The following is a 72089-nucleotide window of genomic DNA, read 5'->3' as shown; positions in this document are numbered from 1 at the left end:
TTTAGCAAAATGGCTTAAATTTGAATCTTGGTGCCAAAACTATGAAGGCCAGACCAGAGGCAAAGGACACAAGGATCGAGCAATGCACAGACCAGACAACAGAAGAGATATAGGAGCTAAAACCCGACAGACCACTATCTTTCATGGCACAGAGCAATCTTCAGCGTCACCTACTTTGACATCATCAGCATCCGTGTCACAGTCTACAAGTAAGACGCCTGAGAAGAGCAAAGTTTTCTGCCCATACTGTGATAGCACTGAGCATTACCTGAGTCAATGCTCTCAATTTCAACAGCTTAATAAGGAGCAGATAATCAACTGGATTAAAACTAAGAATAGATGCTGGAGGTGTGGACGAGCCCATCAAGCAGCTCAGTGCACACTGAAGAAGCCATGTCATATCTGTAACAGGAAGCATCTTCAAATCCTGCATGAAGTAAACGACAGATCACCAAAGGAAGAAACTTGTTTAGTGAGTTCTACAAGTGAAACTCTTTACCTAGATAAACCTGAAGGCTCCAGCCATGTCCTCCTTAAAATAATCAAAGTTCGTCTACAACACCAAGATAAAGTTTTAGACACTTATGCTATTCTTGATGATGGATCAGAGAGAACAATCCTGTTATCTGATGCTACCCAGAAACTAGGTCTGAAAGGAGAACCAGAGGATCTAATACTAAGGACTATTAGACAAGATGTGAAGACACTGCATGGTGCTTCAGTATCCTTCAGAATAGCTTCAGTTTCACAACCTAAAAAGAATTATCTTATCACAAGAGCCTTTACAGCTGATCAACTGAGTCTGGCAGAACATTCATACCCAATAGCAGACCTACAGCAACGATACAATCACTTAAAGGGTCTTCCACTACAACCTGTTCATAAAGCATGCCCTCTCTTGTTAATTGGAGCTGATCATCCACACTTGATCACCCCTATTGCACCTGTGCGCCTTGGACCACCAGGGGGTCCTGCAGCAGTTAAGACCAGATTAGGGTGGACATTACAAGGTCCAGCACAACTACTTAAGGAGAACCTGCAACCACAGCAATGCCTTCATATTACCCTCACCCCTTTAATGTCTGAACTTTTCAGAAATGTTGAAAGACTCTGGCAAACAGACATCATACCTTACAGAAATGAGAGACTCCTAACAAGGTCTAAACAAGATCAAGAGGCCATAGATCTACTGCATGCGAGAACAATAAAGGTAATGGTAGATGGTGTAAACCGTTATGCCACACCACTGCTACGCAAGAAAGATATACCTTGTCTACAAGCATACCAAGAAGCTGTTATGCCGAGTTTGCGAAGCATTGAAAGACGTCTGTCAAAGGACTCTACAAAGGCAGCTGCATACAATGAAGAAATTAAAAAACTGGAGGAGGCTGGATATGTTATTAAGTTACCAGCAGAAACAATCACCTCCTCTGAAGAATCTTGGTTTATTCCTCACCATCTGGTTCAGCATAATGGTAAGAACCGGGTTGTATTCAATTGCTCCTTTAAATATCATGGACATAGCCTGAATGAATACCTGCTCCCTGGGCCAGCCCTCAGTCCATCCCTATTAGGAGTGCTCTTACGTTTTAGGGAACATCCTGTAGCAGTAGGTAGCGACATTAAAGGAATGTTTCATCAAATCCGCCTTTTACCTGAAGATAAACCTCTTCTCCGTTTTGTATGGCGTAATTTGGAAAGTAGCATTTCCCCCCTTATCTATGAATGGCAAGTACTTCCCTTTGGCACCACCTGTAGTCCTTGTTGTGCAATTTTTGCTCTTCAACGACATGTAATGGACAACACTGAATCAGGGGATGAGATCCGATCCTTAGTTGAAAGGAACTTCTATGTAGACAACTATTTGCAGAGTCTACCATCGACCCAGAGGGCAAAGCAACTGATAGACAAACTAAGAGATCTTTTGTCAAATGGTGGATTTGACCTTCATCAATGGACTAGCAATTTTCTCAAGATACTAGAACATCTGCCACAAGAAGCTCGTTCAATCAGTACAGAACTCTGGTTGTCTCAGGATCGATCAGATTCCACCGAATCCACTTTAGGCTTGAAGTGGCATTGTTCCTCAGACACGTTCAAGTACAAGTCTCATCCAGTGCAGAAGACAACTGTTACTATGCGCCACATATACAGAGTACTCGCCAGTCAGTATGATCCTTTGGGGTATATTCTTCCATTCACCACACGTGCCAAAGTCCTGGTCCAAAAATTGTGGGATAAACAAAGAGATTGGGATGACCCTATGTTGCCTGAAGATCTATTAAGAGCCTGGAATGAATGGGAAGGAGAACTTCACGCTCTGGATAACGTTAGTATCCCAAGATGTTATACACCTGTTGATATGGACTTATTTCCTATTACCAGACAGATTCACATATTCTGTGATGCCTCTGAACAAGCTTATGGGTCCGTTTCTTACCTAAGAACCAAAGGTAAAGATGGTAATATTCATCTTACCTTCATTATGGCCAGATCTAGAGTTGCACCAAAGCGTCGACAAACCATACCAAGACTAGAGCTGTGTGCTGCATTAAATGGAGCACAGGTAGCTAAACTCTTAGAAAATGAGCTTACTTTAATAATAAACCAAGTGGTTCTGTGGTCTGATTCCACAACGGTGTTATCCTGGCTTCAGTCTGAATCCTGCCGCTTTAAAGTATTTGTGGGAACCAGAATAGCTGAAATCCAAGAATTAACAGATCGCCATTCTTGGAGGTATGTGGACTCCAACAGGAATCCAGCAGATGATATCACACGGGATCGAACACTAGCTGAATTGTCTGTACCACACAGATGGAATCAAGGCCCATCATTCCTTTTTAAACCTGAGTCAGAATGGCCAGTAAGGCCAAATATTACGGTTCCAGAAGTTGAAGCAGAGCAACGGAAGAGTGTCTTCTGTGGTAGTACAGTGACGTCTCATCTAATTCCTAACCCTAAGGAATACCATACATGGATGGAATTAGTAGAAGCTGTAGTTCAAAGCAGGAGTGACCAAACCATTCCTACCGCTGAAGACTATCGAATGTCAGAATTTCTTATCTTTCAAAATTCACAGTTAGACAGTTTTCCTGAGGAATATATGTTGCTGAAGAATGGAAAGCCTGTTCCTGCCACCAGCCGACTTCTTACTTTAGCACCAGAGTTTGACACATCATGTCAGCTTATCCGAGTTGGAGGGCGATTGCGCCGTATTGAAGAGATTGAGCAGTCATCAATTCATCCTATTGTTTTAGACCCTCACCATCCAGTCACTAAATTAATTATTCAAGAATATGATGCCAAACTTCATCATCCAGGTCCAGAGAGAGTGTTTGCCGAATTAAGGAGAAATGTCTGGATCCTAAGAGGCAGAGAAGCAGTTCGCAAATTCCAACATACTTGCACCGATTGCCGTAAACAAAAGGCAAAGCCCCTTATCCCTAAAATGGCAGACCTACCCCTAGCAAGATTGAGGCTTCAAAAACCTGCTTTTTTCAGCACTGGCATGGACTGCTTTGGACCATTTCAGGTTAAGATAGGTAGGCGTTGTGAGAAGAGATGGGGCATTATCTTTAAGTGTCTCACTACCCGATGTGTGCATTTGGATGTTCTCAATAGTATTGACACAGATTCCTTCCTAATGGCACTCCGAAGGTTCATAGCTCGAAGGGGCACACCCTACGAGCTATTGTCTGACCAAGGCACAAATTTCCGTGGTGGAGAGAGGGAGTTAACAGAAACATTTTCCACCCTTAGTTCAGAGCTTCAGAAATTGCTTGCAAAGCAAAAAATCAATTTCCGATTTAACCCACCAGGAGCACCACATTTTGGTGGCGCATGGGAGAGAGAAATTCGGTCCGTGAAGCAGGCCCTTTACACCACAATAGGTTCACAGTCGGTGTCTGAAGAAGTGCTTAAAACCGTTCTCATTGAAATAGAAGGAATCTTGAACAGTAAGCCTCTGGGGTATGTGTCATCAAACATTGCCGACTTGGACCCAGTTACACCTAATTTCCTACTGATGGGGCGGCCTGATAGTTCTCTACCACAGGTTGTCTATCCCGTTAATGAGCTGATGGGGCGGCGGAGATGGAGACAGAGTCAAGTGCTTACTGAACAATTCTGGTCAAGTTTTGTTAAATACTATCTACCCAGTTTACAGGCCAGACAGAAGTGGCATAAGGAGCCTGAAAACCTACTAGAAGGGATGGTAGTCATGCTCATTGATCCTCAGCTTCCTCGAGCACTTTGGTCAATAGGCCGAATTGTTAGAACCTTCCCCAGCCCAGATGGTCATGTAAGAGCTGTAGAGGTGAAGGTGAAGGATAGACTCTATACTAGGCCTGTTGCTCGTCTTATTCCCCTTCCAGACATTCAACATCAGGACTCTGATATTAATAAATCATAAGTTTGATAATATTTTTTGTTTGAAATAAATAGCAAATATGCATAGCATATTTGGGGGCGGCAATGTTAGAGAGGTATCAATTATAAAGAGCCACGGATCACATTTAAGGGTGCACCTCCCAGCATGCATGAGAGTGTCTATTATGGGATGTTAAAAAGTGAAGAAGGTGCGCGAGTGTCGCAATAGTCAATCCGCAAAAAGAAACATTTATTTGTTTTAAGTAAGAATCAGCAGTGTACCGAGTTAAGATAAGTGTGCGTTGATGACCAGAGATCACACACACAACTACAAATACACCTATACCTATTCGAATGCAGGTGTATATCTCCAAATAAATAAGTTCAATTTCAAACTAAGCTGCTGTGTGGAATATTCTGAATCATTTGCCAGTGTCCTGATCGACACTCCGGAGTGAACACTATAAGTCCTGAACATACGAAAGATAAAGTGGTCCTTTGCTACATGTGTGCTCATCCTTTCTTTCTTAGCTCCACATTCCTGACGCGGCTTTATAAATACACTGAAATTAACTGCATATTGTTTATTAGTGTAATGCATCTGATTGTAATTAACCTGTAGCAATATAATGGGCCAGGGAATAGCCATAGTATTCCAAATACCATAACTGCTTTAGCGTTGTTACGCTCACTGCATCTTGTTCTTCTTTTTGCTGTTCCCGTTAAGGGTTGCCACTGCGGATCATCTTTTTCCATATTACAGTACTCTCACTCGCGTTTCAGAAACAGTTTCATCCCAATAACTATAAACGCACTCAATCAGTCCATCAAGTGCTCCTTGTAGAACGGTTTCTACTTATAAGTACAATCACCTCACTGTAAACTTGCACTACAGTTATAATATTGCACAACCTGCGCTACTTTATAAAGCGCGTATGATGACAGTATCATTTTTAAGATGAAATGCAGCAAAATATGTTGCTTATAGTATACAGATAAAACTTTAACTTCATTTAAATAATCTGTATTGTTAATAATTAAACATGTGAGGACACGGTGCCGCAGCGTATAGTTCAAGGATAGCTCCTGCCTTGCGTTGTATTCTTGCTGGTGCTGACGCGACACTGGAAAGATAGACGAATAGAATAATTAAGCATGTACTACGAAGATATTTCAATGTTCCTTAAAAGTTTTGAAGAATCGGCGTTCTAAGCATACAAATGGCTTAACGTCTATTACAGAGCTGATCGTGTGGCGATTGGAGAAAGAAAAGTATGGACAAGAATTGGAGGTTAGTACGTTTGAAAGAGACAGTACTTCTGTAATAAATTATTTCATCGAAGGTCGCACATGGCACCGCAAGCCTCTTGCGTGAGATATGAGCAATCACTGCGCCACCGTGTTCCCATGTTTAATAACATGCTTTCATTCCTATCATCATGAAAATGATATCACGTATACATCTCAGTATTTTAATTATTCAGAGAGCTGTAATATCTCGAATGTAATGCATTCTGTGTCCTGTCGGAGAAAGAGAAAGAACGGAAGCACATAGTGATTCACACACATAGAGAACATAGAAGATCAAATACAGAACAAAGACTTTAACATGCTACTTGAGAAACTAGTAAAATAAACGATTTTAAGATGAAGTTTATGATGTTCTACTTTAATGGCAAAATAAACTACGTGATTAAAGTGGAAATTTCGAGATTAAAGTTGACATTTCGTGCTTTTTTCCCACTGTGTGCCTATGTTTTTTGTTTGTACCCTAATACGCTTTCATATGACACTCAGACGGTGGGCTACGACTCGCCTTTTCACAGCGACTTTGATATGTGATTTCTTTTTTATTTCGGGCACTGTGCGACTTTGTGAATTTGATCTTTCGAGTTTTTCCGACACTCTGTCACTCGATCAACTTTCTTTTGTTGATTATACCACTGTTTAAACCAACAAATAGTACGTTTTTTCCTTTGCCTCCACTTGGTATTCGCTGAAATTCTTATATTTTCCCCTGTGCTTTTCCCATTGTCTTTTCACAGAAGGCTATTTATATTGATTTGCATATTCAAATAGGCGTAATTCTGGGAGGAGTTGGGGCGGGACAGAAGGCGCGTGCACGTGCGTTACTTTTCACGCAAATCGGGATTTATGTAGTGGAAGAACGTGAAATTTTGCATGCGCACAGATTCCTGCATCTGGATTTTTCTGTGCGTACGCACAATCCCGCTTTTGTGCTTACGCCATGTTATAGTGTGAGTTCTACGCACGGCTTTATACATGAGGCCCCTGGTCAGTGATGTAGCAGAGGGGCTTGTTCATCAGTTTCAGTTGCTTTGGTGCACTAGAGGGGCAACAATGAGACGACCCCCAAAACAGGATTGAATGGTTTAACAGGTGGAGGAAGCCCACTGACATTTTTCCCTCCTCATCTGTTTTGTCACTCGTTTTGCATTTGGCTACGGTTAGTGTCACTACTGAGGAGATACCTGGACCCTACAGAGGTTACACAGGTAGTCCAATTTCTCCAGGATAGAACATCAATAGGTGCCATTGCCAGAAGGTTTGCTGCGTCTCCCAGCACAGTCTCAAGGGCATTGAGGAGATTCCAAGAGACAGGCAGTTACTCTAGGAGAGCTGGACAGGGCCAGAGAAGGTCCTTAACCCATCAGCAGGTCTGGAGGAACAGGATAAGCACTGCCAGAACATACAAAATGACCTCCAGCAGGCAGGCCACTGGTGTGAATGTCTCTGACCTCTGACAAAAAGAAACAGACTTCATGAGGGTGGCCTGAGGGCCCGACATCCTTTAGTGGGCTCTGTGCAGCTTGATTGGCATTTGCCATAGAATACCAGAATTGGCAGGTCCACCACTGGTGGGTGCCCTGTGCTTTTCACAGATGAGGGCAGGTTCACCCTAAGCACATGTGACAGACGTGAAATGGTCTGGAGAAGCTGTGGAGAACATTATGCTCCCTGTAACATCGTTCAGCATGACCGGTTTGGTGGTGGGTCAATGATGGTCTGTGGAGGCATATCCATGGAGGGCCGCACAGACCTCTACAGCTAGACAACGACACCTTGACTGCCATTAGGTATCGGAATGAAATCCTTGGACCCATTGTCAGACCCTATATAGCTTATGTCATGTCCAGGGAAACTCTCATGCCTTAATTTATAATATAATAATTAAGTTATCTTAATTTTATAATAATATAATTTTATATCACAGCTCCAACTGATTCAAAACTCAACTGCAAGAGTCCTGTCACGAACCAACAACAGCGAGCACATCCCAGCCATCCTGCTGCACCTTCACGGCTCCCTGTGTCTTACAGGACTGAATAACAAATTCTGTTCTTGACCTGCCCACTTAGGTCCTCCGATTCTGTGCCCCCCACTAACCTGCACTCTGTGGGTGACAGCAGCGCCTTCAGCTGTATATAGCGCCCTGACTGTGGACTGACCTCCCGAAATTAATGAGATCAGCTGACTCCATTCATTTGTTTTTAACTCATTTGTTTAGGATGACATTAAACAGACCTGACATTCGGCACCTTCTTTCAGTTTACCCCCTCTATCTGTTCAGGTACTCAGGGTTTGAATTTTTATCACAATTTATGTTATGTGCTCAAGATTTTTTTGTAATATTATATGTTGTATTTTAGTCTGCATTATTGTCTTTTATTCTATTTGAATGTTTTGCATATCCTGTATTTATCTTTATTTAGTGAAGATATTATTTGTAACCAATGTTATATAGGTCCCGTTGTTCTTTTTGAATTTTGGGCAGGGTGCTATATAAATACTGCAAATTGTGTTCTAATTAGTATTTTTATTTTTTTATTTTGATGGCCCATTGTTTATAGTGACAAAAACTAGAGCAGTTCTATATAAGGCAATAAATATATTGCATATTTCAGTGTAGAATATGTATTGCCGTTTTCTTCACATACATGTTTAAAAATATTAGATTGGCTTAAATGTTTATTCTAAATTGGTTTAGAACAATATTGCACACATGCATAGTACATTTTAAAAAACGTAATCACTTTTATTATTAACGTTTTACTAAACTCTAACGTGGTGTAATCATTATAATTGTATTGTATAGTTCGTTTCATGAATGTAAACGAAAAACTATTTTCAATTAACACAGATCTTGATGATTTTAATTTTGTCGACATGTTAAATGGTTCCCACGGACCCGAACACAACGTAAATGTTAATAGTGTGTTTCACAGAAACGATCCGTATCGTTTAGTTTGATGTATGACACGACGTGATAGCAGAAATCCTCTGAACTTCACAATGATGGGTTTTATTTGGTTTCTGAATGGGTCTTTGACCCGACGTTACTTTCCGGGCTTTGCCGAGACCTGCCGAAACCTTACAAAAGTCAGTCCTGAAATGAAGGTGACGCCACTTCCGGGTCTGAAACTGCGGTTACTTATGGTGCTGTGGCTCTGCAAGTGGACGCTACTCGTGCTGATGTGAGTTCAAATCCTAATTGGGGCTCAAGTACGGTTCTTGCCTAAAGTTAAAATAAGGACTTTGTTAAAAACAGTTATGTAGTACTTGTCTGTAAGTTAACAAATATATTTTGGAGACATTATGAACGATTTAAATGGGGCACCTTTTTACTTCTTGTGGAATCGTGTCTACCTAGAATCTGTAACAAATTGATGAGCATATTTTGCGTAATGTAGCACGTATTATAACAATCCAGAATCTATTCTACCCCATGTCTATCATATCAGATTAACTAAATCCGACGTGGTCATTACACCAGTATATGCGCAGGACACTCCTCATTAAACGTGTTTACTATTCAGTGATTCCCAGATCTGTAGCTGATTTGTATTATTGATTTCCAAAAAGCAATGTGAGTAAAAGCGTGTGCAGCATAACTAATCATAACTGTCTTTAAAACAGAATCAGCGCCATCAACAGTGTCTTCTGCCGTTTTAGGAAAGCCTCGGGATTTTTGCGTAAATGAGACAAAAAGTTGTAAAGAAACTTTGCGAATTCATCCAGAGGTGGACATAAAGATCACTCAAGTACTGACAAGAAGGAGCAGCTGGATAAGCACATCTGGAGCCAAACTTTCAAAAAGCACCCGACTTTGTCAACAACATCCTTTCCTTGTGAATGCATCTTATCAAAGGCTGCGGTGGGGGGTAAATAAGTAATCTTACGAACTGCAGCACAACAGAGTAAATCATTGATGTAAATAGAATTATTGAAAGACTAAGCTTTTGTCGTTTCTGTATTCTTAAACCATCTTCCAGTTACACAATCCCCTAAAGTCACTGCCACGTTTAACGTTCCCTACTCCTTAACCTGTCCTGTTACCCAAAGCATCAACACTGAGTTTCATTCAAGGCTTTACCGTCCTTCCTTTCGTACACATAAAATAAAACATACATTTCCTCTACATACGTGTCCAATAATAATAGTAAACTGGCCCCTTGTCTCCCATTACGTGAGCTCGTCTGCCGCCCCTCAGTTGCACTGGCACTCGTTACACTGGGGGCAAATGCAATGGAGAATACCGACAATGTACACTTTCAGAAGTGGAATAAATCGACTGTATAAGTACAACATTTCAGACAAACGATGAGTTTTGTTAATCATAAACAATGCAACATAACTACAGTATTATATGTGTTGTTACTTTTTTATTTATTCTCACCAAACGTCACATATCTACATGGGAAATGAACATGGGTAATTTGTTTAAAATCATTCTCATTGAAATACACTGTCAAAATATATTAATGAGCAAATTAAGACACATTGGCCTTTAGGAAACATAAAAAAGCGTGTGCACTGTCATTAAAGAGAGAATGCATTATTAACGTCACGTAATCGTTACTGATACGATGTCACGAAAAAAAAAAAGAAACAGCACAGTCCATGCAAACTGATATCCTCCTTGATATTTGACCTAATGATTAATTGTCAATACCAAATAAATAAAGTCATTTTAAGAAGATGACAAGTTTGCTATAGTCAGTTCAATTAACGCACCTTTTAAAAAGGTTGCATATACAGAATATAAAACAGAATCTCAATGATGCGGGACTCGCGAGTAGTAACGAAAAATATGCGACACTGAGAAATTATAATTCCTAATAACGGGAACAAGTAAAAACTACGACTTCCTAAAACGGACACTGTAAACGTAGGCATTTCAAGAAATAATTTAGGAGGCTTGTTTGTGCATTTCAATATTGATTTAAGAACTAGGTAGGCCACCTGTTGTATTATAAATGGTAGCTCAAGCAGCACTTAACAGTAAATAGTCTAACAGGACAATGAGTTCCAAGTTGGAAGTGGCATATAGCGATCTGAAACAAAAATACACATTTCAGCATGCTGGACAGTAGTTTGTTTTTCTACAACACAAATTCAATACGACACCAGGGTCTCCAAACACACAAATGTGAAGCTTATTACGTTTTACAGTGAAACTCTTTACATACACAATATAATTAGGGACGTGTGCCCCCTGGCTGACTACGGCGGCCCAATCTTCCTTCCTCGATAGCTCGATTCGCTCGCTGTCCATCCAAGTTGGAAATTTTTGTTAAATGGAGGAGTTGGAAAAAAAAAAAACTTTTCACAAGATGGGGATCAACGACGCAAAAGCCTAGTGTTTTTACTGAGCGACAGTTGCAATACCATTGAGCCACCTAATCGGGATAATTAACGAGCTCCATACAACTGAACTACTACTACTGTTCTTACTGCAGCGGATGTAGACAATATATGTTTGATACATGCATGTTAAATTGGTTTAATTGACACGAGAGTATCATTGTTGTATTCTCCTAATGAAGGTGAAAAAATTATATTTATAGATGTATACTATATGATGTATGGTTTTGAAGAAAATAAAGCGTTGCATAAAAAGGTTGCATGAATTACCTAATCTTTATATATATATATATATATATATATATATATATATATATATATATATATATAAAGTTGATATATGACAATATATCTTTGACACTATGTATCAGACAAAGGAAATCACAGCAATCCACAATAACAATAATGAATTTTAAGCAACTACTTGAATTGTTGTTTTAGGCCGTCACTTAACTATATCAACTGAACTGTTTAGTGTCAATATGAATTACAAAACTTTAACTAAAGAGTTAAGTGTCAGATAGACTCTCAAAAATATAGAGGTCAATGCCTTCGAGTGTGTTGAGGCTTCACAAAGCCTCCTTTAACTGCTCACTGTTTCGACTGCCTTGACAGTTCAGTAACCAGTGCGCATGTCTGCTCGGTGCATTGAACTGCGTGTCATGATGCAATCCCAGTGCGAATGTCTGCTCGATGCTTCGAACCGTGTGTCAACCCAGTACGCATGTCTGCTCAGTGCTTCAAAGCGCATGTCATGATGCAATCCCAGTGCGCATATCTGCTCAATGCTCCGAACCGCATGTCAACCCAGTACGCATGTCTGCTGATTGCTTCGAAGCTCGTGTCATGATGCAATCCCAGTGCGCATGTCTGCTCGGTACTTCCAAGTGGGTGTCACGATGCAATCCCAGTGCGCATGTCTGCTCAGTGCTTCAGACCAAGATTGAAGATTCCAGTGTGCATGTCTGCTTAGTGCTTCGAATCATTATTCATCAAGCTACCGTTTGAAGTACATATGGCATCAGCAGAGTTCAAAAACTCAACAGAATTGCAAGGTGAAATTAATCTTTGTGGATGATTAATACATTTTAAATGATTGTGCCCAATAATACATAGTGGCAAAAAATTAAACTATAAATTATACATCATATAAATGCTGACTTGTAGAATGCATAATGCTGCAAAGAAGAGCTTTAGTAATATGGGTGACAACATCTCTCTCATTATAATACTCTCATAAATATCCATTCTTTGCCTCGTGCAACGTTTTCATGTAACACTGAACGTATGTCATATAGTATACATCTATATATAATTGTTTTTGTCTTCATTACATACATATATATACACTGTAAAAAATGTCAGTAAATTTAATGGTAAAAATACTGTAAATGGTGAAAGTAATAGACCTTTTCTGAAAAAAAAGGAAAGTTACCTAATGTTCTACTGAAAATTACCTGTATATCTTAAACAATAGATTTCATTATTTTTTACAGCCAAGTTCTGTAAAATCGATATTTTTCTACCTTCAAAGTATGTTAAATACCGTTTATTGATGCATTACAATTACACTGAAAAAATCTGTTAATTTTACAGTGTAAAACTGTTAAATATCGAAGGTAAACAACCGTAAAATGTAAAACGGTAAAGCACTGTTTCAGTAAAACCGGTTACAATATTTGCATAAGGACACACCCCCTTTTACCATATTGTTCCTGGTGTACTGCATACCTTTGAATAGTAGGGAAAAAAACTTAAACTAAGTTAGCAGACTTATTTTTCCCTGTGAGCTGAAGGTTTTTTGAGGTTACGGAAGCTGATTTATGATGGGTTGTATTCAATAAGTAGGACACCATACACCACAAAAGCAAACTTTACTTCCCCACCAGACAATGTGCCATAACTTCCTTAAACATTGCATTGTTTTCAATGTGTATGATTAAATGGTACATGTTTGCTATTGGCTGTTGTTACTTTATTGGTGCAAACTGTGTACTGGGGTTTGACCCTGACAATACATATTGTTTATTGATTGGCATATTTGTTACACTGTATTAATTTCTGGTTATGGTTAAACATTCCCTTCTTTTGGAATTTGTTGGAAAGAAAAAACAGTTTTTACTACAAAATTATACTGTAGACCTAAAAATATTGGCACCTTATTTATTACAGTATAATTTTGGCAACCTAGCTGCCAGTTTTTTAGCGTAAATTTAACACTTTTTTTTTTTTAAGTGTACCATAGACCAAAAAATATTGTCACCTTCTTTCATCTTTCATCTTCTACTAAATTTAACATTTTTTTTTTACAGTGTACTGTACATAAAAGAACATACATTATATATATCTACTTTGCTAAAAACAGTAGTGGTGCAGCGGTAGCGTTGCCACACCCTAATAAGGCATGCGTGGGTTCGGATCCCACGTCCACCCAGTGTGTATTGTTACCCAAAAGAGTCTGTTTTTCTTTTTTTTTCATTTAACAGCAAATTCCACCGTAGACCGACAGCGAGCAAGGCGAGTTATCAAAGTGGGTTTGGATTGGCAGCCAAGTTGCACATACCCCTAGTAAAGATATATCAAACGTGTATATATAATATATCAATGGGCATCTTGTTTTATGTTTATAACAAAACAAATTATTCGAGTGACGATTTCAACTCTTATTGTGGTTGGTGATGGTGGGTTTAGCGGTTTAAAATTTTAAATATTAAATTAATCAGGTGGAATGTATTCTTACTTACTTGACTTGACTTACTTTGAGTGTTGGGTTGGGGGGGCTACACAGTAAATGTGTTAGTGACTGGGATTGTAACTGGAAGATTGCTTAATGATACAGACTGGACAACTATCATATGTGTTTTAGGAAATGTTTTATTATTGCACTGTGTTGTGACTAAGACAACTTTTTACTGATCACCTATCCGGACCTTGAAGATGTGTTCACGAGGGAGGGATGCTGCTGGTAAAGGCAAATGCTTTTTCGACAGCAGGTCCAGATGTGTTTATCTCGCTGCTTTTTGTTGCCTCAGCACTCAAGAGGATCTTTAATGCCAACTTTGATACATGCAATGCTCACTTGATACATGCAATGCTCACTTTGGAGTGTCCCATGTGTGTCTGCGTGTCAGTATGCCGGTGACTGATCTATGCCGTGTCTCTCAGCCTCTCTGATGTGCTACGAACTGACACCTTTAAATGTTTGGTGCAGCAGAGCAAACTCAACCTGATCTGCCACAGTGGGTTTGTTATCACCTTATTCAATGGAGGGATTCATAGACGTCAAATGGCAATGAACAGAAGATGAATTAATGTAAGTACGTGAGCTGCCTTTTATGCAATTAGTCATCACATTTTAATGGTGATTCTAAGTGGGGATGATTCCCGAACAGATCTCTTATGCAATCCTTCCACAGTATCTCTCAAAATTATTTAGTTCAAATTGGTTATAAAGATTTCACTCCTGATCGTTTTTTCAATTGTTATTAATTTTGATGAGTCTTTAATTCGACTCGAACTCGGCTTGCACTATGCTCAAAATCTGGAAAGCAACCACCTTAGGCAGTTGAGGCACTGACGGCATCTTTTCTTCATAGCGAACTTGTTACTTTTGTGCTTCACAAAATATTGGAAAGTATTAATAAATTAAATATCTTAATATTTGATTGAATAATAACATCTGTGATTTAAGGATTTAACCTTTTCTTTTTCAAATGTTCTTAACTATATCATGGCAAAGTACAGGGATAAACCTTTATCTTCCGTCTACTCCGTTTTAATTAAATCAGAAGAAAGAAAACATGTAAGGCTATTAAATGTGATCTGAAGAAAAGAGGGTTAATTATAATACTAATAACAGGAGTGATAATAATGATACAGTGCAAAAGTAAATATTCATTGAAAGGGCCGGGGATCCAAGAGTGAGGTGTAATATTTTAATTCTTTCTATATCGTATAGTACATTCTGCCTGTCGGCGTTAGTTATATATATATATTTAGAACTTAATATATATATATTAGACATTAGACATTGAAGCCACTGACGAACCCTTCACTTTGTTGCTAGTCTGTAGCAGTGAAAAAGTAAAAGCAATAAGAGTTTTAACGGACATCATTGAAGTGGATCTTGAGTTTGTGTAATGTTAATGAAAATAACCAGGAAGTGTCACTAGAGAGGTGAGTGTCAAATGCTTCGAAGCTTCGATAGGATTTCCGACACAATTGCTTCAAACGTTTTGATGCTTCGTGAGGCTTCACTCTTACCCATCACTATTTGCTCCTGCCTTGTGCCCTATGTTGGCTGGGATTGGCTCCAGCAGACCCCCGTTACCCTGTGTTAGGCTATAGGTGGTTGTACAATGACTGACTGACTGACTGACCCTGTTCGCTGGTTTAACAGCTCTGCTCTTTCCTTGGATATAACGACTGCTTGCCAATCAACACACAGAACATTATCACCTTTACACTCGTAACAATAGTAGACACACACAACAGGCTAAGCCCAGATTACAACAAAATTTCAACACATTGCATAATGCATTTTGTGTGTTGTGTGTACTTCTGTTTTACAGATGAAACAGTTTCTGATGATTCAAGAACAATGCATTTCCTGATTTCTCTTATTTTTTATGTTAATTCTCAGCTGACTTCAGAAGCCTTTTTCCTGTTTTTAAGGAAAGTCACACAATCAATCAGCCTAAAAGCCCTGAAGTGTTAAATATGATTTCGTCTTGTGCAAATATTATGAAAGCCTGATCGGCAGCATTTTATTGTGTAAAACAACTGGGAAAAACACCAAAGCTGTTTATTAAAACACAAACTTCAATTATGTAGATTTGATCTTAAAATCATATCACCCATTCTCTTAATTCTAGCATTAATTTGTTTTTGACTCATTTTATTTATGGCTACTGAGACATCAAGCTTGCAACGTGTATAACTGCTACTTGGTTTATTTAAAATTTTTCTGCCTGGAAGCCTCTAATGGGACCTACCGAACCTTTTTATCGCGTTAAGGACTTTGTTCGAATGTTTCAGTGTATCTGAGCAGAAACCTCTGTATTTTTCAGATAAACACTTTGAGGTATTTTTGGAAATCTACCATAAAGTTTCATTAAAAAAAAAAAAAAGAATCTGACTAAAATAAATAGCGTTCTTCTTTGTGTTCTGTGTACTATTTTGATCTTAAAGTTGTATGTGACGGCACTTTTGATTTCCAGGAATGTACCAATTATTTGTAAATTGTCACAGATGAATAAGAAGTGTCATGCAATTCTTATTATCGTCTTATCTAAGTTGCTTTACAGTTCGGTCAAGAATGGAAAGAGCATTGCAAAACAATAGGCTCTCCATGTTTCTCTGTGAAAAATTCTTCCTATCACTCCTGTTCTTTAATAGCCTAGTAATTTATGATGCATTGATATACCACTGTAAAGCAATTTTACTCTTATACCAGAATACAACTATGTGCATTACTGTTGTAAATTATATTTCCAAAAGTACAACTTCATTCTCGTGGCCTTTGTGACACTGGAAGTTAGTATCTTTTCTTTCAATAATGAAATAGTGAATAAGGAACTCAAATAGTAACAACAAAGTGTTTAGTTCTGTTGCCTCTTTGTTTTTAAATTGAATTAAAAATTAATGTATATATTTTACTAGTGCATGCTCTTCGTTTGGCCTGTATTTGCAAACTGCTTTGGGATTATGTTTACTGGAAAAAGGTGTTTTATAAAATAACGGTTATCTATTGTAATTTAAAATGTAAATACTTTGGTTCAAGAGTAAGCACTTGCACATGCATTTGAAAGAGTCAACCAACCAACCAAATGTAACGTTGTAATAAAAACAGAATTCTTCATTTACAAATGGGTAGTCCGATTTTATTTTGTTCTCCAGGAGAGAAATGAAACATGCGGCTATAATGAGGATGGAGACATGTCCAGGTAGTGGCTGACCTAATTGACAAGTGAACCGATGTCATTTTCTTTACGGCAAGTTAGACTCTTCTTGAGTTACTGGCAAACTGTCCAATGCACCGGTATCTGAAATAAAGGAAAGAAATATGTGCTATATACTAATACACAACTGTATTACCGGGAGCATTTCATACATTAAAGAAACTGTAAAGGAAACACATAATTAGAGCTGCTAGATCTGTTTATCCAACATTTTCAAAACATTAATGCTAATGTAATATTAAACTGTCCGTTTACTGGATCCAATTACAGTAGTCCATGACTACACAGTGCCTTACTTTTACAATAATTTTACATACAGTAAAAAGGTGCAGATATTTTCAAATATGCCTTGCGATGTTGCTACAGCAATAAAGTCCAAAAGGTTATGATCATTGTCGGAGCAGTAATAGTAAATTTCTTAATTTGGACATGAGAATTTATAAGATGTGATTTCTCTTTTGTTCAAAAAACGCTGAGATGGTTAATTGCGATTGGTTGAACACAAGCTAATGGACTACATTTTTGCAGTTTCCGATCTCTTCTCCGGGCTGGTGAGAAGGAGGGTGTGCACCATTTCAGATCATGAGATGCCGAAAGCAATTCAAGAGTCGAGCGTCCTGATTCCAACCGAGATTTGCAACTGAACTATACTTAACCTTAACTTTAGGAGGCTAGATAAGTTTCATTAATACCTGAAAGACTGCAAACTGAAAATTTTATTTTAAATCATTAAATACAGTAATTGGAAGATGTTTGCTTTATTTTAATGAAAAATAATCTTTAGAGTGCACAGTCCTCCTTGAGACAGTGGCGCAGTTGATGTAATCAAGAAAAAGAAGTTGCATTTGATAAATAGTGATCAACTAACGGTAGCTTTTATGAGGGGGTCAGTCTGTTTACATGCAAATTCAGTCTCAATATTTTTCATTCTTTTGTTCCTTACAAAGCAGAAAACGAGTAGTTAAATGTGCCTGACGATTATGCAGAACAGTCAGTCAACATCTCTGGTAAGATTTATTCCGGGGGGTGATATTTTACTGAGGGGAATTAAATACAGGATCGCTAAGCGAATAGTACATATTTAAGGAGTCTTGCACATGACCGACAATTGCCCCTTTTGAGTTCTCTGTTGCTATGAGGGCACAAGGCCCAAACGTATTCAAAATGAAAGAGTGTCAATTGCAAATTTCCACTGTGTTCTGCACCAGTTTAATCAGGAGAAGTTTAAACTACAGTACTGGGTTACTATTATGGACAGTCCACATTTTAAAGGTGCCTCTGAAATTTCGAAACAGACTGTAGTGTCCTGGAGGCTCTGCATTAAACCACTAGTTATCCACAAATTTGTAGATAAAAAAGCACCTTGCACTTCTCACACACTTTTGTTCTTGTTTTGCAAGCAAATTGATTAATTGTCCTGAATCTTAACCCTTAAACCGCCACATACTTGGGGGTTAATGCACCCCTGGATGCCAAATACTTTTTTGCCCCACTTTTTAAGCAAACGTCACAATTCACAAAGAAAATGTGAAATTTTAATGGAACACATTTTTTTCATGCAAAGAGCATCACAATTAGTGCAACACTGATCATTTTACATACTGCCAATGAAATGTAAAAACTATTTTAAAAACTACTGGAACAATCTATTATTATATGTACAAGGTGCAACTGACACCATTGATGAAATTCAGTAAATCATCGAGCCAACTGCGCTTGAACTGGCTGCACGCAAGCACAGAGGTAAGCGCTGATGCTTGCAGGACAGTCTAGTGCAGCGGCTGAATCCCAGGGACAGTGATGCTGCAGTTCTGTTGGGGCCGGCAGTGGTGATGAGCTGACTGCTCAACGAATGTACAGCACTGACTAATCAGCTCCGGCATGCTGCCAAATTGCTCTGTGAAGCAACTATTGCCGGTTGCAGCATTCAATGAATGTACGTCACCGAATATACTCGGACCCTACGTGTTGGCAAATTGAACTGGGACACGACTATAGCCGATTGCAGCATTCAATGAATTTATGTCCCCAAATATACTCGGCTCCAGCGTGTTGGTAAATTGCAGTGAGAAACAACTTTAGCCGGTTGCGGCGTTCAATGCATGTACGTCGCTGAATGTATGTTGCCGAATATACCCGGCTCCGATGTGCTTCCAAATTGCACTGGAAACCAACTTTAGCCGGTTACGGCGTTCAACGAATGTACTTTGCAGAATATACTTGGCTCCGGCGTGCTGGCAAATTGCATATGGAACCGACCATAACCAATTCTGGGCAATTAAGGGCTAATAGGTAACACCTATCTACTAGAAACTGTGCTCTTGTAGTTATCTGCATATTTGATCAACTATCCTTACATTTCTTTTGTTTGCACCAGCTAGTCTAAAACAAGCTAACTCTATATGTGACAGAAGAAGCATAATAACATACCCTTGAGCTGAAGATAAGAGAGGAAGTCCAGTACAGTCTGCAATGTACTCTCATCCACTGGATGCATATTGCTGCCAGCTGCAGGATGAAAAAAACAGATAATATTGATTTGAAAAGGAGTCACGATTAGTGGGGATATAAAGAGAACCCCCTAAATATGCAGAACGGATAGCACAATACACCTGCTCACAGAAAGAAAACAGACACACTGTGTAGATATCTAAATTAATTATAACTGTACATACTTCAGCTTTTCCAGTGCTGAAGCAAAGGCACCTAGTAAAATACGATTTGGCATGGTAAATAGAAGTACACAGAGGAAGTAAAAAGATAATGCACATTGACATTTCTAGTATTAAATCAACTCTTAAATGTTAAATCAACCCTTAAAACTGTGCATGTGTAGAGTGAATGTTTATATATATATATATATATATATATATATATATATATATATATATATATATATATATATATGTGTGTATATCAGGGGTCTTCAATCACGGTCCTGGAGGGCCACAGTGGGTACGGGTTTTCATTCCAGCCAGTGTCTTATTAGAACTCAGTCCTTGCTGATAATGAAAGTTGGCGTTTAACTCTATGCCTGGTTAGTTCCTGTATTCATCAAAGACAAATTTTAGTTACTTTGTAGATCAGAGGTCCTCAGTTACAGTCCTGGAGGTCTGCTATGACTGCAGGTTTTCAATTTAACCAATTTCTTAATTAGAACCCGTTTATTTACTACTAAAGAAATACATTTTTTGGGCTTAATTTTAATTCTCTTGCCTGTTACCATTCAGAACCCTTGATTTCCTATTTTAGATTTTAGCAGCTGCATTTAAGTTTTAATTGTTGCCTGTTTTCTTAATCAGACATTAGTTAATAATGAGATGCAGATAACCAATAAACCAGCAGCTCTCCAGCTAACGTGCTTACTTACCATGAAGTATCTGTGATAAAAAAAATGTTTAGAAATGAAGGAGGAGGAATTAGAAGGACAATTAAGTTTAAATCTATTCTGGTCCACAAAACACATGGATAATGTTCTCACAGAAGGAAACTCTACAGTGCAATTAAAATTGCTCCTGGACAAATGCAAGCATTAACAAGCTAAATAGTTCAATAGCATGTTTCATTATCAGCATGGACTATTTTCTACTTAGGAAACTAGTATATATAAAATAATAAAAACCTGCAGGCACTGTGGCCCTTCAGGACTGTGATTGAGGACCCCTGGTGTATATAAACATGTACCATATAAATATTCATATATTTAAATACACATATATATGTACAACTCCAACTTTAAAAAAAAAAAGTTGTGACGTCTGATAACTGTAACAAACTCCAAAAAACTTGGGACAGTCAAGTGTTTACTACTGTGTAATATTACCATTTTTTAAAATAACATTTAGCATTTGGGCACTAAAGAAACAAGCTAGGAAAATTTAGCAAGACCTTCCTTGCTGTATTTTGGGATTTTCAGCTGGAAACAGGTCAGAACTGCAGGGTGGCCTAGCTTTGCTTTTTGTACCCATGCACTTGTAATCCAGGCAGAATGTGGCCTGGCTTTGCCCTGTTGGAAAATACATGGAGTTCTGGAAGGCAGGATACATTGCTTCAAAATTTAATTCTGCTCCTTTGGTGAATTTCAGCAAGTTTCACTCCTTTTGTCCAAAGAAATCTTACTACTGTGGGTTGTTAAAAAATGGAGCAATCCCACAGAGGAGAGTTTATGTTCATTTGACCTTGGCTTCAACTAGACTAATGGCAGAGTGCTGCACTGAGCTTGTTCAGACTATCCATAAGCCATCACAAACATATTGTACTGCATCGGCTTCTATCCATTACGGTTATGACATCATTTTCAAATTACCTTTATTTTTTGATTTGCACTCACATATTTCTGCTTTAATGGTGCCCTCACACACGTTCACGTTACCCATGTCATGGTTACTGAAACACCCCCATACTTTAACAGACTGGCTTTTGGACCTGGCACTGATAACAGCTTGGATGGCCTTTTCCCTTTTGGCCCAGAAAACACAACTTATGTTTTTCTGAAAACTATTTGAAATGTTGTCTCATTGGACAATCAAACATGCTTCCAATGTGTTACTTTACATCTCAGATCAGACTGAGAAGTTGGCAGTGTTTCTGCACAATAATGATGTACGGCTTCTGCTTAGCTTACATTTGTGGATGTAGCGGCATATGGTGTTTACTGACAGAGGTTTACAATGGTATTCCCAAGCCCCTATCATGATATCTATTACAGACATATAGCAGTTTTAAGACAAGAGGGTCTGACGGATCAGAGATTGCACACATCCAGATGTGCTTTTTCGGGCTTGCCCTTTATGCATTCTTGGAATGCTGTGAACTGTGGAGGGAGAAATTCCCAAAATTTTCATGATTTGTCTTTGGGGAACATTGTTCAAGTGCTGGATTATTTGTTGATACTTCTGTTGGTAAATCTAACTCTCCATCCTTTGCTGTTGTTGATCCTGAATACTGTATTTGAACTTTTTCGTCCTTTTAAACATTTCTCTTGGAGGCCAACTACTTCCTCTTGTTCCATAATAGTAGATATTCTTGTTTTTTTCCTACTAATCTTAAGGCTTCTATTCTTCATAGCACATCTCCACTGCTCCAGTTTCCTTTCCACAATATTCTTAGAGCTGCCACATTACACAATGCCATCCACAAAAAACATGCACCATGGACCTGCTCTACCATTTCCCTTGAAATTCCACCCATAACTAGAGTAAAAAGATATGGGCTTAAAGACAATCCAAATCATTTGTTATATCTATACTACTTCTCACTTGTGTGTAGGCACCCTCTCACACATCCTTAATTATCCTTAAATACTTATCCAGTACTCCCTTCTCTCTAATACATTTCCATATTTCTTGTTGTAGAACTCTATCATACAGCTTCTTTAAAACTATAAATATCTATAAATTTACAAATCTTTCTGTTTCTCTCTATATTTTTCCATAATCTGTCTCAAGGTGAAAATTACATCTGTCATAGCTTTTCCTGGTGTAACTCCAAACTGTTGTTCTCCTATAATTGCTCCCTTCTCAGCCTTGCATCCAATAGCCTTTCCTATAACTTTATGTATGTGACATCAGCTTTATACCTTCATAATTTCCATAATCCTGTATGCCCCCCTTCTCCTTATATATAGGCACAATCGCACAATTCCAGCTGCATTTCCATTCTTTATTCTTTCCAATGCCTGTTTGACTTCTTTCCTCTGTATCCCTGTTGTTACACCTTCATTTGGTATTTCACTTTAAAAATTTTCCTCATTTAACAGTTTCTCAAAATATGTCTTCTGCCTTACCTTTCTTTTATACACAAGACATAGCTCAACTCTCCAATTTCTCTTTGTTTAATTTGGCTAGAATATTTTGTTGTATTAAACCTTATCAATTCTGAATATCTATTTCTCCATTTGTGGACTTTTCAACTCCTTATATACCTCATCCAGTGATTTTTGTCTGCCACAGTTCCATTTGTATTGCTTTTTATTGTCTTATATTCCTTCCTGCCTTTATCTGTTACTGTTCTTTCCCATATCCTCTTTGCATCCTTCTTAGTTTGCAGTGCTGCTTGTACCTCTCCATTCCACAACCATGGCTCTTTATCTGCCAGGTTTTTTCTCCCCATTGGCTTTTCCAGCACTTCCTCTCCCACTTAATTAAAAAATCTACTGTCCTCTTTCCACCATTACTCTATAGATATATTTGGCCTTATTTTCTGCTTTGTCAGTTTTCCTTCCCTGAGTTGACAGTATTTAATCTTTGGTGTTACATGCTTTGGTCTTCCTTACTGTTCATTTTGACTATGCAATCTATTACCAATACCTCTTTCTGTGCTTCTAAATTCTTTCCATTTATAACTTTACAATTCTTGGCTTCCATTAAGTGTAATCTCCTTCACAAGAGAAAGTAAATTTGGCTCTCTCTGCCTCAACTCCTAATGGTCACATATTTCACTCCTTTCACAAAAAGGTATTGGCTATTTCCATATTAAAAGCCATTTCATAATCCACTATTAACTTGCCTTATTTGTTTTTTTATCTTATCTCTCAATCATCGTGTATTCTCATGTATTCTCCCGACTACCTCGTTACTTCTTCATACATACCTTTTTAAAACTCTTGCAATATTTACTCTGTTGGTGTCTGGAATTATACTTGTCTCCTGTTCCAGCTGCCTCAAAATCTCTCCTTCACTTTCACTTCAAATCCCATCTGGGGGGCATATGCACATATCATTTTTGCTAGTATTTACCACATACTCACTTTAAGACTAATTTTTATGTCAGTTGTCCTCCATACATCTTGTCACACACACTCGATTAGGGGACAACTAAAGGGCTTGAATAAATGTAATTCCACGCCTAACCAGTGTACTGATTCTCTTTCTCAATTTCTTGCAGACCATTCTCAGGAAGTCCCTCCTGGTCCTGGAGCAGCCAACGATGTCACTTTCAGTTCCCGCCCAGATGACATCACTTCCTTTACTTCCATTTAAAAAGCTGCCAACTTAAGACAGCAGTCAGTTCTGTTTTGGACTCAGTCGTGTAAACATGTCTGTTCTATGTAATCAATTTTGCAGCCGGGAAATATTATATGGGTGGCTGCCCCAAACCTTCCCAATGTCTCTTGGTTGTTTTTGTCACAATCTAGTAAATTTTCCTTCACCTCTCTTGAAAGCACTAAACCTTCTTCATTTGCTTCACTCCACAATATTTCATATCCAGTTTCTATTTCTCTTGACTTGCTGCCTGTCCAACTCGTCTCCTACACACAAAATTTTCCTGTCTTCCTTTGCTTCATCATATCAGCCAATTCTCTTCCTCTACCTGCAATGATGCTTACATTAAGTGTGCCTATCCTAAAATGTAGGACTCATTTCTTCAGCCACACTTGTCCCTGGCACAGTAGCCATTGTTAATTTTCCACAGGGGCAGGCGAGATCTCTGCATGTTGCTTATGTCAGACACCCTATCCTTCCTTCCTCAGAACTACAAGTCTTCCGGTAATTTTTTGGGTGCTGCAAGTTTTTTATTGACCAGATGCCCTTTCATAGTGGTAGGTCAAGTCCATCTTGATGGCATTCTTGAGCCTCCCTTCCACACTGCAAGGAGCACTGACTTGTTCATTTTGACTAGCGTAATATATAAATATATACTTTCTAGTGTTATTTAATACTGATTTTTCTCTGAATGGTACAAATGAGGGAAACTGGAACCCTTCCAACTTAGTGTGGTAGTTTATTGGGGTTGTCTGTGTAGTACATATCTGTCACAAAGGATTTCCTCTCAGCAAATGTGTTCAGTTAGCAGACAAATGAACACAATAGAGTTTCAAGAATATATTGGTAAAAGCAATTGAACTTACATATTATCAAAAAGGCAGTGGACACTGAAAAGCTTTCTTACCATATGGCTCTCTCACATTCTTATAGGTCTCATCTAAAATGTCCCGTTTTCCTGCTAGACCTCCTTTGTCATTTAATGTTCTATGGGCATCTGTGAAAAAAGAAGAATGAAAAAAATAGAATTTTCTGAGTGAAAGCTTTCAAATACCCCTTTTTAATTTTAGCGAGTTTCTTTTACAAATCCATACCTATCATTAGTGCACTACAGAAGGAAAAAACAAGAACTGGGATGACCATTTAGCTTGTAGTCTGGTGAGTCATCTTTTCAGAAACATGCTTACATTTAGCATTAGGTGGAATGCATCTCATGCCTTGACATACTACATTAAATAAGTTAATAAATTCTGAAAACACATTTAAAGGAATTGAAGAAACTGACAAAATAATTGAATTCCAGCTCACACTCATACTTAGACTGCTAAGACCACACAGCTGGATTCACCTTGAAACTGCACTGCAAATGCCAGTCTGGATTGTGAACATTCAACTGGGTGACCAAATGTTCTCTCTCTCTGAAACATTTTGACTGCTGGGTCTAAAGACAGCTGTTTTCGAATAGTAACACCTGGAAAAGAGGGATAGACAGAACGAGAGAGAGAGAAAGAGGAAGGGATGGAATGACAAAAGACAGAATGGAAGGCACAAAGAACAAGGAGAGTAATGCAAAGAATCACAGGGAAAAAGTGGAACTAGTCAACATAAAGAAGAAAGAAAGAGAGTGAAAGACAGTGGGGTTGATTATTGGGATAAGAGGCCAACATATAAAGTAAGGAGAGAAAGTAGGAGTGGCGGTATCTCCTTACTGTCTCTCTCTCTCTCTCACACACACACATTCTTATATGCCTACTTTCACAAAGCAGTGGACATCTGTGAGATATTTCCATTTGTTTAGGGTCTGAGCACTGATTTCACATATTTTAAACCTTCTAATATGTGGAACACACATTTTCTTTAATGGACGTTTACCTTGAGTATACAAGTAGTTTCTGTAAAATTAACAGTCTTTTGCCACTTAATGATACAGTATTAATTAATCAATCAGTCAATCAATCAATTAATTATTGTGATTTTAGGGGCATTTCATGTTTTTTTAAATGCAGGAAATAATTGTCATTTTAAGTTTTTTGGTTGACACCCATTGCTGATGTACTTTATTGTATTGTTACATTTTCTTTTTACAGAGTACAAATTTTTTCTGTAATACTACTTGAAATTCCAAATAAAACTACATTTACAGACGTAAAACTGATATAATCACTGTTATAAATTGTATCTTATAGTGACAGGCAAAATCTGTTAAATAGCAAAGACAATGTTTAATTGCAATTCAATACTGTTTATAAAATGGAAGACATCAGTTATTTGGAATAACATGAAAATACTGTAAAAGTTTACAATGTTTTGTGTTTTTATTATCAGAGGCAGATTTAACAGATGAAAAGTATGGATGTGTGTTGTAACAATGACAGGTGGGGGGTCAGGGAGCTCATGCCATCTGCAGTTTCTTTCTTTAGCCAACCTACAGGGGCCACTTCCATAAACCAATATTTTCCACAACTTCTTCCTTGAGGATCTTATTTATCTTGCACACTGCCTGTACATTCATGATGTTGGCTTTGCCTTTCATTGCATTAGAGGCAATACAATCTGCCTCACTCTCCCCAAGTCAACAAGCTGATCCAAGCAAGAATCCTTAATGAGAATTGCTGGCAATCACATCACCCAGGTAAATGGAATCTATGTGTTTGCAGGTAAGTACTCTCTAACAATACACCATCTTCCACGCTCTGCACCATTTATGAAGTGATTCTATTATTTGGATTTTCTTTTCTTGACCTTTATCCTTTTTTTATAAACTACATAACGTATTTGCCAAGTTATATGCAAACGTTAAAGACGCATACAGCGCCACCCCACTGCCTGCACTTGGGAAAGCAGATCATAACCTGGTTTGGCTTCAGCCTCACTACAAATCAAGAGTGAGGGAGCTCCCCAAAAACCACACGCTCATTCAGAAAGTGGTCCCCTGAGGCAGAGCAGGCTCTGAGAGACTGCTTTGGAACTACAGACTGGGATATCCTGCAGGGATCATATAGTGAGAACATTGTGGAGGTTGTTGACTGCACTACTGACTACATCAACTTCTGCATGGACATTGTAGTTCCAGTAAGAACAGTATGCTGCTATGCTAACAACAAGCCGTGGATTACAAGTGACATCAAGGGCCTTTTGAACCAGAGAAAAAGGGCTTTTAAAGGCGGTGATCAGCATGAGCTCAAGCACGTGCAGAAGGAACTCCGAGTCCAGCTCAGGGCAGCGAAGGATCAGTACAGGAGAAAACTGGAGCAAAAGTTGCAGAATAACAGCATGAAGGAAGTGTGAGATGGGATGAAGATCATCACTGGCTGCAGCTCGAAGCGGGGTGCCACCATCGAGAGAGACGTGGAGAGAGCAAACTTGATGAACAACTTCTTTAATAGGTTTGACCACCCTAACCCACTCTCACCTAAGAGTACTGCACCCTCCACCCATCCTTCTGCTGATACCAGCATAGGAGAGAGTTTCCCCCCACCCATTACAGCAGCCCAGGTAAGCAGAGATCTGAGGAGACTTTGTGCCAGCAAAGCAGTGGATCCAGATGGAGTATCGCCACGACTACTGAAGGCTTGTGCGTTGGAGCTGGGGAGTCCACTACAGTGTATCTTTAACCTGCGCCTGGAACAGGGGAGAGTCCTGAGGCTTTGGAAAACATCTTGCATCACCCCAGTCCCAAAGGTACCACGTCCTGGTGAGCTGAATGATTTCAGGCATGCCACCCTGACGTCACATGTGATGAAGACCATGGAGCAGCAGCTGCTTCACCACCTGAGGCCACAGATCCGTCACGCCCTCGACCCTCTGCAGTTTGCATACCAGGAGAAGGTGGGAGAGGAGGATGCCATCATCTACATGCTACACCGATCCCTTTCCCACTTGAACAGAGGCAGTGCTGCAGTAAGAGTTATGTTTCTGGACTTCTCTTGCACCTTCAACACCATCCAACCTCTGCTCCTCAGGGACAAGCTGACATAGATGGGAGTAGATTCATACCTGGTTGCAGGGATCGTGGACTATCTTACAGACAGACCTCAGTATGTGCATCTCGGGAACTGCAGGTCTGACATTGTGGTCAGCAGCACAGGAGCGCCGCAGGGGACTGTGCTTTCTCCGGTCCTGTTCAGACTATACATCGGACTTCCAATATAACTTGGAGATACTATAAAGCAGCTTAATTCTTAGTAGATTCATTAACCAAGGTATTACTGTATTCCCAATGCCCTTGTGTTCATGAAATTATACCAATGAAGCAATGCTTGTATAAGTTGCTCTATAGTGTTTGTTATTGTTAGGTTACATTCTGAGTGCTATGACTACATCTATAATTGTTTTCAAAGTGCACAGAAAACACATGGATGAACTAAGATAAGTGACTTGCACTTATTGTTATTTTAATATTATTCCAAAATGATCTATTACTAGAACTATAGACCAGGAATGTTTGGTTGGACAATTCTCCAAAAACTCAAAGTGTGGCTGTCATCAATCCTTTTACCAGACAAAGTGTAAGATTAGCGTGCTGAAGTGATGATGTTGTAGCTGCTTTAATGAAGAAGAAAAGGAAAAGCTACAGGGACTGTATCATTAGAGATTCTAGGGAGAATTCCTCTTGATGTTGAATGTAGACAGAGGTGTCTGATCACTTTAAAAATAATTCAAGAAACAGCTTTGTCATATACACTAGGAATAGCACAAAAAAAGTATGTTTAACTTTGCTATTATTGCTTTTCTGGGACCAATACCGAATTTTTCACATGGTGCAAGGTGGATACAGTCCATTCTTAATCATATCAAACCTGAAATATCTTGATGACCCACATATTTAAAGTGATTTATAAAATTATAAATTAATAAGTAAGTACCTCATAAAAGGTACTTTTAGAGGTGCTGTGTTTGTGGTGCGAATTAATGGCCAATGTTTTGATGTACTGCGGAGGGCTGGCACCCTGCCCGGGGTTTGTTTCCTGCCTTGCGCCCTGTGTTGGCTGGGATTGGCTCCAGCAGACCCCTGTGACCCTGTAGTTACGATGTAGCGGGTTGGATAATGGATGGATGGATGTTTGATGTTTGAGTAGGCTGTCAAAAGAATGGTGTGATTAAGAATCTATACTAATAAAAGGCAAAGCCCTCACTGACTGACTCACTCACTCACTGACTCACTCATCACTAATTCTCCAACTTCCCGTGTAGGTAGAAGGCTGAAATTTGGCAGGCTCATTCCTTACAGCTTACTTACAAAAGTTAGGCAGGTTTCATTTCGAAATTCAAAGCGTAATGGTCATAACTGGAACATATTTTTTGTCCATACACTGTAATGGAGGAGGCGGAGTCACGTATCGCGTCATCACGCCTCCTACGTAATCACGTGAACTAAAAACAAGGAAGAGATTTACAGCACGAGTCGCACGCGGGAACGAAGGTAAATGACGTTAATTTTTGACTGTCTTTTAATACTGTGTAAGCATACATATTAACACATGTGCAATTAAACGTGTGCATTTACGGGGTCATTTCTCAGGCTTAAAAGCTCACCTTTTATCAAACGCGGGAACAAAGGTAACTGACGTTGTTCACTGTCTTTTAAATACTGTGTAACCATACATATTAACACATGTCCAATTAAACGTGTGCATTTACGGGGTGATTTCTCAGGCTTAAAAGCTCGCCTTTTACTAAAAAGGTAAATGCAAAACTATTTTCAATCAGTTTATTGAAACGCTCCCGTTAAGGATTGCAATAACATATTCGCGAGATAAAAGAACGAAGTAGGGGGAAATGGAGGAACAGCCGCAAACAGCGAAGAGCAAAAAATTAATTAAACAATTGAGAACGGAGCGAGTTAAGCATACAAGCATGTTCATAAGGGAAACAAACCACGGTGTAAAACGTAAGTTTAAATAAAGTTTATAGAAACGCTCCCGCTGCGGATTGCAATAACATATTCGCGAGATAAAAGTTTAATGAGAAGACACGAGGTATAAACGAACCACACGCCGTGGTGCAACGTTAGGGGCAACAGTTTCAACCATTCTATGATCTGGTTCTCGCAACTGAAAGACGGCACATGGCGGATGTTAGCCGACTTGCTGACCGCAACGTTAGGGGCTTCAAGTATGGCGCTGACGCCACATCTCAGTGCCAACACTTTGCAGACTGTACTTAAAAGACACGCCCTCCTCACTGGACAGTTAAAAACACCAATCAAACTAACGATGACATCAAGTATTACCCAATCAAAAGTAGGAAAGGAGGCATCTTCATAAAATGCGTGTGGGATGATTTGCATGAGACGCTGCTTTAAAAAAAAAAAATGATTAAAAAAAAGACGGGATAAATCCCGTCCAGTATTGATTCAAAACGGGACGCGCAATTTCATTGTCAAACGCGGCATGATTCCGTATTTTAAAGGACGGGTGGCAACCCTACAGTGCCAGGTAACCACCCATACAATCAGATTGTGATTCAGACTAGGAATGCAATGAATGTAATTACCCCGATCTACATACAAGGCGAAAGTCTTGCAACATTCAAAGATGATGGTTTGGGATAATTAGTACTTATTAAGTACACCATGGAACATAAAAGAGCTTATGAAGCCTTGAACCGAAAAAAGCAACATCTCAGAGATCGTACAAAAAAAAAAAGGAGGTAATGTCGTTTTACTCGCTGTAGATATTAGTGAAACATTACCAGTTATTCCACGAGGGAGACCAGCAGATGAACTCAACGCTTCTTTAAAATCCATGCTTCTCCCACGGTCGGTTATGTGTCGCGTGTTCTCGGGTAGGTACACCAAAAAATGTATACATTTAAGCATGTAATGGGCAAAGAAAAAATGAGGTATACCCCGAAGGCACTGCAGTAGTACTCAATGTAACTTTACTTCTTAAATGTTAATGTTTTACTGTTTAATAATTTATACGCTGCTTATATATTGTTCAAATTCTTTTATCAAAATACCAGTGACAGCGCAATGCACGATAACATGGAGTGAATACACCATAAGCATCTGCCCACGGCCGCCCTGGTGTGCGCAGATAGGAGTTGTTTCTAAAATAAAATAAACATAAAAAGAGTAATACAATCATCACCCATAAAGCGGATAGCAGACGTGACGTATTATATGTGTACCAGATTTCAAGTCAATAGGTGAAACAGTTTGCAAGCTACAGGTGATTTAAATATCCTGGACAGACCAACGAAAAGCCACGGTAGCAATTATACAAGAAGATTTTACTGTTTAATTATTTATATTTATATGAAATGTGCTTCTTATATATTACTTCATATTCTCATATGATAATGATGTTAATGTTGTTTATATTGATTTCTATGTTATTGTAAGTGCATCTATGTGTGTATATGTATGTATGTATGTATGTATGTGTATGTATATATATATATATATATATATATATATATATATATATAATATATATATATATATATATATATATATATATATAAAAAATATATATATAAAAAATATATGTGTATATGTATATATAATATATCTGTATAGGTGTGTATATGTGTGTGTATATGTGTATATGTATATATATATGACAGCAACACTCATAACAATGACAACACAATTACATTGACAATCATGTTACGTTATTTTTAAAATGTTTCCTTTACTTTTTCATAACCTCTTTAACACACTACTTCTCCGCTGCGAAGCGCGGGTATTTTGCTAGTATAAAATAAAAGAGAGGTTGAGCTTATGTAAAATAGCAAATACTGAAAAGCTAGCTGTACTGTAACATTTAGGGACCAAGTGTCCAAAACTCTAAGTTCTTACATTTGGGACTAATCAGAAAACTTAAATTCTTAAAGGATTGAATGATTACTGCATTATAGCTAAAACCTGAACGCTGCAAACCTTTGCATTTAGCAGACCAGGGCCACTTGAGAAATATATTTTTTGGTTTTATTTTATTAGCTATTTCTTTAGCAATATATTTTACCAAATACATTTGCAGTAATTCTCTAAAGAAAGGATGTTTCTTTGGTGTGCTGATCGGACTTTAAAAAATTTGGAAGAATAGCAAGAAAAAAAATGTAACACTGCTGTATGTGTAATGAGCCTTAGTCTTCATAACCTTATGTTTGGAGGCTTTGACAAATCTTTTTTTCATTGTTAATGAGTATACAGTGAGGCTCTCGTGCTTTGAATATTCTGCTAAACATTCTGCTCATTATGTTCTTTCAACCTCTCTTTTTTCTTCCAGGGTGTTTAAAGTTGTACTTACGAGGTCCCAAAAGGTAACCTGCACTGTTCAAGGTCCAGCCTCGCTTGTCCTTCCCCTAGAATTTCAAAATCAGAATCAGAATCAGATTCACTTTTATTTGCCAGTACTTAATTTACAGGAATTTGACTTAGTGTATTATAACACAACACAACACCACACAGAGAGAGCATAAATAGCATAAGTTGAAAGGAAAAGCTTCATACAAAGTTGCAAAATAGTACAAAGGAGATGAGCAAATGAATGATGTGCAAGTGAAAGTGTGAATTTGTATGCATGTGTACACATACATATACTGTACACTTATTCTATACATAACTATCAAAGAATTCCACTTCACAGAAGTCTAACCGATATTTATGTGTTTTTCTTGCAGGAGAACAGATATTATGCTAAACATACTATAAAAATGATACCAAATGGCTCAATGGCCCTAATAAAATCTTTTGTTGACAGAAAATAAGCAGTCACATTTCTTAGTTACAAGTTCAGTAAAGCATGCTTAAATAAATGGTATTTTGTATGATGCTGAGTTGTCAGTGTTGTTGACGGACTGCCCAGCAGCTAGAGAGCTGCAGTGCCTTAGACTTGGAAAGGCACAATGTTTGAAAATTTACATTTCTATCAACCCTTTCTTTATTAAATTAGAAGCTTATCCTGGTTGCTAAATGAGCATGCCATTGCTTGTTAGAACTCTCATTCTGTTTCTCAGTGAACATTTCACATTTCTGAACAAATAAAAAAAAATCAACACACTGTATTCCTGTATTCAAGTGAATTAGGACCCTTGCATATTTATTTGTTTTGATTTATTCAGACTCTTGTGTGATAAGTAACACTCTGATACCAATAGCCTGCTTAGATGTTGATGCTTAGATGTTGTCCTGAGAGTGGTCTAATGCTGCACTGAGGTGCTACAGGACAAACAGTAAATACGTTTTCCAGTTGAAAATTTCACATTAATGCCATCTGAAGGAGAAGTTCTCAGTCGGATAATTATGAAATAAAATTTATTCCCTGAATTACATGGGTTTTAATGTAAAATTGCACTAACATCTCATTTAGTATTATATAGTTTTAAAACGGCAATCTGGTCATCCACATATTTGGGGTAGAATTGAATTTAGAGTGATGCAATATACTCCCAATTAATTTAGTTTGTGTTTTATTTTGACAGAATCCTTACCCTTATTTGCCTTATTGCAAACCAATTAGTAAATCAACAGCAACCTCAGATTTTGAGCACAAATTAATTTGAATTCAGAAAATTCAGAAAAAAGTATTGGCTCCAAAGTTTTCCATAGCATGTGAACCCAGCATAAAATCTTAGTCCTTTATCTTCTCTGTTTCATGCTATATAGTTGTAAAAATGACACCTTTCATTGGTTAACTAATAAGATTACAATATGCAAGCTTTTGAGGCAACTCAGGCCCCTTCTTTAGGCAAGATGTAATACAGAAACTGGAGTTCCCTGTGTTTATATGCACACTAGGACAGATAACAACATTGAAAAACCTTTAAGTGAGACATCTTAAATGTAAAAATTGATAGACCTCTTCAGGCTAAGATTCAGAATCTTAGCTTATCTTCTTGACTAGAATCTTCTTGTCTAAAGAAGCGGCCTGAGTTGCCTTGAAAGCTTGCATATTGTAATCTTTTTAGTTAGCCAATAAAAGGTGTCATTTTGCTTAACTTCTCACTACATTCATAATGGCTAACATGGTACAACACCCTAGTACGACATGCTATATTGTTTTGAGGAAAGACGTTAGAAGCTGATTGGAAATATTCAAATCTGGGTGTAAGTTCAGCATAATATTTAATAATTGCATAAATTATATAATGTGTTACTGTAAATAGGGTGATTGAAAGGTCTTAAAACTGTACCTGAAAAGGGTAAACGATGTGGTTGATGTTTTAAGATTAGTTATCATACAATGCAATATTTGAATTACAAGTTTCTTTAATTTGTGGTTTATTGTGTATGTTTTCTTGTTGAAAACCATGTCAAAATGAATGCTCGAAACTGCAAAATGAAGTATCCTGTTGTCAATAAATTCCAACCCTAGAGGACAGTATGTCTTTAGAGATTTCTGTTGTCCTCTTTATATGCCATAATCTATAGATAAGCTACAGAATTCCATCAAAAGATTTGGTCAGTCTACGACAGCTAAAATATTGCCAACATGGAATGAATCAGTATGAAATCAAAGAGTAATGTTGTGCGAGATAGCACACACTGTGGGGATTTAGCTATGGATCAACCCGATTAATTCTTCATGATCTGTTAAGCATAAGCAAGGCTTATGCACGTTGGGCACTCAGAATACTGACTTCTGAAATGAAGTATCACCACATTTAGTTTTCCAAGAAGAATTTTCAGCTAATGAATTTGGACTAGGCATACTTTAAGAAACTTTTCATAACTTGGAATGAAAATATGATTCAGAGTGCAAACCACAGTTGAAACAGAGGCAGCATGATGATTCCCAAGAACAAAAGATATTTAAGGTTGAAGTCAGTTTTTGGAAGATTATGCACACATTATTTGCAATGTTGGGAGTGCAGTAGATGTTGATTACATGTGTCTGTCATGGTTATTATAATTCACAAATCGTTTCTTGTGTTTAAAGTGTTTTTTTTGTTGGAGTATGTAGATTTGTACTTTTTCTTGTTTGGAGTTGTTTGCCTTTCTTAAGCACTTAGTTAATTGATTATTTTTACCTGTTTTTGTAATTGTTACACTGTTTAATTGAGTGGGTATCTTCACATAGTTTCTGATAATTGTTTGCACTATTTATTGCTTGAGGATTGCACTACAGCACAGTCAACAAAGGAAAGAGACTCTGAAGCAGAGTGGGGGGGCTAGAAGGTCAATGGAGATAGTCTGAGAAAAAGAACAAGAAAAGGTCACAGGACAAATTTAAAGAGGCTGTATTGGCTTCAAGAGAATTATTAATGTCTATCCAGCTTCCAGAGATTTGTTCCTGCTGTGAACCATAAGCTGCAATTGGCATTGTTTTTTTTTCTTGGAAGCAAGAACCCCCGATATAAAGTTAAATATAACTGAAGCAGGGGCCTGAGACACTTATTGCCCCCCGACTTGGAGCCTGTACATTGGGGTTTACCCCGGTGGACGAGAGGGTAGCCTCCCTCCGCCTTCGGGTGGGGGGACGGGTCCTAACTGTTGTTTGTGCGTATGCACCGAACAGCAGTTCAGAGTACCCACCCTTTTTGGAGTCCCTGGAGGGGGTGCTAGAGGGCACACCTTCTGGGGACTCCCTTGTTCTGCTGGGAGACTTCAATGCTCACGTGGGCAATGACAGTGAGACCTGGAAGGGCGTGATTGGGAGGAATGGCCCCCCGATCTGAACCCGAGTGGTGTTTTGTTATTGGACTTCTGTGCTTGTCACGGATTGTCCATAACAAACACCATGTTCAAGCATAGGGGTGTTCATATGTGCACTTGGCACCAGGACACCCTAGGCCTCAGTTTGATGATCGACTTTGTGCTCGTGTCGTCGGACTTGCAGCCACATGTCTTGGACACTCGGGTGAAGAGAGGGGTGGAGCTGTCAACTGATCACCACCTGGTGGTGAGTTGGCTTTGATGGTGGGGGAGGATGCCGGTCAGGCCTGGTAGGCCCAAACGTGTTGTGAGGGTCTGCTGGGAACGTCTGGCAGAGCCCCCTGTCAGAAGTAGCTTCAACTCGCACCTCCGGCAGAACTTCGACCATGTCCCAAGGGAGGTGGGGGACATTGAGTCCGAATGGGCCATGCTCCGTGCCTCTATTGTTGAGGCGGCTGACCGGAGCTGTGGCCGTAAGGTGGTCGGTGCCTGTCGTGGCGGCAATCCCAGAACCCGTTGGTGGACACCAGTGGTGAGGGATGCTGTCAAGCTGAAGAAGGAGTCCTACCGGTCCCTTTTGTCCTGTGGGACTCTGGAGGCAGCTAATAGGTACCGGCAGGCCAAGCGGAATGCGGCTTCGGTGGTTGCTGAGGCAAAAACTCGGGCATGGAGGAGTTTGGGGAGGCCATGGAGAACGACTTTCGGACGGCTTCGAGGAGATTCTGGTCTACCGTCTGGCGTCTCAGGAGGGGGAAGCAGTGCAGTGTCAACACTGTATATGGTGGGGATGGTGCGCTGCTGACCTCGACTCGGGACGTTGTGGGTCGGTGGGGGGAGTACTCCGAAGACCTCCTCAATCCCACTAACATGCCTTCCAATGAGGAAGCAGAGCCTGGGGACTCGGAGGTGGGCTCCCCCATCTCTGGGACTGAGGTCACTGAGGTGGTCAAAAATCTCCTTGGTGGCAGGGCCCTGGGGTTGGATGAGATACGCCCAGAGTTCCTCAAGGCTCTGGATGTTGTAGGGCTGTCTTGGTTGACACGCCTCTGCAACATCGCATGGACATCAGGGACAGTGCCTCTGGATTGGCAGACCGGGTGGTGGTCCCCCTCTTTAAGAAAGGGGACCGGAGGGTGTGTTCCAACTACAGAGGGATCACACTCCTCAGCCTCCCTGGAAAAGTCTATTCGGGGGTTCTGAGAGGAGGGTCCGTCAGATAGTTGAACCTCGGATTCAGGAGGAACAGTGTGGTTTTCATCCTGGTCGCGGAAAAGTGGACCAGCTCTACACCCTTAGCAGAATCCTGGAGGGTGCATGGGAGTTCGCCCAACCAGTCTACATGTGTTTTGTGGACTTGGAAAAGGAGTTCGACAGTGTTCCTCGGGGAATCCTGTGGGGGTGCTCCGGGAGTATGGAGTATCGGACCCCCTGACAAGGGCGGTTCGGTCCCTGTACAACCGGTGTCAGAGCTTGGTCTGCATTGCCGGCAGTAAGTCGAACCCGTTCCCAGTGAGAGTTGGACTCCGCCAGGGCTGCCCTTTGTCACCGATTCTGTTCATAACTTTTATGGACAGAATTTCTAGGCGCAGCCAGGGTGTTGAGGGGGTCCGGTTTGGTGGACTCAGGATTGGGTCACTGCTTTTTGCAGATGATGTTGTCCTGTTTGCTTCATCAGGCCGTGATCTTCAGCTCTCTCTGGATCGTTTCGCAGCTGAGTGTGAAGCGGCTGGGATGGGAATCAGCACCTCCAAATCCGAGACCATGGTCCTCAGCCGGAAAAGGGTGGAGTGCCCTCTCAGGGTTGGGAGCGAGATCCTGCCTCAAGTGGAGGAGTTCAAGTATCTTGGGGTCTTGTTCACGAGTGAGGGAAGAATGGAGCGTGAGATCGACAGGCGGATCGGTGCGGCGTCCGCAGTGATGCGGGCTCTGCATCGGTCTGTCGTGGTGAAAAAGGAGCTAAGCCATAAGGCAAAGCTCTCAATTTACCAGTCGATCTATGTTCCTACCCTCATCTATGGTCATGAGCTATGGGTAGTGACCGAAAGAACGAGATCGCGAATACAAACGGCTGAAATGAGTTTCCTCCGCAGGGTGTCTGGGCTCTCCCTTAAAGATAGGGTGAGAAGCTCAGTCATCCGGGAGGGGCTCAGAGTAGAGCCGCTGCTCCTCCGCATCGAGAGTAGTCAGATGAAGTGGCTCGGGCATCTGATCAGGATGCCTCCTGGACGCCTCCCTGGTGAGTGTTCCGGGCACGTCCAACTGGGAGGAGGCCCCAGGGAAGGCCCAGGACACGCTGGAGGGACTATGTCTCCCGGCTGGCCTGGGAACGCCTCGGGATTCTCCAGAAGAGCTAGAAGAAGTGGCCGGGGAGAGGGAAGTCTGGTATCTCTGCTCAAGCTGCTGCCCCCCGACCCGACCTCGGATAAGCGGAAGAGGATGGATGGATGGATGGATTTAGCTGTTTAGGCACATCCTTTTATTTTTGTGTTGCATCATGATCCTGAATGGACCGCAGGGGCCATTAAAGTTGGTTCTTGGGTTCACCGCCATATCGATGAACAGGCTAAAGACTGCAGGGGTGGTTAAGTTTGTGTCTGATGAACTTTGAATTTTAATTGCAGGTTTTTTCAGCATTTTTTAAACCATTATCTAGTTTTAAATTACCTTCTTAAAGGGGTTGACTGGTCTGCTCTCAGTGTCATTGGTGTGCTTATCTCTGATTCCCAGATTCAAAGCAATGGGAGTAACAGTACATAGAAAAACATTATCCTGTTCAGGGGTCCTATAGCCCAGTAGCATGATTCAGGAAAAGATGCAAGGAATAGGCCATCCATTCAATGGGCAGAGTCTTTTAAGCTTGGGGGGAAGGCACATAAACCATAACAAAATCACATTTTTTAGAATCTCAACAATACTGCTACATAAATTATTTACATCACATTCCATGTCAGTTATAGTAAATTGTTTATAATATAAATTTATAATATTGAGTGCAGCTCAATTACATTTTCACCTTTAAATCTTTAAATTTTATGAAAATGTTAATGATATTTAAGTGACAGAAAAGGTTGCAAAATAGGCACTTTATATATTGCATAACGTTCATGTGTGTTCAGGGACTTAGCTATCTGATATGAAAGCTGGAGTATTTTATGCTTATTTGCTTTTTCAAAGAGACAGATATCACATTTTTGTTTTTAAAATATTTTCTTACAGTGGTATATGTAACGTGATGGAGATTGCCTCAGACCACCACATCACTGTTTGTATAGGAGGCACAAGTAAGCAGAAGCTCTGCTGCTATTTCAGTTGCTTTTACTGACTGTTAAGGATCTGTGTGCTGACAGGAGTGTCAATCCCATGTCGAAAAGAGAAAAGTAATGTATATAAAATATACAAATTGAAAAAACCTATCCCAAGCTAAATATAAAACAGTAAATTAATCTGTTATTGAAATTGTAAAGAATATTTCTTTGTCTATTACATGGGTAAGGTGGAATGGTGGCTCTGAGGCTAGGGATCTGCGCTGGCAATCGGGAGGTTGCCGGTTTGAATCCCATAATGCCAGAAGTGACTCTGCTCCATTGGGCCCTTAACCTGGAATTACTTCGTCCTGGGTATGATGTTAATCTGCATCCAGCCCTGCAGGCAGGTCTCCCAATTTACACGGAAAACTTGGGGGTTGGTGGCAGGAGTGGCACTCCAGCCATCGTAATAAACTTCACTGTTCCAGTGTGGTGTTGCGGTGTCACCTACTGCCCTTGGGTCCCAATCCAGGTGGTTCGTTGTATGATGGATGCAGCAAGGTGCTATAGTACATGTTCCCAACCTCTCCTCTATAAGGGCAGATGATGTACTAGAGACAGTTATTTTTGGCAGGAATCATTATTGTATCTCTAAAACCACTTATCCAATCAGGGGACAACTGGAGTTTACCCGGCTTGCAACAGGCACAGGCAGAAACAACCCCTACAGAGTGAACACACACACTTACACATAATTCGCCTAACTTTTATGTCCTTGGACTGTGGAAGTAAACTGGAGCAAACCTACTCGGACCCACATACAAACTTGGTGTGGGGAGGATCCTGGCTGTGAATCCTGGACTGTAAGGCAGCAGCTCTTATTTGTGCTGTATATTTGTTGATTAGATATTTATTTGTTGTGGGCATAAAAAAAAATTTTAGGATAAAAAAAAAAAAAATTTATATGAGACATATTTTGGGAGCACAGTGCATTTGCTGTAGGGCCACCTTAAATTCTACCTGTGAAGAAACCCCCCACCCAGCATCTTTTGAGTCACAACAATTCTTCCACTGACACTGCCTTTGCAGCAAATGCTGTTATGGGAAACTGTTGATTGAAAGAAATGCCTTATCCACACTATTGTCACTATTTGTGACCATTGTGAGAGGAAGGCTGAGGGTGTTTTAATTGTTCAATTTATTGATTTCTAAAGGTTTTTTTAGCTTTTGATGGTGCACAACGGTAGAGTGAAAGCATGTGCCAGCTGAATTAGATGATTGCCAGTGGGGCTGCAGGCACCAGCCAAGTCAGTGAAATGTAAAAGAGAGCAGATTAGCATTAAAGAGGAGTTGGTTGTTTTGTTTAATTTGGATAGCAATTGCCGTATCAAGTGGTATACAATGAATGAAGGGAAAGGGCAGCATCAGTCAGACTGATTATTCAAAGAGGATCATGTCTGAGTGCTCTATAGTAAAGTCTGAATATGGTGATTTACCTTTGGAGAGGAGATAAGAGAGGCACGCTTGGAATGAATTGAAGGTGGGAGGATCAGGATGCAGTGACATCTGAATGGGAGCAAAACACCTGGTGGGAACTGCAGAGACTGAGAGAGATGCCAGTTCGGGATGAGGCAGGCTGCGGTCTTGAGTCCTATGGTCCTGACAAGGACTGAGTGAGCAAAGGAACGATGAAATGGTTTTATCTTTCCCCCATATAAGTTTTTAATGTACCATATATACTTGCGTTTGAGTTCAAACACGGATAAGTTGGGGCTTGATTTTACCATATTATTTCCGGTATTTTATAATGTCGGTTGTATAAGTCAAATGCAGAAAACTGACACTATTGGTCCAGAGATTATGATATGCTAACGCCCACCTGAGAGAGGAACCACGGAGCACACTGCCTTTTTTCTCTATGTATTGTGCCTACGTGACCCCACGGTAATACCTGAACTATTCCGAAGCGACATTTGCACTGTTTTGTGTTTTTTTGTATCTCACACCCTCATATACCTTTATCGTAAGAGCATCCCTTATCTATGATGGAGCATTCGATCAGAAGAAAATATGAAGCTGGTTTTAAATTAAAAATTGTTGAAGTGGCAAAAGAAATTGGTAACTGCACTGCTGAAACAAAATTAAATGTGTTTGAGAAGCTGGTGCGAGATTGGAAGAGGCAAGAAGATGTTAAAAAAATGTGTCGTATTTTTAAATGCGTGTAAAATTTATGATCGATTTTTCGGATTTCAAGACCCAACTTATACGCGAGTATATATGGTATTTATTGGATTTACTGTTCAAACATCTTATGGCACTTAATTTATTGGATTTATTTTTTACACTGTTTATTGAACTATATATAGGACTGTTCTATTTTCATAATTTTTGAACTTTTGATTCCCTATTTTAATAAAATCGGTCTATGTTCTGATTATAAAGTCTGTCTCTCTTGCCCTGGACCATCCTTGGTTCATGACTGTTGATGCTCCAGATAAAGGCTTGGCTGCAGGTCCAGGGTATCATGACTATTCACCAGGTTTCCACTCTTGCTCTGCAATTAGCATCACCTGCCTGTTCAACATGCTCCACACATGAATTCAGTGTATAAGACTGATTCATTAATCAATGTCTCACAGTCATCTTAGACTAATGCTCTATTGTATTTGTTTCTCACCAGATTCCTCTCTGACCCAATATCCATTTTCACCCAAAAAAAGACAAACAAACTAAAAACAAAAAAATAATATTTACAGTGAAAGTCATTCCAAGGGATTGAGATACCAGTCCATACAAGATCAGTGTTGCACAAAGCAGTGTCCTCGGGCTGTGCATCTAAAACAAAAAGTGGGAGAAGGTAACTTTTCTGTGGAGAAAAAAAAACTTTTTTATTTTTATCTAAAGCATATTTTTATCCAAAAAATATAGAAACTGGTTTACCTGTAACAAATAAATCCTAGATGGGGTGTCTTCAAATGCTAAGTCAAGATCTGTTCAAAACTATCCTATTCAATCACACATTACAAAACGTTTAAAAGTCCTGGGCCATTTAACTATTTTCTTCCATTTTTTCCCTACGAGGGCTTTTTTTTGGGGAATTTTTTTCTTGTTTTCTTATACTGTCAAGGTTGTTGTGGGGGGCTGTGAAAAAACAGGGTCTGTTAAAGCCCATTGCAGCACTCTTAGTGTGATTTTGGGCTATGCAAAACTAAATTATATTGTATATTTAACTATGGGCGGCATGGTGGCACAGTGGGTAGTGCTGCTGCCTCGCAGTTAGGAGACCCGGGTTCTCTGGGTTTCTTCCAGGTACTCTGGTTTCCTCCCACAGTCCAAAGACATGCAGGTTAGGTGCATTGGTGATTTTAAATTGTCCCTTGTGTGCGTGTGTGTGTGTGTGTGTGTGTGTGTGCACGCCATGCAGTGGGCTGGTGCCCTGCCCGGAGTTTGTTTCCTGTGTTTGTTTCCCTGTGTTGGCTGGGATTGGCTGCAGCAGACCCCCGTAACCCTTTAGTTAGGATATAGCAGGTTGGATAATGGATGGATGGATATTTAACTGTATGACCATCCCCATATATCAAATCCAAACTCTAAACATCGAATAGTTTGAGATCATGTATCTGCCTGTCTTAACAGCAACAGTAACAAGGTCAGATGCCTGCTTTGACAAAGCAGGGTTCTTTTTGTAAATTAGTGCCTTCATTATGGACACAATAAAAAGACCTGCTAGCACAAACAATTTGACACAGATTAGAAAGGTGTGTATTTTTTCAATCTGAAATTTCTGAAGACATAAAATAAAATTGGCACTTTAACCTTGTCATCTAAGGTCAGCCTCATGATCACACTTCCTTATTAGTTTTGATTTAACTTTGGCATTAACCTGAAGCATCTCTCAGACTTGGAATTCTATTTTAAAAACATTGAGCCCCAAGTGTCCTCTCGGGTTAATATGTTATGAACTTATATAGAGTATAAAGCTTGAAAAACACATAGAACTCTATTCTGCTGCCATCTGATATATAAAGTAACATCATTGTGAGGGCCAGTTGTACATTATTGTGCCGATTTCACTTTCTGGCCTAATTTTTCGGCTAGAAAGAACCGCAGCTACACCAGAGAGTAGATAACACCCTTTTCCAGCTTGCTTCTCAAGAACGGAGTGGTGGCTCTGAGGCTAGGGATCTGCACTGGCAATCGGAAGGTTGCCGGTTCGAATCCCGTAAATGCCAGTAGGGACTCTGCTCTGTTGGGCCCTTGAGCAAGGCTCTTAACTTGCAATTGCTGAGTGCTTTGAGTAGTGAGAAAAGTGCTATATAAATGCAAATTATTTATTTACTTTAATAGATGTGTATACTTAAGTGTATGTGTGTCAGTAATGCACAACACACAGTTACAAAAGGTAGGTGCAAACTATAACTTGAAAAAATGGAAACAAGCAGGCAGAGACTGTGAGTATGTTACAATTCTGGAACAAAACGCTGTGCATGAGCAATCGTCTTGTGGGGCCTGTCTTGCCCTGGTTCAGCATAAAGCAGGGAATTTTGTACCATCATAGAAATATTTTTTTTTTTAATATTTTTATTTTATTAATTTTCATTGTAATCATTCCATACAAACAGATCAATTTATAACCCAACAAATTTGAAGACAAATCAAACCCCACCCCTGAGAAGGAGAGCTTAGCTAAAGGAAAATTGCTTTAAGCTTTTTAATAAGGCAACATTAGACAAAAGAAGGGGAGAAGTAAATATCTATATAAATAAGAGATGGAGAAGGGAGTTAAATGCAATAATAGTTAATTCTCTTATTCTAAAATAATATTGATTAAATCCTGCCAAGTTTTGAAAAAATTTTGTACAGATCCTCTAACTGAAAATTTGATTTTTTCCAATTTCAAATAATATAAAACATCAGTTTCCCACTGACTTATAAGAGGAGAATTAGGATTCTTCCAATTTAACAAAATAAGTCTGTGTGCCAAGAGTGTAGTGAATGCAATCACCGTTTGTTTGTCCTTCTCCAATTCAAGTCCATCTGGAAGGACACCAAACACAGCTGTTAGTGGGTTAGGAGGGATTGTGATACTAAGGCTGTCTGAGAGGCACTTAAAAATTTTTGTCCAAAATGATGTTAGTTTGGTGCAGGCCCAGAACATGTGACCCAGTGAGGCAGGAGCTTGGTTGCAGCGCTCGCAGGTTGGATCCTGGCCTGGAAACATTTTGGACAGTTTTAAGCGAGACAGATGAGCTCGATATATAATTTTTAGTTGAATAATTCTATGCTTTGCGCATATAGAACTCGAGTGAATTCTCTGCTTTGCTACCTTCCACTCCTTTTCTGATATATTGATTAAGAGATCTTCTTCCCAATGTCCTCTTGGATCTTTGAAAGATAGGGACTCTAATAAGATTTTATATATTGCGGAAATAGTGTTTGTTTCCTCGGAATTGAGCAGTATTTTTTCCAGCATTGTGGAGGGTGCAAGGTGGGGGAAATCGGGCAATTTCTGTTTAACAAAATTTCTAATTTGAAGATAATAAAAGAAATGTGTAGCTGGGAGGTTAAATTTTGAACGTAATTGTTCAAAAGATGTAAATATGTTGTCTATATAAAGATCTCTGAGCATTTTAATCCAAAACTTTTCCAGGTATTAAAAACTGGATATACTTGCGAAGGTTGAAAGAGGTGGTTCCCTTGCAGAGGTGCCACTGATAAAAGATTTTCCATCTTAAAATGCTTCCTAATTTGGTTCCATATTCTGAGTGAGTAAAGCACAATTGGGTTATTAGTATATTTGCGATAACTTTCATTTATTGGAGAGCAGAGCAGGGAATATAAAGAAGTACTACAGGATTTTACTTCTATTGCAGACCAAGCCTGTGTATGTGCATTTATTTGTGTCCAGGTTTTTATGGCTTGTATGTTTGCTGCCCAGTAATAAAACTGAAAATTAGGTAAAGCCATGCCACCTTCTGCCTGAGGTCTTTGTAGGGTCGCTCTTCGGATACGTGGGTGTTTTGAGTTCCAAATGAATGAGGTTATTATTGAATCTAACTGTTTAAAAAACGATTTATTGATATATATTGAAATGTTTTGAAATAAAAAGAGAAGTTTAGGAAGGATATTCATCTTAACGATGTTAATTCTTCCGGCTAGAGTGAGATGAAGGGTTGACCATCTATGCAAGTCTTGCTTAATTTTTTCCATACAGACGCCAAAATTTTGTTGATAAAGAGCTTTATGTTTACTTGTGATATTTACCCCTAGGTATTTAAACTGATCTGCTATGGTAAAAGGTAGGGTGTCTAATTTATTATTATATGCTTGTGAGTTCACTGGAAAGAGTATACTCATAGAAATATTAATGATTTTTTGGGAACTATGTGTTTTTCCACTCTATGGTAACTCATCAATACTCATGAGTGGGACACAGTTTTCAACCAAAACACACAATGGCGTATAACTGAAAACCTGTAAATCCAATTTTAGAACAAACTGAAACTGAACCATTGAACCGAGTGATAGTGATGACAATGTGAATTGGATATCAGACATTAACAAAGGTAGTGTAACTGTTGCATATTGCACTGTATGACCAATCTATCATGACATACCTGGTGAATTCAGTGGTGTGAAGCTTCAATGTGGCAAAAAGGAAAAATTATTGGAATCAGGTGGAAGGATAAGAAAGACATTAACCTCTTAAGCACTGTTCACAATACAGCAACTATCAATGTTCATGTCAGGGGAAATATGAAAGTCACTAAGCCCTGTGACAGCCTACAAAAACGCAATGGGTAGTGTTGATGGTACAGATTAAGCACTGACATTTTACCCTCTCATGTACAAGCAGCAGAAAAAATATAAGAAAAGTACACAAAGAAATGCACTTCTACTGTCCCTTTTGCAATATTGAGCTGTGTGTTGGCGACTCTTTCAAAACATATCACAAGAAGGATGTGTACTAAATCTGCATTAGTACAGCAGTGGACCCTAGACATATCTTTCCCACTGTATTTATGCTGATGTTTTGATATCTATTACAGACTTGTTGAAAAAAATGGAATGTTTTTGATTCCTTTTTTTGTCAGAAAAACATAAAGGTCAGTAAGTTAAAACAAAAATGCATGTTACATTTTCTTACAATGACAACAATTCTTTGCTTTTGCAACTAAGTGATAGTAGTAATTAAACACATTGAGAGCATTAGACCAGGACACAGAAAAAAAACTACTCTCTGACTTTAAAATATATCTGCTTTGTACCTAGTAAACTATTCAGACTCTGCTGTATAGATTATTAACTTGTACTGTAATTCAACACCTACTGTATGTACATTCCACTCCTTTATAAAATATGAATTGGATGCTTAGGTCTTTGCAGACTCTTTGCATAGTCTAGGGGCCTTTTTTTATCTATCATTCATACCAAATGATTTTGTAATTTATGGTAACATTTTAGGGTATTTTACTTTGTATTCCATTTCTCCTGGTTTGCAAATCTCATTGTGATTGTTCATCCAGTGAGGGGTCACCTGATTAGTTTATTGGCTGTATTAATGCTACATAAAATAAAGCTCAGTTGATGTTACCCCGTCATTTCTATAGTGATATGATCAGACATGCTAAAGTCTTGCTTCCTGTAATGTCTAATTTTAAAGTTGGAAGAAAGTATTTCAGGGGAATGTTCTTCCTGAAAACTACAGTGTAACATATTAAAGCCCACTGTTAGAGTGAGTGAGTATTATAGTTTGACCCATAATTTACATTAAGATCTAACATAAACATCACTACTGGATTAACAATGGTTGCATGACGAGTAAAATCTTACACTTAATAAAACTCTTCAAATCAAAATAAAAATACCCATATCTATAATTACATGAGTTTACATGAGATGAAGATGTGGCTTCATAACCGCATGTGAAGATGTAAGTAGCAGTCTTGTTTATTGATTCCTTACGAGGCCTTTAAAAGTAGGCTACACATTAAAGGAAAAGTCAAAGATCTTACTATAGTGGATCTAAATAGTGTCAGTAGATATAGCTTATTTCCTGTTATGTATGTGAATATTTCACTTTGAAAGAGAAATGTGGTCTTATGAACAACATTACAACTTGTATTTTGGAGAAATTGGAGACTGTAGTACACTTCAAATGTTACTGCTAATATACTGTATTTAAGCAAATGATTTATAATTTCATAAAAGTACTTGAAATAATTCATAAAATTATTTGACTACTTGTCATTCATATTATTAACACTGGGGAAACTCTTTCAGAAAGAATGCAGTAAACAGTTTCAAACTGATGTGTTTAGACGTTATTTTCTAAATGTTAGGTTTCAACTAGGCAGCACACTGGAATCATTACTACTGGTAATTCACAGCTCTGTCATTGCCTATGCAGATTTTGCAGTTTGTCTCTGTAACTGTACAGGTTGTACTCTGGGCAGTCTGATTTTCCTCTCACATCCAAAGGATGTGCAGTTTAGGGTGACTAGAGACTCTGCATTTGTCCATGAAACTGCAGGTGTGTGGAGGGTTTTGTCTTGCCAAAGGCAGTTGCCCTGTCCAAGGATGGTTCCTGCTTTGTGCCTGGTACTACGGGTATACACTATAGCTTTCGGTGCCCCTTATTGGATTAAATGGAACTGAATAGAAACTAAGAATGTATTTTTGGTTGTTTCCTTTATTAATGTAAAAGCATTCAAGTTATTAATTTTGTAATCTGCAAGAGTAGTGTTTGGGGGTGGCAAGTGGTGTCAAGGGGGCCCCTCTTTTGAGGTCCGTGTGTCCCGTTCGAGCGGATTTGTCAAATTATATGCTCCAGTTATATTTGATAAAGTCCGTGTGTTATCTTGCAAAAAATAGCTGAATACTGTAATGAGAAAATCCGGTGAATGTTAACATCATTTTTATTAAATTCGCTCGCAATTTTTATACAGCCCACACATACCGGTAACAGTGTTTGATGTAACCGGCCCCGTGTGGGGTTGGTCAGCCCCATGTCCCGCACATCCCTAAGGCCTCCTCTGGTAATCTGTAACATATTAACAGAGATTTTTTAAATTCATCTTTCCTTTTTGGAGACACTGCTTTTTATCTCAGTAATTTGTTCATAGGCAAGTTTGATTCTTAGGTATCATCATTTCTGAATTGTATACATCTCTTTCATTTTCATGCTTCAGAAATTCCTTCTGTTGACCAAGACTGTGCTGTCATTACTGTATAGTACATTCTGTTACCTTGGGCTACTTAATTTGAATTGTCTACCCTTAATTTATTAAAATATCATTTACTGATCCTTTGCCTTTCATTTTGCCCAGTTCCCTTCTTCGTATGGCACAGAAATGTTTGATTAGATTGACTCCTTTTGATAACTTCTAACAACTATAGAGATCATTTTGATCAACAATTATATGTTCTTCCCTTCATGGCATCCTTATAATGGTTCATACTGTGCCTTGGGAGTTGATGTGTCATTGCTAGTGATAAACTGAGTGCTGTTATTGTGTGCGTGTGCTGTGATGCATTACAGAGAGTAACGGTGCAGTTCAGTTGTCATCTGATATAAAACAGTTGGAATTTTGGGCTATTAATATTTAATGCTTTTAAAAATTACAATATTTCAAAAATGTAGATATATTTACATACAATGAATGTTTCTGTGTCCTGCGGTGGGTTGGTGCCCTGCCCGGGATTGGTTCCCTACCTTGCGCCCTGTGTTGGCTGGGATTGGCTCCAGCAGACCCCCATGACCCTGTGTTCGGATTCAGCGGGTTGGAAAATGGATGGATGGATGGATGGAATTTTGGGCTATTAATATTTAATGCTTTTAAAAATTACAATATTTCAAAAATGTAGATATATTTACATACAATGAATGTTTCTGTGTCCTGCGGTGGGTTGGTGCCCTGCCCGGGATTGGTTCCCTACCTTGCGCCCTGTGTTGGCTGGGATTGGCTCCAGCAGACCCCCATGACCCTGTGTTCGGATTCAGCGGTTTGGAAAATGGATGGATGGATGGATGTACCTGATTTGAATGGCTTTGCAGAATGGAAGTCAGCGCAATGCTATACTGCAGTTCTGAATTTAAAACTGTAAGTAAATGTAAAGCAAACTGTAAACAATTTTGAAATGCACTATAGCAAGAAGATAGCTAAGCAAACCTACATTAGAATTTTATAAAATGGTAAAATAAAGTTACTCAAATATGTCTTGGGAAGCACACTGCTTGACACTGTTTTGTATGCTGTCTTTATATCAATCCACATTCCTAGTTTATTTGCTGACAATCATACATATGTATTAAAAATAACCTAATAACCACTTGTGTGCAGCATTCTACATTTAATCTGTAACCAGTTATCACCTTTTAACCATTTACTTGACATTGTTTTGTCAATCTTAAGGTGATGTACTATCCCTGTTAAAGATTTCCATGTCCTACAAAAGCATATTATTAATCTATTTATTTAATGCTTTTGGGGAGTTACTGCTGAGAGAATTACTTATTTAGAATGCTATAACCACAAGAGAAATGCATACTTAGACTTCACAAAAATAAAACAATATTCTCAACCAACTATTATCATTTTATATTTCTGAACGTGCCAGCCTAATGGAGACTTGCAGATGACAAAGACCTTTTCAAGACAGATCAGACTCAAACTTAAGACCAAACATGTTTAAAGTGCAGGGCCATTCATACTAATAAAATTTTTGAAATAATTTTGTAATGATAACAATGTAAAAATAAGTAACTTTTCTGTTCAGAACTATTATAGTGCTGCGGTTTTTCTTATAAATAACACCACTCATGATATTATGGTAATACAATTAAAATAGAGACAAAAAATGTTATAGCTTTGTAAAATTGCAACATCATAAAACATTATTTAACATAACTGAAATTATCTTTAACAATAGCATAAAATAAAATCATGTATTATAATTTTACCAGTTTTAATATAATGAAAATAATGCACAGCCGTCATCAATCCATAGAACAGACGTGAGATTTTGAAAATCAAATTCAATGACATAATTGGTACACTTTCATACTTATTATTAATAATGACACAGAAGTGAGGTCCTTGTGGAGTTTAATTTTATATATAACTTTAACAGTGTTACAGGCAGTGTTTTCTTTCTTTCTTTGCGCACAATAAATAGTTTTTTTATCTTTTATTGGTGCACTTTTGGATCAATCGGTCTTTTTAAGTTTGTTCTTATGAACCCATAGACATAAAATAACCAGCTTAATTGGAAACTCAGAACACAAAGAGAGAGAAAAAAGGTACACAGCACTTACCGTAGATAAGATGGTGTCCTGCGGGTTTAACGTGCCGTGCGTGGTCACTGCTTGATATCTCAGCGTCCCGTAGCTGTTAGTCGGGGACAGCTGTGCAAATTAAACGAATCTTCGAAGCGCTATGGTGCCTGAGGGGGTCATGCGCTGAGTTTATACTCAGCCGTCTTGGGTGGAAGTAGAGAAGGGGGGTTCATATGGGCTATCTTACTTAATTTATACGTAAAAAAAACAGGTGTAGAGGGAGTAGGTTGCGTTTTAGTGAAGGAGATCTAGAAGCCCTAACGCAGGGTCCACAGTGATGTGCGCAAGCATTAACGCGCATTATTACTCTTATTGACGAGAAAATGAATCCTTTTAGTGGGGTATAATTATCTGTAATTGTCTTGAAAAAAAATCTCTATGCTTTGATAGAGAGTGCGAGAGATAACAAGGGACGAAAGGAGACATACTTTTGTATACAGAGCTAGTGCGTTTCATTACATCTGACCTAGAGACTCGTTCACCTGTTTGGTCACAATGACAGGATTTGAGGTGATCAAAAAGCTCAGTAATTGATTCTTTGCGAATGATGGGGAGAAACACACAAAGAGTGTAAGTGGCCGATAGCAAAGGGAAATTAGCACTGAAAACACTAATGGAATTGATCGCTATCCGCCTGACAATCTGAAACTCCATATGTAGGGCTACATCATGTCACTTCGTGTCCATGGGGCCATGTCGCTCTTTTTTGGTCGCTCTTGCTGCAGCTTTCTCACTGCTTTTCAGCATCTTTACAAGGCCACAGCCAAAGAAAATTAAAAATAGTCTGGAAGAATAATTTTAAAACTAATGTTTTTTTGATCATTTGATTATAGGGACACTTGACTGAAGATCATGCATTAGTGATATTACCTCGTTATATTTTGATGTCCAGTCCAGGACTGGTTTCTGCCTTGTACTCCACTCTCCAGGTATATGACTCCCTTTGACCCTGCACTGGTTTGAGTAGATTACTGAAATAAAAAGTATGTGCATCTTTGGCCAAATTGTATTTTTCAATAAATGTTGAAGCAAAAAGCAATTAACAAATCTTACAAACTTAAAAACCACATATTTTGATATATTTTAAACACAATATTTATTTCTGTTGCACATTTTCACACATATGTGTAACTTTAAGAACTTTGCAAGAGAAAAAAGAGGTAAAAGAATCTCTATCAATCAAAAACAAATTCTTGGCGTTTGTTACTCAAAGCTCCAGATCTGCAGCTGTAGCTTTAGCCAGGACCAGACTGGGTCAACAAAACCGGCCTGGGCATCCTTCAATGAGTGAGGTGACGAGGTCGACCCTCTTGGACCATTATTCATTGTAATTTTCTTAAAATTTCTGATGAGTATGCGGCTCACTACTTGCAATGAGCCTATGATATGAACTCTACTCGATAATCAAACTGCTCATTTACAATGGAATAAATTATAACTGAGGTTATAATGAAAACCTCACATGATTGAAATGTTCCATTATCTTAACGATAAACTATAAATGTTCTGTCCTAATATAAAAAATTCCTATCCTGTGCTTTATAACAATTTATCGGTAATAATCACATCTGAAAACCACTAATTATTGCTGACGCCAACGACCAGAGGACAATAAAATGCATAAAACATAATCTAAACGAATTATTCATACAGAAGAATTGAAATACTAGATATGAGATAAAATAAATTGCAATAATGTATATGCTAACCGAAATGTAGCAGTATCCGAAACAGAAACTCAGCAAAAGGCAATTTTGACCAAATTTTTCGCTGCAATGTTGTGTTTCTGACAACTAAAACAACTTGATGAAGTAATACGGTTTATTATATAGAACTATATATACAGTAATCGCAGTACCGGACAGACAATGTTTAGTAGTTTAGAAAATTAATTTTAATGTTAAACAGTAACCAGTACATAAAATTTATTTCACTGAAATGGCCCCGGCCCATAACCAAACCAGCGATCCGCAGCTCACCAGGCATTATCCAAATGCCCCTAATGGCCAGTCTGCCCCTGGCTTCAGCTTAAGCTGACTTTACTTTTTTAATTTTCTTATATATAATTTTAACAACTTAATTATTGCAGAAATTTCTTTAAAATGTCTACTGCTCTGAGTAGTAATTTTTGGTTTGCCAGTAACCAAAACTTTCAGATTGACTTTACTCAAAATAAACCTATTTTCATGCTTTCAAAATAGCCTTGTGACGTTTTCCTTTACACAGCCATGATAAGTTAATTTACAGGACAATTAATTTGTTTTGTAGACTTGGCATATCCATTTCTAGTTTAATTTGGTTGGATATTGTATTAACTAGATTAATTTGTGTTTAAAAAGAACAGATTTTTTTTTTGGCATAGGACATACACATCAGAAGGTCACACATCAGTGTTGGTTATCCTGTTTTTATCACTTTGCAATAAAAGCCCTTGTGTAAGGTGATGTTTATTGATATTTTGTTCAGTGTTTGAATTATCCATCCATCCATTATCCAACCCGCTATATCCTAACTACAGGGTCTCGGGGGTCTGCTGGAGCCAATCCCAGCCAACACAGGGGACAAGGCAGGAAACAAACCTCGGGCAGGGCGCCAGCCCACCGCAGGTGTTTGAATTATTCATTTATTAAATTCTTTTTTTTCCAAAAGCATGACGTTACAGTACCATTCACAAGATCAGACAATTTATAATAGCATACCAGATGCAATTTACTTCAAATTAAATAATGAAAAGCAAAGGAAAAAATAAAAGCACAAAAAATTAAACAACAGCAGAAAAAAAAGATAAAAAACAAACAAAGAAGCAAACAAACAAAAAACGATTCAACATCTCCCTTCTAAAAGGAAAATAAAAAAGGAGAGACTTAGGCAAGATGGAAAAAGAGAAGCAACACCCCTCTATCTTTGTTTTTTTTAATGAAATAATAAAACAGTGATATTAGAGAATCAATCACAAGCCCAGCATCCATCCATTCATTATCCAACCCACTATATCCTAACTACAGGGTCACAGGGGTATGCTGGAGCCAATCCCAGCCAACAAAGGGCGCAAGGCAGGAAACAAACTCCAGGCATGACGCCAGCCCACCACAGGGTGCACACACACACACACACACACACCCACACCAAGCACACACTAGGGACAATTTAGGATCGCCAGTGAACCTAACCTGCATGTCTTTGGACTGTGGGAGGAAACCAGGGCACCCGGAGGAAACCCACACAGACACGGGGAGAACATGCAAACTCCATGGAGGGAGGACCCAGGAAACAAACCCAGGTCTCCTTACTGTGAAGCAGCAGCGCTACCACTGTGCCACCGTGCCGCCCCAGGCCCAACATGCTTATTCTACAATAGTATTAAAGATTTTTTTCCATATTTTAAAAATAGTTTTGGACATATCCTCTAAGAAAGAATTTGTTTATTTCTAACTTTAGATAATATTGAACATTGCTTACCCACTGAGATGGTGGGTTGAGATTCTTCCAGTTAAGCAAGATAAGACTGCGTGCTAATAACGTGGTGTAGGCTGTTAAAATCAATTTTTCCCAATGCACTTTAATGTCATCAGGGAGTACACCAAATATTGCTGCTATTGGATTTGGAGGTATTGCAGCACTGAGGCTGTTTGTGAAGTATGTAAAGATTTTGGTCTAAAATGATGTTAATTTTAGTACATCTCTAAATATGTGGCATAGTGATGCTGGAGCTACAGTATACTGTATGGAAACACTCACAGGTATGGTTTTGCCCTGGGTACATTTTGGACTCATTTTAATGGAAATAAATGTGGTCGATGAAGGGCTTTTAGTTGAATTATGGAAAGCTTTGCACAGATAGAACTGGAGTATATTCTATGTATGACTGAGTTCACTTCTTGTGTGAGATGCAGATTGAGAAGTTCCTTTCCCACCATTTCCTAAAGTGTTTAAAAGGTAGATTATTTAAAATATTTGTATATATTACTGAGATACTATCTGTGTCTTCATCAAGATTGGTCAATAGATGTGGAAAATTGGGAAGGTTTCTTTTAGCAAAATTTGTAAATTTTGTGTATCTGGAAGGTTGAATTTAGAGTGCAATTGTTCATAAGATGCAAGTGTCATAATCTCTGGTGGTTTTAATGATTTAAATACTGCATATGTTTGAGAGGGCTGAAATACGTGATTATTGAGTATGGGAGCATCATCTAAGAGATCCTTTCCATTGAAATGTGTCCTGATTACTGGTGCACTGACAATAGTTAGTATTAAGTGAAGTACAAAATAGGCTTTAATTATGCATATACTTTCAGCTCATTAGTAAAATTGAAAGCTAGGTAATGCCATGCCACATTTTGCTTTAGATCTTTGTACAGTTTCCTATTGAATGTACAGTATGGGTATTTGAAATTCCAGATGGATGTTATTAAAACTGAGTCAAATTTCTTAAAGAACAATTTGTTTATGTATCTAGGTACACTCTAGAATATATATATAGCAGCTTATAGGGAGGATGTTCATTTTGACAGTGTTAATCCTCCCTGCAAGGTGAGATGGAGGGTAGAAGCATCTGTTAACATCTTGTTTGATTTTATTCATGGTACGGTACTTCCAAAATTACATTGTAAAATATCTTTACAATTATCCCCAGATATTTAAACTGTTTTATTCAATCCAGTACGATATGCTAGGAAAATCACCCTTTTATTCAGATTCATTTTAAATCCAGAGATCTTATGAAGTTCTTCTAATGTGTTTAGGACTAATGGTAAAGATGATTGTAGGTTTGATATACTATATAAAGAACCATATAATCTGCATATAAGGATATTTTCTGTTTGATAATCTCCTGTATCTGTAGTTTCTTCTGAAGATGACTAGCTAGTGGCTCAATGGTTAATGCAAAAAGGAATGGTGAAAGTGGGCACCCTTGTCGAGTTCCTCTTTTTAAACTGAGGAATTCACAGTTTGTGTCATTAATGTGGACTGAGGCTTCTAGACTGGTATAGAGTAATATAGTCCATACAGCTATATTAGAACCAAACCTGAATCTGTTGCATTGTAGTAAACAAATAATCTCATTCAACTCTATCAAAGGGTTTTACTTTGTCACAGATAATAAGACGTATGATGACCATGATTTGTGGGCAGGTATAAACATTGAACAGGCACCAAAGATTTGAGACACATTGTCTGCGCTTAATAAATTCAGTTGATCTTGTGATATTACCAAGGTAAGCACTTACTTAATACTGTTAGCTAGGACTTTTGGTAGTATCGTAACATCATTATTCAGTAGTGAAATTGGTCTATATGATGCATCTTGTAGTAAAACCTCCATTGTTCTTTAAAAAAAATATGGATGCTTGTTGTAATGTTTGGGGTAAAATTTCTCTTTATTTAGCTTTTATAAAAGATGTTAACAAGAAAGAAGCCAGGGTTAGTTGAGAATCTACAATATAATAAAATACCAGTTTTGTGTGGCCAGTCCCACAGAGCAATCTGATTGGACAGTTTGGCTTTGGTGATGTGATAAATTATAACATGATAGTTATAATTTGTTACTAACCCTCACCTATTCTGTTTCTTTCTCGGTACTCAAATGTGGCACTTGGTGCCACGGCCCACCTGCCCAAGTTGTTTTGCCTGCTTAAGGGTAAAGTCATCCCCTGATGGAGGATCGCAGGAATCATGGGATAGAGGGGTCATTTCATCTGATTGACAGGCCCAGCACTGTTTCAGGTGTGGAATGGCCAAATGGGGGTGGCAGCTTGATGGTTGAAGTCTCCAGGACTCTAAACAAATTCCAATTCATATTATGTGATATGATCTACTGTTAAATTCTGCTCCGTACTTGTAAAATTTTAATTTTTATACTGTATTGAGGATTTGTTCTGTTCTGTGTATTGTATTGTATTGACCCCCTTCTTTTTGACACCCACTGCACGCCCAACCTACCTGGAAAGGGGTCACTTTTTGAAATGCCTTTCTCAAGGTTTCTTCCATTTTTTCCCAAAAAGGGTTTTTTTGGGTGTTATTTCTTGTCTTCTTAGAGAGTCAAGGCTGGGGGGCTGTCAAGAGGCAGGGGCTGTTAAAGCCCATTGCAACACTTCTTGTGTGATTTTGGGCTATACAAAAATAAATTGGATTGTATTGTATGTGACGAAAGAAGTACTGTGAGTGTGAGGCACACAATGAGAGAGTCACCTTCCAGAACAGAATGAACTGTATAACACTAGAAAGGACACAATAAAGGTGCATCGAATACAATGAATAATGAGTCTGAGAAGCTGGCTTTACAGGAACACTAAGAGAGTGAGCTCCAGTGAAGAATCTTTCACACGCATATGAATAAAGAGGAAAGACACTAAAGGTACATGTAGGGCTGTGTATATAATATATATGTGTATATATATATATGTGTATATATAATATGTATATATGTGTATATATTCCCAGACCAGAAGAGCAGCTTCAGCGACAGACTGCTGTCACTGTCCTGCTCCACAGACAGATTGAGGAGATCGTTCCTCTCCCAAATATGGCTACTCTTTAATTCCACCCGCGGTGGGTAAACGTTAATATTTAACATTATACATAGTTATTGTCTGTTTTTTCACCTGTATTATTTATCATTCTTTAATTTAATATTATTTATTGTATCAGTATGCTGCTGCTGAAGATTGTGAATTTCCCATTGGGATTAATAAAGTATCTATCTATCTATCTATCTATCTATCCTATCTATCTATCTATCTATCTATCTATCTATCTATCTATCTATCTATCTATCTATCTATCTATCTATCTATCTATCTATCTATCTAATCTATCATGCTGATCATTTGCATTATAGAGTATGCAGGATGAGTATCTGTGTTTGTAGCCAAAATGTGCAGGTTGATCCTTTGAGTTCCATTTCAACCATAAGAGAAAGAGGCATGTGCCTTTGCATGCATAATACTTAGCCATGTGGTGTGGCGAGAGTAAAAAGAAACCATGAAGGAGCCCTGATGTCCCCCACAAACAGATGAAACTCTATAAAATAATAATACAAAAAAGACAGATTTATTACTATTTGCAAGACATTTCTATCTTCTTTGATAGATAAAAAGTGCAAAGCATCAGCACAAACAGTTTTAGACAGCCTTCAGTGTGACTTCAAAATAGAACGAGCAGTTGTTTCAGTCATGACTCTATAACTTTGAATTTTCTGCCTTTAAAAGACCTACATATTTTTTCTGACTTTTGACTATGATTTCAGCATTTCCACTTTGTTTTGATGAAATGCATGATTCCACATCTCTGACTATTGGTTTTTCTTCTTTGATCTCACGGACGTACTGTGGTGCAGTGGTGGGCACTGCTGCCACACAGCTCAAGTCACCTTTTGGCCACAATAATCAGTCCAGTGTAGTTGGCATATGTTTCCCCAGCCCTCATGGACACATTTTAAATGTCTGCACCAATATATACCAGTCAAATCTCATTCAATTAGTCCTTTGACTTTAATGCAGTTTGCCAAGTTCAGCAAATATCGCAAACATTTCTTTGAATATGGGGGAATTTATGGTGAAGGAAACTCAGCAATGTTCACTCAGTCACTAGTTATTACCAGCTGTGCTGGTTATTCCAATTATAGCAATACAAACTTCCTAATGGAGGATTTGATGAGCTAGAATTTTATTTGCTTTTATTCAATGTTCATAATAATGTGATTTAAAAATAAGTTTTTCAGTTTCTTTTGTTTTATGGATTCAATTCTGTTTACAAATCCAGTCTTTTCTTATGAGAGGGTCTTTAGGAGATCTGGCATATTCAATTCTGGAAATTTATTTAAATCAATTCTGGTACCTTCCAAGTCTTTAGCTTGTTTTTTGTGAGAGAAATAATAAATAATTTATCCACTTAAAACACCTTATTTTTTTCCAAGTGTCCTTGTGGAAACCTTTGAGAATGCAGTGGTCTCCAAAAAATAATCTATTTGATTACAGATGGATTCTATAATGTTTCTGTCAGCTAATGTCAGCTGGTTAAAATGCTAGTTGCGAGTTTGAGAAAATAATGTGAGCATCAAAGTAAAAGGAGAATGGTAGACAATAGAGACATACTTACTTACAAGTTTGATAGTGGGCACAAAGCTATTATCAATGAAGAAATAATTCATTCTTGAGTAACTATATTATACAAGCAAGACAATAGAATGTTCTATTGAATTTGGATATAAAAGTCTCCATGGATCTGATAGATTGTGGTCTACAATGAATTGTAAAATTATCTTTGCAGTTTTAGATAATGTACTATTCTTGAGAACTTGTTCAAGTCTATTTTTAAAACATGATTCAAATTTCCAGACATTATAATTTGAGTCTAATAAGTACTCATATTAGAAACCAGTTAAAATACATTTTGCATAAATTCCTTGTTGTCCACATTAGGTGCATATACTATATATATTTACCCACGATTATTTTAGAGTTCAACAGATTCTCCACAACTTATGATGGGAGAACCCCCCCAGAGTTCACTTCGGTATGAGTTTGGTGAAACCATAGGAATGTTTATAAATTTCGCGATGAACCCGCTCAAAATGCATTGAAGTCAAAGGAGAAGGATGGGACTGATGTAGGTATGAGCGGATTGTAATGGTTTAATGGTCTTTTATATGGCCTTGTGGATTGGGGAAAAATCTACTAACTGCAATAGTTCCGGCCACAGCTAGGACATCTGTTTTGTTTCTGATTATTTGTTCAGATACTTTCATCAAGAAGAAAGAAACATCTTTGAAATAGTAATAAGCCTTTTGGTTTAAACTGTTTCATAGTGTGCCTTATGTTTTCTGATGAAGGGAAGGGAGGGCTCCTTTAAGGCTTGTTTTGGGATAGTAGCTGGACACTTGTCTAATCTGAATGCATAATTAGCTATGCAGTGCTGTGCTTCCAGTGCATAGGGATCAGTGTTATATATCTGGTGGCAGTATTCATAATATTCTCATTATGGTCAGCTAACGTACCCCTAAAATGAAAATATTCCAAGTTTGTTTATTTTTTTTTAAACAACCAAGAGTAGAAGTGATGGGGTTTCCCTTTGGTAAAATGAGTGTTGTTAGAGGAGGAAAATGCAACACTGTCAAGTGCAATAGGGCATTTACTTTATTTATTTTTATTTTATTGTTTTCCCTCATTTGCTTGTGACCCAGCTACAGCCACACTGGCCATGGACTTACAGTAAGCAAGCATGAATGATCTGCACATGGCTGCTACAACTCTGTGATCTCATGCTGGTCTTGCAAAACATTACGTGGCACTAGTAAAAATATTTACATAAGTTTATCTATGTGGCACAATTTCCTGGAAAATATTCAGCAAATGAGGTCACTTAGGAATACAGAATATTTGCTGAGAGAAATGCTTTAAAAAATTACACAGATCAACACTACCCACGACCATGACATAGCACCTTTCAGGGACATATATTACATGTGTTTCTTGGAGTGGGATTGTTTTATGTAATAAATTCCCAAACCTCTAGTTTTATTATTATAAGTGGAATGACAGATTTTGCCAATCCAATTTCTGAATTATTGTTCTTGACAAAATGTTAAGCCAATTGCTTTAAGAGAGCACCTCTTTTTTGACTAAACACTTTTTTGACAAAATCTTACAAAAGAATTTTGGGATCTTTTTTCCTTTAAACAGTGAAAGTTGCACTATACACATCGGTATTTTGAGTGCCAATGTTTGTGTGGTTATGGAAGTAGCTTTGGATAGTATATCTTCAAAAATATGTTAAAGTTTTTTCACACCATACATTGCAACCCTTTTATTTGATGAGTGATATGTTGCACTACTATTATTTCACCAGTTAAACTGATATAAATGGAAATGTCTATCAATAAAAAGTAAAGTCATTTCAAAATAAATTAAGCTGCACAGGTGACATAGAAATAAGCTTTAATTTTGCATGTTATATTAAGTCCAATTTAAGAAGTTTAGAATATTTTGTATGAGTCCAAGTAAATTGTTTCTAGATGTGATCCATGGAGTAAACTAAATTAAACTGATCTGGTCTTATTTAGTCAGAAAAAATTACAATCTTTGGGTCAATATGACTATCTTTGGTTAAGAAAACCCCAGTCAACTGTTTGGAAGTGTCTAAGTTAAATCAATGATTTTTTTTTTTATAAATGTACTCTGTAAATCTCTTAAAATGATAAAAGTCAATATCCAATTTGATAACACGTGTTGTGACCAGAAGGCCAGACAGGAGAGGAAAAAACAAAAACTCCAGCTGGTAAGAAACTACATGGCCGAGAAAATAAACTTCTTGGGACACACAGTCACATGGGCAATTAGTTTTAACTCAGAATATTGTAATAAACAAATAAATAAATATACACAGGCATGCCTTTATACATCCTGTTCAGCCTATATACATCGGACTTCCAATACAACTCGGAGTCCTGCCACATGCAAAAGTTCGCTGACAACACTGCTATTGTGGGCTGCATCAGGAGTGGGCAGGAGGAGGAGTATAGGAACCTAATCAAGGACTTTGTTAAATGGTGCGACTCAAACCAGCTACTCCTGAACACCAGCAATACTAAAGAGTTGATGGTGGATTTTAGGAGGCCTAGGCCCCTCACGGACTCCGTGATCATCAGAGGTGACTGTGTGCAGAGGGCACAGACCTTTAAATACCTGGGAGTGCAGCTGGATGATAAACTGGACTGGACTGCCAATGCTGATGCTCTGTACAAGAGAGGACAGAGCCAACTATACTTCCTTAGAAGGCTGGCATCCTTCAACATCTGCAATAAGATGCTGCAAATGTTCTATCAGATGGTTGTGGCGAGCGCTCTCTTCTACGCTGTGGTGTGCTGGGGAGGCAGCATAAAGAAGAAGGACGCCTCACGCCTGGACAAACTGGTGAGGAAGGCAGGCTCTATTGTAGGCACGGAGCTGGACAGTTTGACATCTGTGGCAGAGCGACAGGCACTCAGTGTTGTTAGAGGAGGAAAATGCAACACTGTCAAGTGCAATAGGGCATTTACTTTATTTAATCTAATTTTATTGTTTTCCCTCATTTGCGTGTGACCCAGCTACAGCCACACTGGCCATAGACTTACAGTAAGCAAGCATGAATGATCTGCAATTGGCTGCTACAACTCTGTGATCTCATGCTGGTCTTGCAAAACATTATGTGGCACTAGTAAAAATGTTTGATTCTCCTATCAATCATGGAGAATCCACTGCATCCACTGAACAGTATCATCTCCAGACAGAGGAGCAGCTTCAGTGACAGACTGCTGTCACTGTCCTGCTCCACTGACAGACTGACGAGATCATTCCTCCCCCACACTATGCGACTCTTCAGTTCCACCGGGGTGGTAAACGGTAACATTATACAATGTTATTGACTGTTATACCTGCCTTGCACTCTCCACCTTGCACTTTTTAACTTACACTTGTTTTTATCACTCTTTAATTAATATTGTTTCTATTAATATTGTTTTTATCAGTATGCTGCTGCTGGAGTAGGTGAATTTCCCCTTGGGGATTAATAAATTATCTATCTATCTATCTATCTATCTATCTATCTATCTATCTATCTATCTATCTATCTATCTATCTATCTATCTATCTATCTATCTATCTATCTATCTATCTATCTATCTATCTATCTATCTATACACACACAATACATACTTATGTACAAATGTACATACATACATACATAAAGTTGCAAATGTGACATGCATATACAAAAGTCTGGGTTCCCCTACAGTTTATTAAGGTTTTTGGTTTTAGGCCTCAAAATGTAATTAACTCAGATTAAAATAATCTGAGAAATGCATGGAAACTCTGGCCCTTAAAACCTTTCAGGATGTTGTGCCTATTCTTAGCAACCATCTACTTATCTAAAAAAGTGGTTAAGGACTTGAAAATAAAGATAATCAACTCTTGCACAGTGATAGAAATCTATTACAAGAAATATAATCTTTTCGGTGTAAACTGAATTTTTCAGTGGGCACATGCTCTCACATATATGTGTTCTTTAATCTTGAAACCTTGGCTACTTCAATTCTTACCTAATGCTTCTATTTACACTTACATAAAACACACACAACAAAAATCATTTTAATGTAGTAAAAACAGCACTTATCCTGACTTTCAATACTTGGTTGACTTCTTGAAAAATCAACTGTCAAGACACACATCAAAGCAATGAATACAAGACCAATGGGTGAGTATTACTGTTTTTTGTCTCTGCCATTGTGTTTAGGTGACTTGGTTTGAAGGATATATCCAAAGGATAAATAGGTTAGTGTATGATAAACTGGGCTTGGCTAGGTCTGTTAAGAAAGCAGATTTAACAGGGATGCAGGAATCCAGCTGCACAAAAACCCTACATGTGTTCCAGTCAAAGTGACTGAACTCCAACCTGTGCCAGGATCTGCCTGGACTTATCTGATAAAAAGGTCTAAATCAAATTTGCACTGACATCTCACTAGAGGCCCTTCTGCAGTCCTCTTGAGCCAGAAGCCATCAAATGAAATCAAGGAAGGACAAAGACCTAAAATTCAAGGGGTGACAACTAAGATGGACAGAAGAACTCACCTGTTAAAAGACACCAATTTTGTAACTGGAAGTGACTTTAATCCAATCAAGAGAAGGTTCAACCTTTCATTAAAACCACATGCACCAGAGCTCTCAAAGTGAGTGAAAAGAGAGCAAAGACTGGACACTAACTGAGCTCCCTGGGAATTCTCTTTGGGTACCTTCTCTGGGATTCTCTCAGGAAGGGGGAACTCTCCAAAATGACTGAGAACGTTTGAATCCTGATTACTGAACCTAAAGGCTATGAGCCTCTTGCTTGAGAGCTGAAGCAGACAATCTTTATGTCTTTGTGAGCCTGAGAGCTGAGATCCAGTCTGCAAATCTAAGCCCTAAGACCTGTCTGCTAAGAAGCAGTTATTGCTTCAAGAAGGGAACTTCAGTGTTGATACTCTTAGAACAGAATCAGTAATGCCTTTCTCTATAAAGTAGCAAAAAGACAGCAGAAGACAAGTTGAGGAAGCATCAGCACAACACTGACCAAGATCATACAGCAGAGAATGAGTGTGCTCCAACACATGAAGAATCTCTCATTTGAACCCAGAGCTACAACAAAATAACAACTCCACACAACATTAGACATCATCAATAAAGACTGGGCATCATAAATCTATTTGTCTTTGCAAAGATAAAGCAGAAGTGTAAATACCAGTAAACAGTTAGCCTACATGTCATATGTTTGTCTGTCTAGTCTGTCTGTGTCCAGTCTTATATGTCAATATGTAATGTCCATCCATCCATTGTCTCCCGCTTATCCGAGGTCGGGTCGCGGGGGCAGCAGCTTGAGCAGAGATGCCCAGACTTCCCTCTCCCCAGCCACTTCTTCTAGCTCTTCCGGGAGAATCCCGAGGCGTTCCCAGGACAGTCGAGAGACATAGTCCCTCCAGCGTGTCCTGGGTCTTCCCCGGGGCCTCCTCCCGGTTAGATGTGCCTGGAACACCTCACCAGGGAGGCGTCCAGGAGGCATCCTGATCAGATGCCCGAGCCACCTCATCTGACTCCTCTCGATGATCCCCTCCTTCAACCGCCACCTTATCGTGGTGGAGGGGTTTGCATGTCCCAATGATCCTAGGAGCTCTGTTGTCCGGGGCTTTATGCCCCTGGTAGGGCCACCCAAGGCAAACTGGTCCTAGGTGAGGGATGAGACAAAGAGCGGTTAAACAAACCTCCTATGATGAAAAACAATTTTGGACGGCGTTTTCCCTTGCCCGGACGCGGGTCACCGGGGCCCCACTCTGGATCCAGGCCTGGAGGTGGGGCTTGATGGCGAGCGCCTGGTGGCCGGGCCTGCACCCATGGGGCTCGGCCGGGCACAGCCCGAAGAGGCAACGTGGGTCCCCCCTTCCCATGGGCTCACCACCTATGGGAGGGGCCAAGGAGGTCGGGTGCAGTGTGAGTTGGGTGGTGGCCGAAGGCGGGGACCTTGGCGGTCCGATCCTCGGCTACAGAAGCTGGCTCTTGGGACGTGGAATATGTAATGTATATGCAATTATCATACTTTTATAATCCTTGACTTTATCAATAAATTCTATTATTAATTTTCTTAAAATGAGTGTGTCTCTATTATTTTGATATAAGTCTAAAGGCCAGAGACTCCCCTCCTACAACAGAGTAAGGTAAATAAAGGTAAATAAAGTAGGAGCCTTGCTCAATTATTAGATTAATTAACAGTATTGCTGAAGGCAAGACTGATAATAAACTAACTGATTTAAAATTTCTTTTTCAAATCCCACATTATTCTGGCACCATCCTGGAAGTCCATCTTATTGATTATTAATAAATAAAAAAATCCTACATTGGTGAATTCCCCCAGGACAGCACTTACACGTTTAAACCATTATGACAGTCAAACAGACAGTCTACAGTGCTCTCTTGAATTAAACACATTTCTATTTCTCAAAGAAGTAACTAAAGTCAGACACCTTTTAAAAACATGCATGAAATATCATAGTCAGACTCAATGTAATCCAATTTAGAATAATGTCAGGTAGAGCCCATTCAGATTGCATATCATGGAAATCCATGGGCAGACTTAGATGTGGCACCAGTCCATTGGACAGCCCACTCACACACAGACCTATGTTCACACTGGAACAATTTACATTTACCAAGTAACCTGTCAGGCATAGTTGTTACTCATATACAATAGGAACAAACTGAGCAGTTGTCATTAAAACCTTGAAAAACATTTGTTAAACATGCTGACAGTGGAAGTGCACATGATTCAAATTCAGTATGCTGGATTTGTGTCAACTTTAAACATGATGCCACAGTTCTGCCCTTATTCAGATATTGTTTACAATAATTAATCCAACAAATAAAGCAGTTTTCCCAAATGTTTCTACTTGTTCCTGGTTAACTCAGTAAAGAGCAAGATCTTTGTTACAGTATATAAAAGGTCTTCTGGTTAACATTTAGCTCTGTCATGCTTTAGAGTTTATACCAGGTTGTATCTTACATCTTAAATGATTCTCATCTATCCTCAGATATTTGGAGTACACACTAAAATACTATGCAAGCTAAATAGAAATATTACTAAATACTCATTTATAATACTAAAATACTACTGTATATATGCATGCAAAATAGAAGCTAAGTGGAGTTTATAATTCAAATAAAAATAAAGCACAAACCAAAACATTCTGATAGAATTGTTAATAAACTGAGATATGTGGAATACACGTCATAATTAAGGAACTTCATAAATGTTTAACTGAAGATGAATTATGTCTACATATCCATGACACATCATTTTGTTCTCAAAAATGATGTTTCTTAAAGGTAGGTCATGACCCAAATTCATCACAGATATGTTTTTCAAATTTTGCCATCTGATTGTGCATACCTTAGATGACTTCATCCAAGCAGCAATGAACACATTGCCCACTGTTTATTGTGGTAGTATCAGAAACAACACTGTTGATGCATCACTGGGATCTTTTATTTCTATGGCACAAAGACCTTAAAAAATACCCTCCACGACACCATCTACCCATTGAAATAAGATGATTGACAAGCAAAGTCACATATAATAAAAGGGAAAAAGGCCATAATAGAGTGAAATATCACTTCTGGCCTCTCAGTGGATGTGGTCTCACAATGAATGAATATCACCAGACCTCTCTTGAAAAAAGGAGAGAACACCAGACAAGCTTGAGAGTTGAGCGTGCTTTATTGAAATGTCGAAATGAAATTAATGGGTATGTTATGAATGTGATAATGTTTTGTGTGTTATTAAGGGCATGTAAATAGAGCTGGGGTGTGTATATTGTATTCTAAAAGCTGCTTCAGTGGTCATGAACAACTGAGAGGTCCTTCATATGATGTATTTGCTGTTGCAGTTCTCACTGAATTTAAATCTGTAGCAGAGGTGCAAAGAAGATTTTCCATGAAGTTTAATTTCTTCTCATAACACTGTTTTAACATGACTTGATAAATGTTAATCTACTGGTGAAGAACATGTTTGTTGGATCATTCTTTGAGACAGGCTGGTATTCTTTGAGGTAAGAATACCAGAAAATATTGAAAAGGTGAGACAGGCTGTAGACACTGAGCACAGTGTCAGTCAGTAGCATTAAACATTTCAAAATGGACTGTTCACTGAAACTATTCATCAAGATTTATGCTGTAAATATATAAAATATAAATAGTGCTTATATTTTGTAGAAATAATCTTCTTCTTTTTTACAAGGTTTATTGAATTGTTAAATGAAAAGTGGGGTATGTTGAACTACTTGCAAATATTTAAAAAAATGAATTATTAATGGTGGAGCTCATTTGAAAAAAGTTATCTACTCTCTATACTGTATATAAAATCCTAAGCCTAAAAGTGCAATGATTTTATGTTACGTTTTTTGTCACGCTTTAAATCGGGCTTATTTTAAAACGTACAAATATATGTTTGGAATCATTCTTTGCAGAATTTATCGAACTTTAATGAGATGTTGTTAGAATTTTCAGAAGAATTTTCAGATTCTTATTCCATTTTTAAATTATAAACTTAAAAATATCAAGAACTCACGTCCCACGAGACGAGACTTTGTGCCAAAAGATTTAACCACTCCCGAAATAAAAGACAAAGAGTAAAAGCTGCTGTACAGGCTTTTAAATGTTTGAAGCGCCGCGGGAGATGCAGATCACACCACACGGCAGCAGCAGTAAGCCAGCAGCTGATCGAGCAAAAAGGAGGTAAAAAAAAACTGTATTTGTTTCCCATTGTATCACTGTTTAAGAGGGGGTTTCGGAGGAGCGACTGCATCTCCTTGGGGTGCATTCAGTCCCCCTCTTCACAATGCAAGCGACAGAGACGTGAAGTGGCTGGCGCATAGCGCAGGCCAGGAGGGGTTGGCGAGTGAAGTGAGCAGGGGGGATCCCCCTAGTTTAAAATTATAATTCAAGACAAAGTAAATAAACTGCATCTATTAATTGTTTTTGAGTACATTTCCTTATCTGGTTTTATGAATCAAGTAACTAGTACTTAGTTTACTATCCTTTGAAAAATCTTCATATTCTTGAACCCCTCCAAAAAAATAGATTTTTCTCAGCTTTACTAAAGCTTACACCAAGTATTTACACTGGCAGTGATATGCCTCAGGAATTTATTCTTTGATTTGAATGATTATTATTGTTTTATTAATACATTTGCTTTCTACTTTTCTCTTTTAATAATATCCATAGAAAAATATGCTTAAAAGGAAACAAAAATGTTTTCTGTTGTTATTTTATGGCCTGTGAAATAGACGCTATATAGAGCCCGACCCGGCACAAAGTCAGACAGAGGCAAGTGTAAAAACACAAAGACTTTATTTTTCTTCAGCTGGAGGGCAAGCCTTCCCTGTGAACCCCCCAGCCACAACACAGACCCAGAAGCACTTCAAATAAATCACAAACAACACTCCCTTCTCGAACCTCCTCGTCCTCTTCCTCCTGATTCTGGCTCCTGAATGGTGGTTGCTGGCCCTTTTATAGCCCACCCGGAAGTGCTCCAGGTGCTTGATCACCTGTTTCTGATTGCACTTCCGGGCGGGGCTGTAGAGTTGTCCAGGCCGGCTCAGAGACCATGCAACACCCCCTGGCGGCCACCCCAGTTCCCAACAGGGCTGTGGAGATCTCCATCTCCCATGGAGCCCTGTGGGAACCTGAGGCACCATTGTCAGCCAGGGAGGCTGCCACCAACTGTCCCGGGGGAGGTATTGAGACGCCCATGGTTGCTCCCCTGGAACATATGTAAAAGGGGCATACCGGCTGGGCATGGGACCCAGCTGCCCGCCACACTGTCTCTCTCTCAGATGAGCCCTGTGGGGCTCATCGCCATGTCTCACGAGGGCTGGTCCTCTCCAGGATAGGGAGTCGCCTCCCTGCATGCTCCCCTGCCACGCTGTTGGTCATAGCAGCAGCGTCTCGTGTAGTGGGTGGGGCGGCCTGGCAAGCAGTACTGATCATGACTGCGGCTGCTGCGCTCTGCCCTCCCCTTTCCTCTATGGCACAGGCCTCACTCACCTGTACCGCTGTGTCCTGCAGGTTGGAGGCTGTTGCGCCGTGCCTCTGAAGCCACTCTGTGAGGGCTCCCAATGGCGCGCTGAGCTTCTTTTCCAGTCCCTCCTTTGTCTCCTGCAGGACCTGAAAAACCTTAGCAAGGGACTGCAGGGGTAAGAGGACGGCTTCCACCTCCAATGCAGCCCAAGAAATGTTAGTATTTTCGGGCTCCCCTCGTCCTCTCCCGTTGACCTCGAGCCATCAAGGCCCTGCGGGTTCCCCGCAGGCCCCATCAGGTAATCCTCCAGTTTGGGGTGAAGGTTCGTCGTCCTCGCCTCTGCTCTTTTATCGGCAGGGAATTGACACATCCCCTCCACCCCCTTACCTGCTAGGGGGAGGGTTCCCTGCTCACTGCGTCCGCGCTCTTGTCCTCTGACCGTTGTCCGGAGCCGAAGAAAAGACCCAGGTCAACCTCGCTCTTTCCGGAGCTTACTCCGCCATGACGCCATGGACACACTTTGTCCGGCCACCAACGGGTATCCTGCCCCTCGGAGCCTGGGTGGCAGATGATGAGACAACTGAATAACTTTCCCGGGGCCTGTCACCTACCTCCCGTTGTATCCCGTGGTGTTGGCCGGTGTGGTGGCATCTAGCGGCTGGCCTCTGAGTCCACCCAGACCGTCTCTTCCCCATCAGTGCAACGCCCTTCGGGGTCTCCTAGTGGTCCTCCTGCAGCTTGTGCAGGCGCGTGCCTTGTGCTGTGGCCTCGGGTGGGTGCTCTCCACACTGTGCTGCACGTGCTTGCCTGTGGATGTGTAGAGTGTGTGCTCTCTGCGCAGTTGTGTCAGGCACGTGCCTCGTGCTGCTGCGCCCTGCTATGCCGGGTCTTCACACAAAGTTTATGCATGTCCCGGCCCAAAAGACAAGACACAAGACAAAGGTTTGGGGCAGTCACCCATGTACTTGACCTTGGCTGCAAAAATAAGCAAATTGTCCAACACAATAGTGTACAGAATGGAGTCCAAAACAGAACTGTTCAACAGAGGAAGGGAGTGGGTTTTTATAGGGAGGCTGGATGAAGTGATGTGGTCCTCGGGGCCGGGACAGGAAGTGACGTGGTTCTCAGGGCCGGGACAGGAAGTAATGTCTTCAGAGCTGAGGTGGAAGTGGCGTCTTCGTATTCAGGGGGGATTTCCCATGTCTGGTTTGTGGGGACAAAACAAGAGGGTTTAGAGCACCCCACCACCCTCCGGCTGGGCATGGAATTCCTTTCTTTTGGTCCCTGTGTCTGGCTGCCATGCGCATGTGTGTGACAGGCCACTTTTATTTGTCCATGTATTGCTCCGATGTCATTATAATAATAATACCCTTCTTGTGTCCCTGTATGGAACCAACTTTCTTTTTTAGGCCCTCAGATTGAAAAGTTTAAAAACTCCTGCTAGACGGTCCTAAGCCCGGCTGAAAAAGGAGGAAGGTGGTCGCCCTGCCGAAGTGACCAGAACTGGGAGACTGGGGAAAACAGGCACGAAACCAATGGTCAGTTCCGAATCAAATTCTTCGTTTAATGCTACCGCATCCGGGGCAGCCGATGCGCCAGTATTGGGGAACCAGGAGGCTGGTGAAAAATGGGCTACTGGCCGAAGAAACCGAAAGATCATCACGCCAAAAATGGAAATACGAATCGCCGCGTGGAACGTTCGAAGTGGTCATCACGTCGGCCAAAAAGAAATCATTGCCAAAGAACTGCTGAGCTGCAAAATCGACATCGCAGCTTTATCTGAACTACGACTCATAGGATCAGGGCAGATAGTCGTCGAACCACCACTCATCGACGACCAGATAGTACTCTACTACTCGGGTGGAGAAAAGCGAGAAGCAGGAGTCGGATTCATGGTTGCCCGTCACGCAGTCAATAGCGTTGTTGCATACCAGCCGATCTCTAATCGTCTTGCAGTTCTCACCATCAAGGGCACCATCAAAACCCACCTCGTCACCATCTACGCACCAACCGAGACAAACCCAGACCCGGCCAAGGACAATTTCTGCAACCAACTACAACACATGTTGGATTCGATCCCACAGACCGAATTGATTATACTGGCTGGAGATTTCAACGCCCACATTGGCGCCGATCGGACTGGGTGGGAGAGCACGATGGGTTGTTTTGGACATGGTGTAATCAATGACAACGGTTGGCGCCTCTTGTCCTTCGCCAACACCAACAAATTTATCATCCAACACCCAATTTCAACATCCAAAGAAGCATCAACTCACATGGCGAAATCCAACAGGCGACGACTCTGCGATGTTGGACTACATCCTGATCAACTCCCGTTTCCGATCATCACTCAAGGATGTCCGTTCGATGCGTGGCCCGGACTGTGGATCAGACCACTATCTTGTGCGTGCCGTGGTCAAACTTCGACTGCAAAGAGCCAAATGCAAATCGTGCCCATTGGCAAAGCTTGACTGGAAATGCTTGTCAGATCCCACTCGCAAGGCGAAATTTCAAATAGCATTATCCAACCGTTTTGCAGCATTGGTGCCATCCGAAGACGTCAACGTCGAAGAGCAACAAGTTTCGGACGCCATCATGGAAAGCGTCAAAGAACTATGTCCTCCCACACGCCGCCGAATACAGCCGTGGATATCCGATGAATGCCTCGATATGGTAGATGAACGAAAAAGTGTAAAGCTGGTCGACTTTGAACGATATCGTCAGCTCAACAAGGACATCCGACGTCGAATGAAGGAAGAACGTGAGGCTTACTGGAACCAAGTAGCGGCCGACTTGGAAGAAGCAGCCTCAAAGCACGAGTACCACACGATTTATTGAATGCTCCGATGCCTGAGTGGAAAAACCAAATCAACGAACGACAACATCCGAAAAGCCGATGGCACCTTCGTACGATCATCGACTGAGCGGTTACAGCGTTGGAAGGAGTTCTTCGAGACACTGTACAACCACGACCCGCCACAAGGACCACTAGCAGAGCCACCACTCATTGAGGCACCAGAGACCCCAATGTCCGATGATGAACCGACCCTGGCGGAGGTGAAGATGGCCATCCGGACTTTGAAAAATGGTAAAGCGCCTGCTGTGGATGCGATCACCACGGAATCGATCAAGGCTGGCGGTGATGTTCTCCTCCAACGAGTGCACCTGCTTCTGCAAAACATTTGGCGTACGGAGACGATTCCAAGAACCTGGAAGAAGGCCATCATTATCCCAATCTTCAAGAAAGGCGACAACCGAGAATGCCAAAACTACCGTGGCATCAGTCTGCTCTCAATTGTTGGAAAAGTCTTCATGAAAGTAATCAATCACGCCTGCAGAAGCATCGCGAACAAACGAGCCGTGAGGAGCAAGCCGGCTTCAAGCCTCGCCGCGGTTGCTGTGACCAGATATTCAGCCTTCGCCAGGTTATGGAGGAGCGAATTCGATGTGGGAAACGGACGGTCATCGTCTTTATTGACTTTCGATCCGCGTTTGGCTGCATCGATTGGCCAGCAGTTTGGATGACGCTGGAGACCCGAGCACATCCCACCAAAAGTCATCAAGCTACTGCGGGACAATTACAAGGGGTCATCGAGCCAAATACGCATCCGAAACAAGCTGTCGACTGAACTCGCCATTCGCACTGGAGTTCGCCAGGGAGACGTCGCCTCACCGCTGCTCTTCAACATCGTACTCGACGCCATTATGAGGAAAGTCTTCGGGGGCAGACGCGGAGTCCAGTTCGATGAAAATGGCACCGTGACAGATGTAATGTTTGCAGATGACAGCAGTGTGCGGGCTGAGGATGACGCCGAAGCCACGGACGCTCTCTACAAGATCGCCTGCGCCGCC

At 39.5% G+C, this 72089-nt stretch overlaps 1 protein-coding gene across 2 annotated transcripts; it reads right to left on the bottom strand.

The window, feature by feature from the left end:
- Positions 1 to 16887: 16887 nt before the first annotated feature.
- On the bottom strand, positions 16888 to 50398 carry LOC114642626 (galanin peptides-like). Of its 2 annotated transcripts, XM_028791494.2 has the most exons (6): positions 50145 to 50398; positions 41582 to 41662; positions 32236 to 32290; positions 24885 to 24974; positions 19425 to 19502; positions 16888 to 17078 (listed from the first exon to the last, which is right to left on the bottom strand). In XM_028791494.2, the coding sequence occupies exons 2-6, from the start codon at positions 41660 to 41662 to the stop codon at positions 17023 to 17025; spliced, it is 360 nt and encodes a 119-aa protein (XP_028647327.1). In that variant the 5' UTR covers positions 50145 to 50398; the 3' UTR covers positions 16888 to 17022. The 2 variants fall into 2 exon arrangements, with proteins under 2 accessions (XP_028647327.1, XP_051790155.1); XM_051934195.1 differs by lacking the exons at positions 32236 to 32290; positions 41582 to 41662; positions 50145 to 50398 and adding an exon at positions 25326 to 25448.
- Positions 50399 to 72089: the final 21691 nt, after the last annotated feature.

This window comes from Erpetoichthys calabaricus, chromosome 11 (genome assembly GCF_900747795.2).
Source record: "Erpetoichthys calabaricus chromosome 11, fErpCal1.3, whole genome shotgun sequence".
Lineage (NCBI taxonomy): Eukaryota > Metazoa > Chordata > Cladistia > Polypteriformes > Polypteridae > Erpetoichthys > Erpetoichthys calabaricus.
The sequence above is the reverse complement of the archived record's forward strand: the minus strand, read 5'-3'. Positions and strand labels throughout refer to the sequence as shown.

Bases quoted from the DNA above. Each gene is read 5' to 3' on its own strand.
- LOC114642626 (XM_028791494.2), bottom strand. From the start codon at position 41,662: ATGCACAGCCCGAGGACACTGCTTTGTGCAACACTGATCTTGTATGGA. The intron at 32,291-41,581 runs GTAAATATTATT...TTGAAATTCTAG, and splicing joins CCCTTGGAATGACTTTCACT to GGGAAGGACAAGCGAGGCTG. The intron at 17,079-19,424 runs GTATGTTATTAT...CCTTTATTTCAG, and splicing joins CTCTTATCTTCAGCTCAAGG to ATACCGGTGCATTGGACAGT.